General features: G+C 34.6%; 3 protein-coding genes and 1 pseudogene across 3 annotated transcripts; 1 reads left to right on the top strand and 3 right to left on the bottom strand.

Annotated features, from left to right (window-relative positions):
• Positions 1–14,741: 14,741 nt before the first annotated feature.
• Positions 14,742–15,655, top strand: LOC131630287 (E3 ubiquitin-protein ligase RSL1-like). Its single transcript, XM_058901081.1, has 2 exons — positions 14,742–15,490; positions 15,583–15,655. The coding sequence occupies exons 1-2, from the start codon at positions 14,742–14,744 to the stop codon at positions 15,653–15,655; spliced, it is 822 nt and encodes a 273-aa protein (XP_058757064.1).
• A 9,074-nt stretch (positions 15,656–24,729) lies between these two features.
• Positions 24,730–25,940, bottom strand: LOC131630288 (uncharacterized). Its single transcript, XM_058901082.1, has 2 exons — positions 24,937–25,940; positions 24,730–24,805 (listed from the first exon to the last, which is right to left on the bottom strand). Exons 1-2 carry the CDS (start codon positions 25,938–25,940, stop codon positions 24,730–24,732), a joined length of 1,080 nt encoding a protein of 359 aa, XP_058757065.1.
• A 14,909-nt stretch (positions 25,941–40,849) lies between these two features.
• LOC131630289 (E3 ubiquitin-protein ligase RSL1-like) lies at positions 40,850–41,766 on the bottom strand (annotated as a pseudogene).
• A 3,707-nt stretch (positions 41,767–45,473) lies between these two features.
• On the bottom strand, positions 45,474–46,467 carry LOC131630290 (uncharacterized). The gene is made up of 2 exons (XM_058901083.1): positions 45,806–46,467; positions 45,474–45,486 (listed from the first exon to the last, which is right to left on the bottom strand). Exons 1-2 carry the CDS (start codon positions 46,465–46,467, stop codon positions 45,474–45,476), a joined length of 675 nt encoding a protein of 224 aa, XP_058757066.1.
• Between the last annotated feature and the right edge of the window lie 25,622 nt (positions 46,468–72,089).

Here is a 72,089-nt window from a genome sequence, read left to right on the forward strand (position 1 = left end):
CCCAAAAGCATCTCTTTAGAAGGTTTGTCGTTTAGTATCAGATTCTTTATATATATATATATATATATATATATATATATATATATATATATATATATATATATATATATATATATATATCCTATAAGATGTATTCTCCTCCATCATTTGTTCTCAAGATCTTTACCAGCTTGTCACTTGTCTCTCTACCGTTACTTTGAAATTTTTAAAGACATGCAAGGCTTCAATTTTGGATTTGATCAAGAAAATCTATAATGTCTTTGAGAATTCATCCACAATGTGATTAAGTACTTTTTCCACCATAACTAGGTACTTATAATGGTCCATAAAAGTATGAGGGAACTACACATAGTCCTTCTTTGGCTCTCATAGGCAGACTAGACGTGAAATCTAGTCTAGGTTTCTTTCCCACCAAGCATATTTTGCATCAACTTTCAACTATTTGTACCTTAGGAACTCTAAGCACAATCCCGTGTGAATTTAGTTGGCTTGGGTTTTTGTAGTTCAAGTGGCTATACCTCTTGTGCAATAGCCCTACTTCATGTTAATGTGATGTTGCGACAATACACCTTAGCTCTGAATTTTGGATGCATACCTTGAAAGTTTTGTTTCTTGAATGGCAAGATTTCAAGAATAGTCTCTTTTTGTGATAAAATATATATGGGAAATCATTCTCCATGAGTAGTAAATTGCACTAGTTGCCACACACTTATCAAATTGCATTGCATGTCTAGCACACACAATGCATTCTTGATCAATGATGCCTTATCATCCTTCCTTTTGTATGGCTACATGTCTCATTCCTTTTACTACAATAGATTTGTTTTCAGCCAATTGCATGTTGATCTTCTTACTTGCATCAAAATCAATCAACCATTCCTTCCCTCAAATGTCAAGATACTATATTTGGGAGTTTGAAACCTTAACATTAGTTGCATTTATGAGCATAATAAGATCCGAGTTTGAGCCAAAATTTTCTTGATTTATCTTGACCTCTTTTTCACCATTCTTGAGATTCTTTACTTTACATTTCCAACACCCATCTGCATAATGTCCCATCTTCTCACAATTGTAGTATTGTACCTTTTTTCATACCCCAATTTTTGACCCTAAGATCATACATCATTTGCATCTCAACCATTAATCAAGAGCTCCATTTTGAAGCTTTGTTTTGGTGTTGCACTCACTTCATCTCTGAGGGGAACCATCAAGCACCCATATTTGTTTAATTGGTTTTATACTAACCAAAATAAAAAAAATATGCATTTTGTTTCTTTTGTTGGTGTTTTACAAGTAAAAGATCGGTCCAGAGTCAAAGCAGTTAGAAAAGAAATTTTTTTGAAAATTTTGCTGAGGAAATCGATTTCCATGGACGAAATTTGAAAGAAAAAAAAGGGGTAACATGATATCATTTTGACACCTATCCCATTTCTTTGATTTTCTTTATCATCACCAATATTCCACATCATTACCCTAATTAATTTCCTTCATAAACCTCATTATTACCAATTAAATTCAAATTAATCTCCAAGGGACAATTACCAATTTTCCACTACCCTCACTTTCAATTCTATAAATAGAGGCCTCCTCTCATTCATTTGACAAGCTTTTGAGAGCCAAACTCACCTTGCAAGAATTTCTCTTGAAACTTTTTGATCCAAAACCCCAATCACTCAAAGCTCACTTCTCATAAAGTTAGTAAGATTCACATTGAATCTTACTAATCTTTGAGCTAAACCTCCATCCATTCACCTTTTCTTCATCAATTGTTGGTAGATCAAAGCATTTGGTGGTTGTCCTTGAAGTTGATTCAAAGTTTGTGCAAAAAATGGTAAATCTCTAGATCCACTTCCATCCTTCAAGATGTGATCCTTTGTTGATTATGTGTGCCACATTTTTGGTGTTACTTTGGTGCTATTTGTTGGTGATTTGATGGTATTTTTGTGCACAATGGTATCCAAGATCATAAGGTGTTTGATGATATGTTTGATCAAGGTTTTGTACCCTATAATGCTGTTTTTTTTAAAATTGCGCTCAGAAAATCGATTTACTCCTGTAGGAAATCGATTTCCATGCTCTGTTTTGCACCAGATTCGAAAACTGCGCGCAGGAAATCGATTTCCTATAGAGGTAAATTGATTTCCTGCAGGCAGAATGTTGTTTTTTTTCCTTTTTAACTTGTTTTTTTATATATCTTCTTCTTATACTTTCTTCTTTTGATATTTTCTTTAAATTGTTAATTTAGAGGTCTAAGTCCTCTTCAATTTCAATGGACTTAGGGTGTTGATGGGATGAAAATCCTAATCCACAATATTAAGGGATTGAACTTGAAGATGGAAGGAACCTTTAATGTGATTCCATCTTTTTCTTCTCTTTTAATTTGGTCGATGAAAATCTTCGATATCATTGGAAATCTTTTGAGTTCTTGATGAAGATTAGACTGTTACCTCTTTTCTTTTCGTGCGGCATTGCTTTCGGAAAACGATCCACATATCGTTTCTCTCGCATGCATTAATACACAAATCGTTATTGACCGGCCTCGTTGTAGGGTGACTTCTATATAAGTTACTTCGCGATTGCTTAACATAGCGCTACATTACTTGTCCTGAATCGGAAAAAGATAAAAAAATGGCAGAGATTGTATGCGGTTGGTTTAAGACTTTTGAAAGCTTATCGTGTAGTTGCTTTGATTTTATCAATCTTCTGATGAGCTTTCATTGAATTTAAACCCGAGTTCATCATTCATTCACCATCGATCTTCATTTACTAACTATTAACAATTAACAATTAACTTTACTTTCTGCTCTTTACTATACTGTTCTTTATCTTTTTACGCTTTATGCTTTATTTTATCATTTATAATTCATCATCTTTATGTTTATTTCTTTTTTTCCTTTTGTCCATTTGGACCTTTTTTATGTTTATGTCATTTTCCTTTTGTCCATTTGGACCATACTCTATTTTTATGCGTAAAACACTAATAATAAACTTGAATCTTTAAGAGACTTCAGGCTCTTTGTGGACTATTAGTTACTATCTTAAGCATTTTGGAGATCTGGACCTCTTGGACTTAGCATTAGGATCCTTGTTACCTTGATACCTCTGGACCTTGTTATCTTGCTGTTATTCTGTTTGGAAGTCCTTGGAGTTTACTCCAAGGCGTTTGGTTGTTTTCTTTTTTGTGTATGCAGGTATTTCCTTGAAAGTCCTTGATGGTTAATTCCAAGGCATTGTGATAAGGAATTCATCTGTACACAACCGTTACTCTGCCCGATTTTCGTCAAGAGTTTATGATGCATTCCAAAGGCTTGGTGCAAGTTGTGTTAAAGATAATCTAGTTCATCTGGATCTCCAATTAGTATTATGTTTGGTTGTCCAAAGGATGAGAAATCTACATTGATTCTTAATGTCAAGTGTTGGCTTCTTATTTGGTTAGATCGTTCTTTTCCTTAGCTTCTATTTTATGCTCTAGGATAGTCCCTTCATCTCCTCCCACTTCTTAGATTTTCAAAATCTTCTCCCTTTTTCCAAAACCTTCTTATGTTTGCAAAACTCTTTAAAAAATATTTCTTTAAAAATATCTTTTGCCCTTAGTGGCTTTTCTATCAAAGTTTAGACATGATTGATTGCAGTGGTGAGTTGTGATATCCCATGATCTTGATATTGATTGATATGATGGAACCTTTTCCACTTGAGAGAGCTAGTGACATACTTGTTGATTTTATCCAAGTTGGAGCCCTTCTCTCATTTGTGATGTGAAGAATCCATCTGTTCTCATGTTTAAGATCAATGGCTGAGTATTCTCTTATATGATGATAAAGTGTTTATTCCTTTTTAAAAACCTCTTCCCTTTTAAGCGGAACTACATTAGCTCTGACTTCTCCATTGCACTGAGTGAAGGATAGAAAAACACTTAGAAAGGGGGGGGATTGAATAAGTGTGACTTAAAATCTTGAGCGATAAAAATAAAATGCACAATTATTTTTATCCTGGTTCGCTGTTAACGAAGCTACTCCAGTCCACCCCCGCAGAGATGATTTACCTCAACTGAGGATTTAATCCACTAATCGCACGGATTACAATGGTTTTCCACTTAGCCGCAACTAAGTCTTCCAGAGTCTTCTGATCACAACCTGATCACTCCAGGAACAACTGCTTAGTTCACTCCTAAGACTTTTCTAGAGTCTACTGATCAACACGATCACTCTAGGCTTAGTTCACTCCTAAGACTTTCTGCTCAGCCAACTGCCAAGACTTCCTGCTCAGCCAACTGCCAAGACTTCCTGCTCAGCTAACTGCTAAGACTTCCTAGAGTATACTGATCAACTGATCACTCTAGTTCCTTACAACTTAATGTAATCTATTCAAGAGTTTACAAATGCTTCTTAAAAGCGATAATCACAACTGTGATATTTCTCTTACAATTTAAGCTTAATCTCACTAAGATATTACAACAGCAATGTAGTGAGCTTTGATGAAGATGAAGATTCTGAGTTTTGATTTGAACAGAGTTTCAGCAAGTGAATTTGAATTGTATTGGTGCGAAAATCGTTGACCTTGCTTCTCATCAGAACTTCATATTTATAGGCGTTGAGAAGATGACCGTTGAATGCATTTAATGCTTTGCGTGTTCCGTACAGCTTTGCATTTAATGTTATACGCTTTTGTCAACTACCTCGAGCCTTGTTCACGCTGTGTCTACTGACGTAGCCTTTAGTAGCTTTAACGTTCCTTTTGTCAGTCAGCGTAGTCTGCCACGTGTACTTCCTTCTGATCTGATGTTTGTGAATACGACGTTTGAATATCATCAGAGTCAAACAGCTTGGTGCACAGCATCTTCTGATCTTCTGACCTTGAAGTGCTTCTGAGCGTGATACCATCTTCTGATCTTCAGTGCTTCTGATCTCATGTTCTTCTGATGCTTCCATAGACCCATGTTCTGATTCTGCTTCGACCATCTTCTGATGTCTTGCCAGACCATGTTCTGATGTTGCATGCTGAACCATTTGAGACACATCTTCTGAGCGCTGAATTATGCGTACTCTTTATATATATTTCCTGAAAGGGAAATTGCATTGGATTAGAGTACCATATTATCTTAAGCAAAATTCATATTATTGTTATCATCAAAACTAAGATAATTGATAAGAACAAATCTTGTTCTAACAATCTCCCCCTTTTTGATGATGACAAAAACATATATAAATGATATGAATTTGCGATCAGAAAGAGTAGACGGCAAAAGACAAATTACACAGCTATAGCATAAGCATATGAATATGTCTCCCCCTGAGATTAACAATCTCCCCCTGAGATAAATAATCTCCCCCTGAAATAAATACTCGAAGAACTTTAATAAAAGACTTCCCTGATTATTTCGGTAGAGACGATCATATGAGCTTCTGCCTTCAGAGAATCCATAGCTTCTGACTTCTGCTTCCATTGGACAGCTTCAGAACTTGAATTTCTTTGATCTTCAGAACATTCACAGCTTCTGACTTCTGCTTCCATTCAGGACAGCTTCAGAACTTGAATTTCTGGATCTTTTAGAACATTCACATCTTCTGATTTCTGCTTCCCTCGGATAGCTTCAGAACTTTGAATGTCTACTAACATCACTTCATGCTAGATTTGTATCAGAACATTGTTGAATGTACCAGAGCATCATTTGAGCATCTCTACATCCTGAAATGTTACAGAACAAAAAACTAAACGACAAAAGTCAGCATGAACGAGTTAGAACATAAAATGTATATTCAAATACATGATATGTATCAGAGCCAAATGTATCAGAGCATTTTAGGCTAAAAACATGTATCAGAGCAAATAATGTATCAAAGCCATAACATTATGTGTATCAGGGCAAATAGAATTTTGTCAGAACAGGAATGTTCAAATTCTATTATCAGTGCTTCTGATTCATTCTTCTTTCTTGCTTCTGATCTCTGAAGCTTGACAGCACTCAGTTTGCTTCAGTTTCAATGGTTTTGCTTCTAGTGTTTGCTTTGAAGATTCACTTCACTTCTTTGTACCTGCAAAACACTTAAACCATATAGAACTTGCAGTTCATGTTAGTGAATGTGTGGGAGCCTTTACCCAGCAACTGATAGATTTAATCAAATCATTTATCATTTATCTTTCTCCCCCTTTTTTGTCATATCATCAAAAAAAATAGAAAAGATTCAGATGAATAAAACAGAACTCATGGAGGAAGAAAATGATTTCATTAAGGTTCAACCAATGGGTACAGAAGTACAAGATGAAAAAATCAGATGCACAGAAACAAAACAGATGCAAAGAAAAGAAAGAAACAACATAGACTCAATCTAAGATGGCCCTAGTCTTGACAAGATCTTGGCCAGCATCTGTTTGACATCATTGTTGTGTTCTTCTTGCCTCTCAATGAAAGCATCATACTTCTCATTGAGTGAACTTTGCTCATCCTGTCTCCTCTGAATCGCTTCTAGAGTCCTTGCAAGACGAGAAGGTTCATCAAGAGAAGTTTCACCGCTTTCAACCACAGGAATGACATGTTGATCTGCAGCTTCCATAGAAGTATCATTTGCTGGGATATCCTCAACAGGGTCTGATTTAGCAACATGATCTTCAGCATCTGCTTCTTGCATAGAAGCATCTCCATACTCTGCAGCAGGAATTTCAGAGTCTCCATTCTCTAGAGCCTGAAGAATGGCAGCTAAATTCCTTGGAGCAGAGGGACCTTCCACTTCTGGTGGGTCAACAACTTCTGGAATGACCAAGCTAGGGTCTTTCTTAGAAGGGTTTTCCCTCAGAAAGTCAAATAAGGTCTTGAAGTCTCCAAGCAGAACAGGATACTCAGGAATCCAGATAACCATGTCCCTGCATGGGTTTGCTTCCATTGCAGCAGCCAGTCTCAATACTTCCAATTCATCCACAAAGGGCTTCTCTTCCAAAAGATATCTTCCTTTGAGGCGAGCAAACCAGAAGTCTTCATAATTCCTCAGAATTCCACGAGGCCTTGGAGCAGCAGCTACACAGGCTTCTTGAAGTTCTAAAAACAGAGCATCTGATTTTCTGCGAAAAATTCTCCAGAAGTTCCGCATAGCAACATCATTTAATCCAGAACTTTCAGCAATTCTGAGAGAATCTAAGGTACTTCTGAGATTCTTCTTTATGTTTTCAAAAACTACACCAATAGAATATTCAGGGCTGGATTTTATTTGGGTTTTTGAAAAAGCAGGGTTGGAGATGAAGTATGGAAGAGGTTCTCTATCCAACCTATAAGAAGATTCTGCTTCAGTATCAGAATCTAACACTACCACTTCAGCTTCAGGACGAGGCTTGGGAGTGTAGTTGCAATCACGGAGCAGTTGCTCATGTGATGCAGAGGTTGGAAAAGGAGAATCACAAGGATTGTTTTGAGAGGTGGAGGGAGTATGTTCAAGAGTGGTATTGGGAGAAGGTTGAGATGGAAAGAGAGTTTGAAGGGGTTGTATGTTCAGAACAAGATTGTCAACAGCTTGGTCAGAGACAAGATTAGTGGAGGGTGAGGGAGACGGAATGGATTGAGGAGATGGTGGAGATTTTGTGAAGGGAAAAGGTGAGGGAGGAGAAGAATTGGATTTGTTTGCATGTGAAGAAGGAATGGGTATAGGGGAAGATGGTGGTGTAAGAATACGGACAACAACGGGTGATTCTGATGAGGCCTTTTCTGGTTCAGGGGTAGGTACAATCTCTATTGGTGTAGCTTCTGAACAAACAACAGGAACAGAAATAGGTTCAGAAATGCATATACCTTTTGAACCCTTCAGAAGCGCTTTGGTCACATCCTCCATTTTCTTCAGCTTTTTACTCTTTGGCTCTTGAATAATCTTTGCTTTGCCTCTAGAAATTTCTTTCCTTCTGACATAAGCCTGAACTTCTTGTTGGTTTTCAATTTCTTGAGGGATATTGTCTTCATCAGAGCTTTGAATAATCATCTTCCTCTTCTTGGTTATCTTCTTTTCAACAGCTTCAACTATCTCCTCATTTTTGTTTGACTTCTTCTTCTTTTTCTCTTTCTCAAATTCATCAGATACGGCCTTAACAACATTAGCAATCACCTTTTTAGAAGCCTCTTGTTTCTTAGAGACAGCAGAAGGATAATCATGCTTTCTTTTAGTCCTTTCTTCCCTCTTGCGATTTACTTTGAAAGGGACACCTTTGTCTTGATCTTTAAAGCTCTTATTCTCTTCAAGAGATTTTAGATAAACAGTTTTGACTTCAGGTACCTCACTATTGAAGAAGGTTTCAAAGTCATCCAGAACTGGTTCTCTTATGGTTCTTGTTCCAGCTAGAGGTTCAGGAACCTTGAGAAAGGTGTCAATGATTTTCATCTTCTTTAAAGAGAAGGCATTCAGACAAGATCCAGTGGTGACAGCAAGATCTTTGATGATACCTTCAGACTCCAGACTTTCAACAATCTTGGAATGTATCAGAAGGTTTGTAATAATCCTACCAAAAGGAATGGTTGTTCCAGCATTTTCCTTTCTGAAAGCATTCCTGGAATCCTTTACTGCTTTCCACATATGGTTGAAGATAATGTAGATCGCATCAACCTTCTTCTGAGTGGCAATGCAATAGAGAACATACCTTTGATCATTACTGATGAAATCCGAGGCATGAGTTGATTTCCTATGATAGAAACACCCGAGAAGGATCTTTGTCCAGATTCTGTAGATATCTCTCAAGTTCTTAACATGTGTAGTTTTCTTGACATTTTTATAGAGAGTGGATAGAATATCATCCACATCTTCTCTTTGATCAGACTCAAAAACCCCTTCAGGATTTTTCAGGTCAAACATCACTCTTAGGATGTTTTCAGTAACAACAACAGACTTTCCATGGACGAAGGAGAGTATAGCTTTTGGTGCAACCACAGCATGTACCCAGAATTCTTTGACAAGATCCGGATAAACAGGGCCGACGAACTCAGCAAACAACGAGGTCCATCCTTGAAAGATGATGTCTTCTTTAAGATGAAATTGATTTTCTTCAAGGTTATCAAAGTCGACCATGAGTTCACACAAAACTTCCAATTTATCTTTGGGGATGGAGCATGCAACAACAGGGGTGAGTTCCTGGTGTGTTTCATCGAGCATATGAAGAAGAGTAGATGAACCAGCAAAATGAGATGAAGAAGCAGCCATTGATGCAGAATGAACGAAAACGAGCAAGAGAAACGAACTAGGTTTTCGATTAGGGTTTTTAGAAAAACGGCTAAAAACTTTTCAAACGAGAGAATGCAAGAAGAGAGAGAGACAAAGGAGCGAAAAAGATGTATGATATGATTTGAAAAGCATATATAGGGACAAAAAAAAAAATTGAACAGTTCCAGAATCAAAGGAAATCAATTTTATTAAATGATGAATGACGTGAGGAGAGAGAACGTGGTAAATGAAGTAATTTAAAAACAGTTACCTAGGTCGGCGTCTTTTCAACTGCACGCTTTGTACAAACCGTACAGACACGTGTTCATCATTAGATAATAGATGACAGCTGTATTAAGAACAGACTTTACGCCTTCAGATTCTGATCACTGCTTCTGAGTTGATCAAGTTTCACTTCTGGAAATACTCCTTCTGAAGTGTGCAGATATAAGACTGAATGATCTTCTGATCCATTACTTCTGATATACACAGCTTCTGGAGGTTTACTTCTTTGTTCTGCAGCTTCTGATAGGACACAACTGTATCTGCAGAAATTCTTAAGCTCTTTGTTTCATCAGAAACAAGTTTATCATCAAAACAGATGTTTACTGATTTGTCCACAATTAATGTTTCAATGTTTTGTATATTCTGTAGTATCAAGAATGAAACATCAATGCTTCAGAGACAGACAAAAACAGATGGTTCCAAGACTAATAAACTTTCTTTTCTGAATTCCTACAAACAAAGTTTCTTCAACAGATTTAAGAACCAAAACTTGAGAGACAATCTTTCTTCCCTTCAAGTGTTGAGACCAACTTGAATCCAGGTGTCAAGTCATGTTGAATGTTGTCTTCTTTGATATCAAGAGAATCTGCAAAAGAAATAATCTTTTTCTTTGGTACCCACATCTTCTTGGGTCCTTTCTTGTTAGATTTTCTCAAGTTCTGATTGAACTTGGGTTTAACATTGTAAGCAATAGGAGGAACAGCATGATAATTCTTAATGTGAGTTTCATGATATTTCCTAGGTTGTGTCACATGCTTCTTAGTGTGTGTAATGTGAAAACTTTGTGCATGTGAGGTGTGCCTAATATCATGTGAGTGGCCATACTTGAACTGATCATACAATGGCTTGTATGTAATTTTCATTTCATCAACAGGTTCAAGTTTGTATGGGGTTTCACCCTCATAACCAATGCCAACTCTTTTGTTTCCAGACACAGCATATATCATAGAAGCTAGCTGACTTCTGCCAATACTTCTAGATAGGAACTTCCTGAAACTTAAATCATATTCTTTCAGAATATGGTTCAGACTGGAAGTGGATTTTTCTGAATCAGAAGGAGATCCAACATTATTGGATAATTTTAAAAGTTTTTCTTTTAATTCAGAATTCTCCAACTCAAGCTTCTTTGTTTCAAATTCAAATTGCTTTTTCAGCTTTTTGTATTTGAGACTGATCTGAGACTTGAGTTCCAGAAGTTCAGTTAGACCGGAAACTAACTCATCTCTAGTAAGTTCAGAAAATACCTCTTCAGAATCTGATTCTGATGTAGATTCTGATCCGTCATCTTCTGTCGCCATCAGCGCACAGTTGGCCTGCTCATCTTCTGAATCATCTTCTGACTCATCCCAGGTTGCCATAAGACCTTTCTTCTTATGAAACTTTTTCTTGGGACTTTCCTTCTGAAGATTTGGACATTCATTCTTGTAGTGTCCAGGCTCATTGCATTCATAGCACATGACCTTCTTCTTGTCAAATCTTCTTTCATCAGAAGATTCTCCACGTTCAAATTTCCTTGAACTTCTGAAGCCTCTGAACTTCCTTTGCTTGGTCTTCCAGAGTTGGTTTAGCCTTCTGGAAATCATGGACAGTTCATCTTCTTCTTCAGATTCTGATTCTTCAGGGTCTTCTTCTCTAGCCTGAAAAGCGTTAGTGCATTTCTTGATATTAGATTTTAATGCAATAGACTTACCTTTCTTTTGAGGCTCATTTGCGTCCAGCTCAATCTCATGGCTTCTCAAGGCACTGATAAGCTCTTCCAGAGAAACTTCATTCAGATTCTTCGCAATCTTGAATGCAGTCACCATCGGACCCCATCTTCTGGGTAAGCTTCTGATGATCTTCTTTACATGATCAGCCTTGGTGTATCCTTTGTCAAGAACTCTCAATCCAGCAGTCAGAGTTTGAAATCTCGAAAACATCTTTTCAATGTCTTCATCATCCTCCATCTTGAAGGCTTCATACTTCTGGATTAAGGCAAGAGCTTTTGTCTCCTTGACTTGAGCATTTCCTTCATGAGTCATTTTCAAGGACTCATATATGTCATAGGCCGTTTCCCTGTTAGATATCTTCTCATACTCAGCATGAGAGATAGCATTCAGCAAAACAGTTCTACATTTATGATGATTCCTGAAAAGCTTCTTTTGGTCATCATTCATTTCTTGCCTTGACAGCTTCACGCCTCTGGCATTTACTGGATGTTTGTAACCATCCATCAGAAGATCCCATAGATCACCATCTAGACCCAGAAAGTAACTCTCCAGTTTATCTTTCCAGTATTCAAAGTTTTCACCATCAAATACCGGCGGTCTAGTATAACCATTGTTACCGTTGTATTGCTCAGCAGAGCCAGATGTAGATGCAGGTGTAGGTATAGTCCTTTCACTTTCATCAACCATCTTTTAAATGAAGCGTTTTTCTCTTCCTGAATCTTTTCTAAACACGGTTAAGTGCTTGCACCTTAGAACCGGCGCTCTGATGCCAATTGAAGGATAGAAAAACACTTAGAAAGGGGGGGGATTGAATAAGTGTGACTTAAAATCTTGAGCGATAAAAATAAAATGCACAATTATTTTTATCCTGGTTCGCTGTTAACGAAGCTACTCCAGTCCACCCCCGCAGAGATGATTTACCTCAACTGAGGATTTAATCCACTAATCGCACGGATTACAATGGTTTTCCACTTAGCCGCAACTAAGTCTTCCAGAGTCTTCTGATCACAACCTGATCACTCCAGGAACAACTGCTTAGTTCACTCCTAAGACTTTTCTGGAGTCTACTGATCAACACGATCACTCTAGGCTTAGTTCACTCCTAAGACTTTCTGCTCAGCCAACTGCCAAGACTTCCTGCTCAGCCAACTGCCAAGACTTCCTGCTCAGCTAACTGCTAAGACTTCCTAGAGTATACTGATCAACTGATCACTCTAGTTCCTTACAACTTAATGTAATCTATTCAAGAGTTTACAAATGCTTCTTAAAAGCGATAATCACAACTGTGATATTTCTCTTACAATTTAAGCTTAATCTCACTAAGATATTACAACAGCAATGTAGTGAGCTTTGATGAAGATGAAGATTCTGAGTTTTGATTTGAACAGAGTTTCAGCAAGTGAATTTGAATTGTATTGGTGCGAAAATCATTGACCTTGCTTCTCATCAGAACTTCATATTTATAGGCGTTGAGAAGATGACCGTTGAATGCATTTAATGCTTTGCGTGTTCCGTACAGCTTTGCATTTAATGTTATACGCTTTTGTCAACTACCTCGAGCCTTGTTCACGCTGTGTCTACTGACGTAGCCTTTAGTAGCTTTAACGTTCCTTTTGTCAGTCAGCGTAGTCTGCCACGTGTACTTCCTTCTGATCTGATGTTTGTGAATACGACGTTTGAATATCATCAGAGTCAAACAGCTTGGTGCACAGCATCTTCTGATCTTCTGACCTTGAAGTGCTTCTGAGCGTGATACCATCTTCTGATCTTCAGTGCTTCTGATCTCATGTTCTTCTGATGCTTCCATAGACCCATGTTCTGATTCTGCTTCGACCATCTTCTGATGTCTTGCCAGACCATGTTCTGATGTTGCATGCTGAACCATTTGAGACACATCTTCTGAGCGCTGAATTATGCGTACTCTTTATATATATTTCCTGAAAGGGAAATTGCATTGGATTAGAGTACCATATTATCTTAAGCAAAATTCATATTATTGTTATCATCAAAACTAAGATAATTGATAAGAACAAATCTTGTTCTAACACTGAGGAGGTATGTAGGCACAAGATATATTGTCTTGCCGAGCTTATTTTAAAAATCAAACAAAACCCTTTTCTTTCGCACACAACATCTTTTTTACACAGATTTTCAAAAAGGTTCTCGTGGAGTACCACAGATATGAAGTGTGCTTAAAAACTTCCTCTTATATAGTCAACACTCGTACCTAAGATCTCTTTTTTATTGTTTTTGTTTCAAAAAATTCTTTTTGGGTTTATTTCGCTCTTTTTCCATTTCCTTTGGAAACAATAAAGTGTGGTGGCGACTTTCACTGAAATAATAAGTCAAGTCAAACCCAATGGCTTCGATCTCAGATTTTTCCCGCTACACCTTTGTTTTGTTAAAGGTCTTTTTCTTGCGTTGTTTCTTGACAGGCCTTCCACCATTCTTGCTTGATGCTTCATGCTCGTTATCTCCCTTTTGTCTTTTTTTGAATTGGCTCTTTCCTTTGTTCTTTTTCCACCTTTCGTTGCTTGCTTCTAACTTCTTGAATTTTGCTAGGAGTTCTTGTTTATCCTTTTATTTTGAGTTTCTCTTTCAGCTACCTTCATATCACGAGCTTCAAGACTGCTTTTTAAATCTTAAATATTAATGTTATCCAGGTCCTTTGTTTCTTCGATGGTTACCACTATGTGAGATAATGTTCTCAATACTTTCTTAATGTCTTCACCTCAACCACATTGCTTCATATGATTTATTAAGGTCAACAATATTGAGATATAGTCAGTTATCTTTTCATCATTTTTCATATGCAACAATTCAAGTTGCCTTCTTAATTGTTGTAACTTGACTTTCTTAACTTTGACATCACAAGCAAACTATCTTTCAAGCTTGTCTAATGCTGTTTTGGAACTAGTCTCACCATAAATATTTTCAAATACATTCAAATCAACATTTTGATGAATGAGTAATAGATCATTGTAATCTCTTTTCTTGTCTCCCTTGTAAGATTTCCTTTATGCTGCTGTTGTATATCTGGGTAAAACTTCAACACATGTTTCCAGATAAAACTTAAAAACATGTTTCCACCGCCAAACATATTGTGCATCAAAAATCACCTTCATTTAAGTCACCAATTTATTTCAATTCGGCTTAGCTTAAACTCAACACTCACCATTTTCAATCATTATATTAAAAATTACTACTCACTCCGTCTCATAATAAATGTCTCATTTTCACTTTTTCCATGTCTCAAAATAAATGTCTTTGTAAAATACCAATACAACATTTATTATTTTTTTCACTACTATACCGCTATCTATTAACTTTCACGTTTTTCAACTACTCCACTACCTATAATAAATAAGGATAGTTTAGTAACTAATATTAATTTTATCATTAAAACCAACACAGCTGATCATTTTCTTAAGAATCCATATAACTCAAATAAGACACTGTTATGAGAGGAGGGAGTACTAAATATACACATTATATAATTATATAATATTTAAATACCTAGCGCACACCTTTCCATTGATTGAACAAAAACGAACGCACTCCTTCTCGTTCAGAAAACGGAATGCAAAATTCAAAGAAGAGAAAATCTCTTTCAGAAGACAACGATGATGAAAACAGAAAGAAAGCAACCACTAGTCGTCACCTTCAATCTCTTTCAGCAAAAGAATTGCAAATCATAACCAAAAGAAAACCTCTTTCAGAAGACCGTTATGAAAAGAACAAGAAGACGAACAAAGCAACTACCAGTCGTCAACCCTCAAAAAGAAGATGCGGTATATGTTTTGATTCCGTAACTGACTCTGAAATATTCACAAACACTTCATGCAACCATCCCTTTTGTACTAGATGCATATCCAAGTATGTCAAACTTCAAAGAAAAGACAAAGTGGTGAAACTCAACTGTCCAGATCCACAATGTTCTTTAAAACTCAAACCACAACATTTGGAATCCATTTTACCTAAAGAACTTATTGTTGAATGGGAATCTGCAATTTACGAGTCTTCGATTTCTTTGAAGAAAAAGATTTACTGTCCTTATAAGAATTGTTCTGTTATGATGGTGAATGACGGTGAAGAAGTTGTTACAAGTTGTGAATGTCCTTCTTGTCATAGACTATTCTGTGCACAATGTAAGGTTCCATGGCACGTTGATATGAGTTGCCGGAGATTTCAGAAGTCGACAAAGGGTCAACACGAAAAAGAATTGGATGAGAAATTTATGGAATTGGCTAAAAGAAAAAAGTGGCAGAAATGTCCCAAATGTTCTATGCATGTTCAGAGAAATGGTGGATGTGAACACATTTCGTGCAGGTTGTATATCTTATTACCTTCTATTGTTCATCCTTAATTATAATGACATTATATTGATGAAAAATGAATTATAACGATTGCATTGTTTTCAGGTGTGGATGTAACTTCTGCTACAAGTGTGGTAAGGATTGGATTCATGGACATATATGCAAACATTCGAGGTAATTAACAAACTCTTTGCACATGGGATTAAATATGATTTCTAAATGTAGAATGATAAATTCTGAGATATTATGTTTCCATTAGTAGGTTTTTCAGAATAGATATGTCAATTCTTTGAACATATTATTGCTAAGATCGGTGTTAGGTATGCATTTGTTTTATGTGTGTAGTGTATGATGTTGATGAAGCAAGAAATTTCAAGTTTTCAACTGGCTATTGATTGGTTATGCGTTTTTAGGCACATTTCCACTTCTGTATCACAATAGTTCTGTTTTGGTTTTTTATTTTTATGGATTCTATTTTGGACTTGTAATGATGGGATTTCTACATTTTGATGTTTATATACTGATTGTAATTTGTTTATGTTTACAATGTTTATAACAGATGATGACATTCTTCGGGTTAGGAGTATCGCGTGACGAATATGAAGGAAGTTGCAGCTGTTAGTTAGTTAGTGATCACAAAGATAGAAAATTTGGTAACATGACATTCTAGTTCTAGCTTAAAAGACTGCATCAGTTTTGCAAACTTTGTTTTCCTGTAAGCATAGTGAGACTACACAAGTTGAGAGTTGATTCTATAAAGATTTTAAGCTGAGAATTTATTCAAATTCAAATCATTTACAATCAATTGATATTCAGTTCCTAAGAACAATTCCCCGGGAAGGGAATGGGTTCTCTAAGGCCTTGTTGCTCTCCCAAGCTTGATTGTTGGAGGTTGTGATGATATTGTTAAAGGAGTTGCAATCCATCTTTGCTGTGTCTATGACTATAAGTAATATTTTTAAACCAACGGCAACGAAAGCAAAGATGCACATGTCACATGTGCATTAAATAAATGAAATTATTAAAACAGGAAAAGAGAATTATTTTCATTCATATCAAGTTTTAAAAGATACGATTTGTTCTCAGCCGGAGGAGAACGAAAGAGAATTTGTCTTTCATTTCAATTGATTGTTAGTCAGTCTCTTATATGCTTGGTTTGCTCTTGAAAGGCTAGGATAGTTTGGAGTAAATATGCAAGGTTGCTTGTTTGCCATAAATAAGTTTTCTTGAAGACTTTGGAAAATATCCATTCTTGATGCAGTTACTTAAAGTCTTAAACCATACAAGTTCACCCACAAAGAGAACAGTGCCTTACTATTTTGCTTCTCCATAAACACAAGAAAGTAATCTTTCTAACCAGAGAATGTTAATGGTTCTCTAAGGAAAGGATACTTGTTATCCTGAGATGATTCGTCTCCTCACCTTGCTGGTAAGAGACTGCCTAACAAGCCTTGCTTGTTTTATCAGCATGAAATTGGAAACATTAATAATGATCTTCACAGCAACAAAGTAAGACAAATTGAAAAATTTTCTATTGGGTGACTTTGGGCCCTCTAGACTCTCAACAAAGCAGTCTCTGGACAAATTTTTTTCTGTGATAGTTAATCATCTGGATAATCAAGACAACCACTTTGCATCAAACATCTCAAATTTACTCTCATAACTTAAACCTCATTTTCACTAGACTCTGAAGTTTAATCTTCAAGGCTCTGAACTTTTATCAAGCTTTTATCAAGCTTCAAATCATCTCAATTACGAAGCCAATGATTTGAAGAATAATTATTGAAAGAATATTCTTGAAGATAGTACATTTAAGCGGAAAATCAAATATTCCTTAAAAAGGACAAATATGTTGGAACTTTTAAAGAACTTTACTACCATATGATCTCCACAATTCATGACTCAACCTCGTACCACTATTATAGCTGTCAGATTGTCGAATTTTCCAATTCCACCCTCCAACGATACTATTCATCACCTTTCAATTCCATCCTCCAACGGTACTATTCATCATCTATTTAAAGAGGACAATGAATTTTGAAGAGATATAGAATTGTGGGTGAAACAAAGAGGAACGGAAAGAAACAACGAGAAAAAGAAGTGAAACAACAATCTAGACACTCATTACACTTAGAGTTAAACCTTGAATATTTTCTTAAGTGTAAATTCTGAAATTCACTTTGTGTATATGCTTGTTTAGAAGCATTCTTGTAAACACACTCTTTGTATTGTAACTTTGCTTAAATTCCTCGAGGGACTAAGTTTAGTTTGTAGTCTCGAGAAGTCACTAACAGTTTGTCTTTGAGTTGTATTCTTTGAGAGACTAGATTTAGTCTGTAGCCTCGATAAGTCATTGACAGTTGCTCTTTGAGTTGTAATCGAATTGACTTGTGGATTAAGTCCTTAGTGGGGAGGCTAAATCACTCATACGAGTGGACTTGATTAGGTTAGTTAACAATGAACCAGAACTAAAATCATTGAATAAGTTTTATCATTGTTGTTCTTGTCTTTAGTTTTGCAAAAAAATGTCGTATCTGCAACCCAATTCAAAACCCCTTTTCTTGTGTTTCTTGAACCTTCAATCGGTATCAGAGCTCCAGTTCTATTGAGTGTAATGTGTCAAGCACTTAACTGTGTCAAATAAAGATCTATTTTTTTGAAACACAATATGACATCTACATCTACCAACAACAATGATAAAGATCATTATTCCTTTAAACCTCAAATATTTGATGGAGAAAAGTTTGACTACTGGAAAGATAGAATTTAAAGTTTCTTTCTTGGATATGATGCTAATCTATGGGATATGGTAATAGATGGTTACACACACCATATTGATTCAAATGGTTTAAATCTTAAAAGAAACAAGATGGATGATCAGCAAAAGAAGGATGACAACAATCATCACATATCCAGAACAATCTTGATGAATGATATATCTTATACGGTGTATGAAAAAATTATAAATAGAGGCTGAACTAAATCTATATATGATTCTTTGAGGATGACTCATGAAGGAAATGAGCAAGTGAAGGAAACCAAGGATCTGGCCTTGATATAGAAATATGAAGCTTTCAAAATAAAAGAAGATTAGACTATTGAGGATATGTTCTAGAGGTTTCAAACTCTTGTTGCTGGTTAGAAAGTTCTAAATAAGGGTTATACCGCCGCAGATAATGTAAAGAAAATAATCATAAGCCTGCCAAAGAAATGGAGGCTAATGCTGACAACACTCAAGGTGTCAAATGATCTTAATAGCGCATCTGTGGAAGATCTTGTAAGCTCTCTAAGGAGTCATGAGATCGAGCTAGAATAGGATGAGGCCTAGAGGAAAGGGAAGTTTGTAGCTCTGAAGTCTAAAGGCAAGCCTGGAAAGGTTAAAGCTCTTCAAGCTGAAGAAGAGTCTGAAGAAAGTTTTGATGAAGAGGACGAGTTGTCTCTATTATACCAAAGGGTCAACCGACTCTGGAAGCAAAGATAAAATAAGTTGATAGGCTATAAAAGAACAAGTGGATGCTTTGAGTTAACCTCTGGACAGAAAAATTTTGGACCTGACAAGGAGGTTATCTACTATGAGTGCAAAGATCTTGGCCATTACAAAAATGAGTGTCCCAAACTCGACAAAGAAAATCCTCAGAAGAAATTCTTCCATAAAGAGAAGAAGTTTATGATGGCAATATGAGATGGCTCTGAATCTTCCGAATATGATTCTAAAGAAGAGAATGCTAACATGAAGCTGATGGTTATCACTGAAGGATTTTAATCTAATTCAGACTTTGAAGAGGTATTTTCTCATCTAACTCTTTCTGAACTTGAATTATCTTTCGTTGAGATTCTTGAAAAGAGTCAGAGACCACAGAAAAGATACAATAATCTGAAACAGATTCATGTAGTCAATTCTTGAGCTCATAATGAGATGATAAAAGAAAATTCAATTTTAAAAGAAAAGTGATATTTTGGGAAAAGAAAACTCTGCTCTCAAGAGTGAAAAACTATAGAAATAAATTCTTTTACAAGCTCCCACGGACTTTGAATGTGTTTTTAAGAAATATGAAACATCTTTTCAAATCTTTCTAGCAAGAAACATAGATAGAAGCAAGAAGGCTTCCATGATCTATGGAGTAAGTAGAAATGGGAAAAGAGACATTAGTTATGTTCCACCAAAGAAATCATGTTTGATTCTAAACCCAAAGAAATGGTGATAAAACCAAAAGCTCTGTATCCTCATTTTACTTATGGTGACACACATGATACCTATTTTGCACAGAAACCTTGGGTTAATAAAACCTTTGGGAAAACTAACCATAAAGGATCCAAAAATGATATGGGTACCTAAGAACAAGATAATTTATATTGAAAATATCCTTCGCAAAAAATTTGAGACACCATTCATGGTACCTAGACTTTAGGTGCTCCTAACATATGACGGGAAGAAGGCATATGTTCCAAAAGATGGGACTTAAGCTTTGAGGTCCCGTAGGCTTTGGAGGAAATCAGAAGGGTAAAATCATTGGTATAGGAATAATCGGTAATGGTTCTCTTCCCTTTACTACTAATGTTTTATTAGTTGAGCGTATAATGCATAATTTATTGGCCATCAATCATGTGACATTGGTTATAACATTATATTTAATTAAAAGTATTGTAAAGTTGTCAGTCAAAAGGATGGCTCTATAATGTTCAATGGTAAGAAGAAAAATAACATCTATAAAATCAAACTTTTTAATATAGAAATACAAAATGTAAAATGCCTTATGTTAGTGAACAAAGAACAATGAAATTGGCAAAGAAGGTTAGGGCATGTTAGCATGAGAAGAATCTCAAAGCTCAACAAGCTAAATTTAGTCAAAGGCCTTCAAAATATGAAGTTTGCTTCAGATGCTCTATGTGAGGCATACTAGAAATTCAAGTCTTCTAAAACATCTCTTAAAGCCAAGAATGTTGTTTCCACCTCAAGGCCTCTAGAACTCTTGCATATTGATCTGTTTGGACCAGTTAAAATAGCTTCACTAAGTGGAAATAAGTATGGATTATTCATTGTAGATGACTACAGTATATGGACATGGGTAAATATCATAAGACACAAGGATGATTCACATTCAGTGTTTACTACCTTTTGTTCTCAAGTGCAAAGCAAAAAAGGTTTAACAATTGTTAAAGTCAAAAGTGATCATGGTGGTGAATTTGAAAATAAAGATTTTGATTTTTTTTTAAGATAATGGCATATCTCATGATTTCTCCTGTCTTAGAACTCCTCAATGGAATGGAGTTGGAGAGCGGAAAAATCATACTTTGCAATAAATGGCCATAACTATGATCAATGAGACAAATGTCGCAAAGCACTTATGGGAAGAAGTAGTAAATAATGCATGTTACATTCAGAACATGATCTCTATAAGACATATTCTAGATAAAACTCCTTATGAATCGTGGAAGAACAAAAAGCCAAACATTTCTTACTTTCAACCATTTGGGTATATTTGTTTTATGCTCAATACTAAAGACAACTTTAACAAGTTTGACTCTAAAGCTAAAAAATGTATCATGTTAGGATACTCTGAACCCTCAAAAGACTACAAAGTATATAACAGTGAAACTATAATTATTACGAAATCAATTCACGTTAAGTTTGATGATAAACTTGAATCTAAAAAATTAATGCAAATTGAAAAGTTTACAGATTTGGAAATCATCTATTCAAACTCTGAAGACAAGGACTCTGAGGATAAAGGCTATGTAAGTGCTCAACGTGAAACTAATTAATTAGCACTAGAAGTTACTGAGACACCAACTCCTCAGAGGAAGTACAAGCAACGATACTCTCATCCTAAGGAACTAATTTGAATGTTGGCTATGTAAGAATAACTAAATCAGCTCACCAGAAATGATGTGTGGGATCTAGTGCCAAAACCTAAAGGAAAACATGTTATTGGAACCAAGTGGATTTTTATAAACAAATTAAATGATCAAGGAGGCGTGGTAAGGAACAAAGCCAAACTGGTTGCACAAGGCTATAGCCAACAAGAAGGAATTGACTATACTTAAACGTTTTCACCAATGTCCAGGTTAGAATCCATTCGTCTCTTAATATCTTTTGCAATAAACTATGATATTGTTTTATATCAGATGGTTGTTAAAAGTTCATTTATGAATGGATACATAACATAAGAAGTGTATGTTCATTAAACTCCCAGCTTAGAAAGTCATAAAAATCCCGATTTTGTTTACAAACTTAAGAAATCATTGTATGGTTTGAAATAAGCTCTTAGAGCTTGGTATGAAAGACTTAGAAAATTTCTTTTAAAAATGGCTTTACAAAAAAAAAGGTTGACGCAACTCTTGTATATAAAATAACTTTTGAATAAGTTTGATATGGGTGATAGAAAATCAGCCAAGACTCCAATGCATCCAACTTGCACTCCTGGAAAAGATAGGGAAAGTAAAAACGTAGACCAAAAGGTATGCAGAGGTATGATTAGTTCTCTCATATACTTAAATGCTTCTAGACCTGATATTTTGTTTAGTGTAAGTTTGTGTGCTAGAATTTGATTAAATCCTAGAGAATCCCACTTAACAGTTATTAAGAGGACCTTTAGATATCTGAAAGGTACTACTAACCTTGGTTTTGTTTATAAGAAATTGTTATATTACAAGTTAGTAGGTTATTGTGATGTTTATTATGTTGGAGATAGAATTGAAAGAAAAATCACTAGTGTAAGCTGTTAGTTTCTGGGTGACAATCTAATCTCATGGTCCAGCAGAAGACAATCAACCATTGCATTATCAATAGTGAAAGTTGAGTACATTGCAGTTGCTGGTCGTAGTACTCAGATTCTCTGGATGAAGACTCAACTAGAAGATTATCAACTAAAAGATAGTAACATTCTAATCTTCTGTGACAATACTTATGTTATGTGTTTGTCTAGGAATATTATTTTACACTCTAGGTCTAAGATCATTGAGATAAAACATCGCTTTATCAGAGACTATGCTTAGAAGGGAATTTTAGACTTAAAATTTATTGATACAAACCATCAATGGGCTGATATTTTTACAAAATCCCTTGCTAAAGATAGATTTGTCTTTATTTTGAGGAATTTGAAAATGGAAAATTATCTTGATTAAATGATAAGTCTTAGTATGTGTAGCCTCTGAATGGTTAATATGTGATTCTGAGAAGCTTGACTCTGAACCAATTAGCCCTCTGAAGTTAGAAGGTTCTCTCGGTCAGAAGGTCGTAAGTCAGAACCCCTCTTGAAATTTTGGTCTTCTGGTCTCTAAGTTGTATTAATGGCTAAGAAGTGTGACAATTGTCCTACTATTTCTTTCAGCAATCAAAAACACTTGAATAACCTTTGGGAGTTATTTTTACTATTGGGTAAAATTAAATCATGTTTTGGCGCCCCATATGTCATTAATTCTCTAGAATAGAAATGATCATCTCTGTGTTGTAAAAGTATTTTTTGTTTTCAAGGTGTCATTTGAGTTCTCTTCCGTTTTAACCCTGAACTTTGATTTGTTCAAATCTCTTACACTTCTTCTTCTTCACTATATTTAAACACCATATCTACTACTCCCTCCTCATACTCTACTCCTTTTTTTTCAAACCTTCTCTAAAAATTATTTCTCTCCTTTCAAACCAGTTAACCCTAAACCAAAGATGTCTTCCAGAACTTTCAATGATGATGAAAACCTCTTGCTCAGACTCGATGAAATTTTTTTCAACTTTGAAGAACTGAAGGAACAAGGGTTCAATCTTCAAAGAACTATCTCTTTTTGATGGTAGGACAACTAATTTTGACATTCTCTATGGACCTATTTACCCCATTCCTGTCAAAGAATTTTGGATGAATACTTCCGTTTAGATAATCGGCCAAGATGTTGCTGAAATCAATTCTGAGGTGTTTGGGTTCCCAATCATCATTACTCCAATACTTATTGCTAAAGCAATAAAGTGTGAAGAGAATGGTTCTTGCATTGAGAAGTTCAAAAGAGACACCCCCTTCGTCTCAGACATTATCATTATTCTAGCCATGAAAAACCTGCAAGTGCCTCTACTCTCACTCCCTTTACAAAAATTTGGCATCAGTTACTGGTGACAAATTTGATGCCAAGAGAAAGGATCAGGACCTGCTTACTCATGATGACAGGCATCTCTTGTACTTCATAACCACAAGGGTTAAAGTTAACCTACCTCTCACCATCTTTCTTTAATTACATGAAGTCAAAGATCACAACCTCTTGAGAGGATACATCTTTCTTCATTCCTTATGGTCGATTTATTACAAAAAAATTATCCCGAGTTTTTTCTAAAATGATCTATAATGTTTTAGTAAGCTAGGTTTTTTCTTGTCTTTTTGAGGCTTGGATCTTCGAATCAGCATGTATTCAAACTGTTTTTTGGAATATATATTCATTATTTGCTCCCAAAAAAAAAGTAGATTGAGTGTGTATGTTGTTAAAAAGAATTATGAGTGATAGTAGTGTGGGGAAGTCCCACATTAGTTATGAATGCGGAGACTTGAGCATTTATAAGTGGCAAAATCCACACACCTATCACCTAAAAAAAAATTGGTGAAATTTTGGATAATAATATAGTGTGTCTCTCACAAATGTGATTTTTTTCATAAATTTTTATTTGTATCATTGGCAGTTTTCTAAATATTTCTTATACATTAGGATTATTTGTATTTTAATGCTTTTCAATTTTTTTATTAATGTATTATTTAACCATTAAAAAAACTTTTTTCATTACACATTATCAATTTAAATTTGTTTCAGGAGATTCTTACTTAAATTTCCAATATTTACCCGGTAATTAAGAATTAAGAAAACATATAAAGTAAATATAAATAACAAAATGATAATTTCATTCCACATTTCCATTCAATCAAAAAATTGTAAGGTTCAAACTTAGTATCACCATCACCTTATAAAAATTTAAAATCACATCTAAGAAAAACAATTAAAAAGAGAGAAAAAATTTCCAACACTGATGCAGACATGCAGTCTTTTAGCTTGAACACTAGAACGTCATAAGTTAACCAATTTTCCATCTTTATGATCACTTACTAACAGATGCAAATTCCTGCATAGTTGCCGCGCGATACCCCTAACCAGAATGCAATCTGTTATAAACACGGTTGACATAGATAAATTGAAATCAGTTTAAACATCAAGGTCATGTTTTATTCTGCATGCAAAGAGTTTCATATATTTACCATGCAGAGTTTGACATAATTACCATGAATATTATGATCTACATGTTTTACAGATATGTCCATGCTTCCAATCCTTCCCACACTTGTAGCAGAAGTTACATCCACACCTGAAAAAACATGCAGTCACTATAATTAAATTTTCATTAATTCCATTGCTTTTTAAAAAAAAAATTAAATTTTCAATAATATTAGTGAAAATGATTAAGGATGAAGAAAAGAAGGTAATAAGATATGCAACCTGCATGACATGTGCTCACATCCACCATTTCTCTGAACATGCATACAGCATTTGGGACACTTCTGCCACTTGTTTCTTTTAGCTAATTCCATAAATTTCTCATCCAATTGTTTTTCATCTCGACGCTTTGCCGACTTCTGAAATCTCCGGCAACTCATGTCTGCGTGCCATGGAACCTTGCATTGTGCACAGAATAGTCTATGACAAGAAGGACATTCACAGCTTGTAACAACTTCTTTCCCATCATTCACCAACATAAGAGAACAATTCTTATAAGGACAGTAAATTTTTTTCTTCAAAGAAATCGAAGACTCATAAATTGCAGATTCCCATTCAACAATAAGTTCTTTAGGTAAAATGGATTGCAAATGTTGTGGTTTGAGTTCCAAGGAACATTGTGGATCCGGACAGGTGAGTTTCACCACTTTTTGTTTTCTTTGAAGTTTGACATACTTGGATATGCATTTAGTACAAAAGGGATGATTGCATGAAGTGTTTGTGAAGATTTTAGATTCTTTTACAGAATCAAAACATATGCCGCAACTGAATCTTTTTGAGGGCTTGCCTTGATAACTGGTTGTTGCTTTCTTTGTTTTCTTCTTTTCATTATCGCTATCTGCTCCAAGAGATTTTCTCTTCTTTGTATTTTGAATAGTTTTTGTTGAATGAGAAGTACCAGACCGAGTCACGGGAAAACCTTGATAACCGGTTGTTGCTTTCTTCTTTTCATTATCGCGATCTGCTTCAAGAGATTTTCTCTTCTTTGTATTTTGAATAGTTTTTGTTGAATGAGAAGTACCAGACTGAGTCATGGGAAGACCTTGATAACCAGTTGTTGCTTTCTTCTTTTCATTATCGCTGTCTGCTTCAACAGATTTTCTCTTGATTGTATTTTGAGTTCCATTTGCTTCATTGTTTGTTGAACGGAAGTTGTTACCTATACATATCAGGATGAAGGATGGAAGAATGTAATTTATTAATAATGAGATTGGAAAGACCGCCATCAGGTATGAGAGAGGATTATTAATTGCCGTCTAGGTTTTGTGTGGAGCATTAATAGTCTAGTAGGGTAACTCTTAAATAACCAACTGCTGAAAAGTGGCTGTTTTAGGGTTTTTCTTGTTTTAGGGTTTTTCTCAACTTAAAAGTATTAGCTTCAATCATATAAAAATAATTAGCTTCAATCATATAAAAATAATACTACCTTTAATAAACAGCTGCTGAGGCTCCTTTGATTTGATATAAGGCAATAATTAATACCACTACAAAAAATTTTCTCTGCAGCGACGTGGATTACACGTCGCAACGTGCAAAATCACGTGGCAACCAAAAAGTAGCGACGTGAGCATATATGTCGCACGAGCACGCGTGACAACATTATAGCGACGTGGAGACCACGTCAGAAAGTAGCGACGTGACTCCCACGTCGCAACAGGATTACATAGGAAACAGCTCCCTGCACACACAGCAGGTGTGGCAGGTGTGGGAAAGTGTGTTTGTTGACCAATGCAGCGACGTGTTTCCCACATCTCTACATTAAATGCTTTTTTTTTTTAAAATTTATTCACGCTAGATTTGTTTTGTTTTATATATTTTATATAATTAATTAATATATAATAAAATATATATAATAAAATATATATAATAAAATTTATATAATAAAATCTATAAAATAAAATTTATATAATAAAATCTATAAAAACTAATTTATATAATAAATTTTTATAAAATAAATTCATATAATAAACATTATATAATAAATTCAATTAAATAAAACTAAAAATTTAAAACTAATATTTTAATGAATTAAAATGTAGAATATTTTACATAAAAATAAATTTAAAACAAATAAAATACAAAATGTTTTTAAGAGGCATCATCCGGAAAATAATTATCCAGATTAAAATCATCAGCCACCCCGTCATCCTCCGGCTCTCGAGGAGGAGCATTACTGTAATTTCCACCTCCTTGCATAAACCGTCTCATATGCTCCTCCATCTCAGCTTGCTTCTTCATAATGTCCTCCATCTGTCGCGCATGCTGCTCCTCTATATCAGACTGCTTCTTCCGCATCATCTCGATCTGGGCCTCACTTTCGCGTCTCGCCAATTGCCTTACTAATTCAGTTTGTTCCTGTGTCAGATTTGGTTGACGCGATCCACCCTCTCCATCCTGAACTCTTTGAAACAGATTGCGGTCACCACGTCTATAGCTGGCCGCCAAATTTCCAGCACCAAAAAAGCAACCATTAGGTCCTTTTTCTTTAATAACCTCACACCAAATATAGTGATCAACATCCGCGTTAAGCGGCTCCCCCTCTGCTGGCATGTATTGAGGATTATTTTCCAGAAAAATGGCTAGTCGGCTAGCTATCATAATCTTCCTACACACATATTCAATAAAAAAATTTAAGTTAAATATTTAAATGCATATTTAATTATACTAATTAAATATGTATATACTATAAATTAAAATATATTAAAAAGTTGCCACGTGATTTTCACGCCACAGCTTATGATTTGCCACATGATATTAACTACACATTTTAAGCTACACATATTGAAAATATTCTTTAATAAAAATACTACTATTATGTTTTTGTTACATATTTAGTAATAAAAATAAAAAAATAAGAAATAAGAAATATTACTATTATATTTGGAAATATACAAACACATACATATTATGTTTTTATAACATATAATAAATAATATATATAATAAAAATTAAAAATGAAAACTTTATAATATATAACTATTATATTAGTTTTGAATATATAAAATTTGTTTAAATTATAATAATCTATTTTAAATATAGTATAATATTACTCATTATAATAAATAATATATATAATAAAAATTAAAAATGAAAAATTTATAATATATAACTATTATATTAGTTTTGAATATATAAAATTTGTTTAAGTTATAATAATCTATTTTAAATATAGTATAATATTACTCATTATAATAAATAATATAAATAATAAAAATTAAAAATGAAAACTTTATAATATATAACTATTATATTAGTTTTGAATATATAAAATTTGTTTAAGTTATAATAATCTATTTTAAATATAGTATAATATTACTCATTATAATAAATAATATATATAATAAAAATTAAAAATTAAAACTTTCTAATATATAACTATTATATTAGTTTTAAAAACTTTATAATATATAACTATTATATTAATATTTATAATAATTTATTTTATATATTGTAAAATATTAAACAAAAAATTCGTTTTAATAATAATAATAATATATAATAATTTTAATAATAGTTTTAATATATCAATTTTTTCTAATAGTTTTAAAAATATTAATAAAAAATATATTTAATTTTCGTTTTTATTTTATTTACTATATTCTGTTTTATTTTTTAAGATTTTATAAATAATTATTAAATTTATAATTTCGTTATATTTATAAAATAACCTAATTAAAAATAACCTAATAAATCTATTAATCTATACAAAAAAACAAAAATCTATCAAAAATCTATACAAACACATACATATTATCTTAATAAATCTATTAAAAAATTAAAAATTAAAAATGATATATAACTATTATATTAGTTTTGAATATATAAAATTTGTTTAAGTTATAATAATCTATTTTTTAAAGTGAGAACTTTATAATATATATCTATATTATATTCTTAAAAATGAAAATTTTATAATATATATAACTATTATATTCTTTTTAAAATTATATTAATATTTATAATAATCTATTTTATATATTGTAAAATATTAAACAAAAAATTCGTTTTAATAATAATAATAATATATAATAATTTTAATAATAGTTTTAATATATCAATTTTTTTCTAATAGTTTTAAAAATATTCATAAAAAATATATTTAATTTTTGTTTTTATTTTATTTACTATATTCTGTTTTATTTTTTAAGATATAACAATTTTAATATATCAATTTTTTTCTAATAGTTTTACAATATATAAAAACACATTATAAATCTATACAAACACATACATATCTTAATAAATCTACTAAAAAATCTATACAAACACATACATATTATCTTAATAAATCTACTAAAAAAAATCACATTATAAATCTATACCAAAAATCATTATAAATTACATTAAAAATCTATTTTATTTACTTACCTCTTCTTCAATCTACTCCTCCTTCTTCAATCTACTCTCCTCCTTCTTTAATCTACTAAATCTATACCAAAAAAAAAATCAAAAATTAATAACAGAATAAAGAATAAAATTATAAGATAATACTTATGCAACCTCTTAATTACCTTTGATATCAAAAAAATATTTGGATTGATGCAGTTGGATTTTGGGAGAGTGAATTTCTGGTTTTGGTTTTGGGGGAGAATTGCTTGCTGAAACGAAAATGGTTTCTTCTTCTTTCTGAAACGAAGGTGTGGTGGAGTGAAGTGAATTGTTTTCATTAATACACAATGTAGCGACGTGAATTAAACCTCACTTTTTGCCACGTGCTAAACACGTCGCAACAAGCAAACGGTAATATTTAATTAATGTCTCTGCCATAAATGCTGTCACCTAGTCATTTCAGTGGAACATTGTAATTTCGTTTTAAATGTTGCGACGTGATTACAACGTCACAACTGAATTTTTTAAAATTTGAATCTCCCCCCCAATCCCCCCCATGTGAACGTTATAGCTTTTTAAATTTTAATTTATACATTTAATGTAGCGACGTGTAACCCACGTCGCAACAATATTCACGTAACCCAACACCTGACACCTCATTACTTTATGTTTATAAAGTTATTTTAAATTTAAAAGCATGTTGCGACGTGGTTGTCACGTCGCTACAGGCAATAATTACCCACGTGACTTCCATATCGCTAATTTATGTCGCTGGGGAGGACTTTTTTTGTAGTGTGCTATCTCCATCAATTATTTTTTTAGACTCATTAAATTATCAATGTATCTAGTCTATAAATAGATCAAATACATTAGTTATTGAATGAACCTAAAAAATAAGGAAATTTCTTTATGCATCCATATAGGTTGGAAAACACCCCTAATATTCCCAAAATATCCTTCGGATATGCATATCCGAAGGCACCCTATTCACGTTTTTACTGATTTTGAAAATGCATATCCGAAATAACCCATATCAACTATTTCAAATATGCATATTCGAAACCACACTTTATCCATTTAAATGTTGGATTAAATATGTCAAGTGTTTTTTCGGAAATGCATATTTGAGAAAACCCCTCATATACCTTTTTCCCTCCTTCACTATTTCATTCATTTTCTTCCAAACAAAACACAAACCCTCTCCAAAACCTCAATAAATTTCAATCATTTTTTCTTCTCCAAACCAAGGTTCATGTGGTTCATCATATCAAGGAGAGCATAGAAAGCGACAATTTTATTTTGACGTAAAGTTATCTCATTTCATCTCTCATTTTAGTGCATTGATTTTGATTTATTGAAGAAGAAACAACGTTAGTTCGAAAATGTACTTCCGAAATTCACACAACTTATTTCAAAAATGCATTTCTGAAATAAGATCTGTTACATAATTCAAAAAACAATCTTGACAGAATGTTTGTTTTGTGCATATGTTAGGTATGGCGCATCCCGACTGTCATACCCCAAAATTTGATCATAATTTTTCAAGATATCTTGGCTCAAGCAATCTCCTCAGGCTCATATGATATCCAATTGCAAGCATGTTCACTCTCCTCCTAAACAATAAGGACCAAAACTAGGGTTTTGTTTCTTTCCAAGAGAAATCAACTTCTGATACCTCAAGTGGACTTCATGGTCTCTCATATGCTTCAAAGGATCCTCACCTCAAGTTTCAAGCTCTGATTCCTAAGATTGCTCAATCAACATTCAAACGATCAATAAACGACTGGTTGACCTAAAAGTCAAACTATGGTCAAACCAAAATCAAAACTTCTGATTTTTTGTCAACAATCTTATTTTGAAGTATCATTCATCATTTGATCAAGGATTGATAATGATTCATCAAGAAAGGATCAGAAATCAACAAAACCAAAAGTTTCTAAATTAGGGTTTTCAAAGGAGAAAGTCAACTGAACTTTGACTAGCCATAATTTTTACATGGAACATCAGAAATTTCCCATCCAAAACGCATTTTGAAGGAAATTGAATTATCTACAATTTTGTCTCTCACAAGCCAAGTCCAAAAATGCTTCATTTAAGAGATATGAGCTAATACATTACAGGTCCTTCTAGAAGATCGCAAAAAAGCAGTTTTTTGTCAGGAGGAATATCATCGAGATAAAATCTCCAAATGGAAAAAATCTTCCAAAGTGGCTTGTAGAGGACATCTTGAGGTTTCCAAAAAGTCCTAGAACTCTTCGATATCTTAAAAATTGAGAGAGATATGCCTTGTCAAAGTTGGATAATTTTGAGAGAAAAAGTGTGAAATAAAAGGCTCCAAAATGAATTTCCTTGTAAATGGACTCAATCTTTTTTGGCCCAAACCTGATTCTTAAGTTATCCAAGATCCAAAATCCACTTGCCACGAATTTTTGAGAATTATTTTGATTTTATATGAATTTTTATTCATTTTAAAGTGTTATAATTCATAAAAATCAAATAAGGATCAAAGATTTTTTTTAGGATATCTTTAAACCAATTTCAATTATCAATTATAGCACATGGTCAATCAAATTTCATGTATAATTGGATTGGAGAGATTGGATTGAGGTTAGACCAATTTTAGAAAGAATCATAAAATCAAATTTCAATCAAATGCAATCTTTGATTCAATGAAGATCCAAGCCAAGTTTGCAACCCTAATTCGTTCTCTATATATATTCAACAGATTCAGGCCATTGGGGGACGTTTTTTACTGCTCTTAGAAATCCTACACAAACTCTCCAAATTTTCAGATTTTAGGGCAACGTGAAGAACAGCTTCCAGGCGTTTCTAAGACAAACCAACCATTCATTCACCTTCTCGAGCCTTCCAGGAACCGTTCTCAGTTGTCAAGCAAAAGAGGTCACGCCCAGAACCACTCTTTTAGCATTGTACCAGTTTGGTTAAGGTTGAAATTTCTACTTCTTTATTTATGTGATATGAATCATTTTTATGTATCCATTCATGATCAGGACGTTGTTTAGAATCGATTTGATGATTCGTTCTTGAGTTTTGACGCAGGGATCCATGGGCACCATTGCTAGGGCATAAGAACTGGTGTTCTTCGTACTCATATGAGCAGGCCTTTTTAGGGCAAATAAACCTCACCAATGGATTCGTAGGGGGTCCTTTATGTGGTCTGGGTTGTTTTTGTTTCTTGTTTCATTTGATTTTGCAGGGTTGGAGTCCGTCGTCGTCATAGAAGGCGACCGAAATAAGTTCCGGCGTCTCTGGTTCACAGTGTTCAGGCGAAGGGATACGTGTCCCGTGGTGGTTCGTTGGCTTTTGATGGTGAGACCTTTGACCACACGCGGGGATTGGCGATTGGCCAGTCAAATTTCCAATGACTCTCTCTCTCCAGCTCTTATTCGCTGTTCTGAGTTTGTGTGGGACCAGCGTTGTTCCTTTGACTTTTGGCTTTTTGTTCTTAAGATTCATATTTAATATTTTGTGGGTATTATGTTAACCGCAAAGCGTTTGTAGCATAGGTGGTAACAAAAACAAAGTGGTAATTGAAACGTCCTAGGTTCGAGTCCCTTTGGGGACACCTTATTTTTTTGTAAATGTTTTCAGCCATAGATTCAGCGTAACACACCAATGTCTGGATACGGTACGCCCTCACGCATCCACCACTGGATCAACGCCAGTACAGGATCAGACGCCCAGATGTGAAGCTCCACCATACACCTCCGCAGACTCAACCACACTGAATCCCAGCTAAGTGTTATTCTAACTTTTTTTTATTATTTATCTCTTTTATTACATAGATTTTTATTTATCTATTTTCTTTTTTTTCCTTTTGTTTATCAAATATTTATTTTTATCTTTGTGTTTATTTACTACATTCTTATAAATTATTATTTATTTTACTTATTTCTCTTTTATTTTCGAAAACTCGATTTTTCCACAATTTTATCAATAATTGTTTTTTTCAAAAACAATAAAAATTATTATTTTTGTATGTACTTTTAATTAATTAATGTTTTAGGTTTGTTAACCTCGACTCATTTATAAACCCTAATAGCCCTAGGTTTACTGGTAGGTATTGCCCATTAACCCTGATTAACTTATGCCCTAATCAGGTTTGAGAGGTTTGTCACTACATCATTCATACACTAACAATTCTTTTCTTTGTGCAATTTTTCAGGGTTACCATCAGGGTTCTTCGGACTACGCGCCACGCCAATCGAGAAGCTAAGTCCTGATTCTATAATTATTTAAATACTTGTTTTTTGCCTCTTTATTAAATTAGGGTTTATTCTTAAATGCCCATGAATTCCTCCTACACTCACCCCTATTATTGCCCGTTTAATTCTCAAATGTTTAGAGTCAATCGAAGGCTCGAGGAAGATCAACTGATCAAGGATGAAGATGTGTAAATTAATTGTTATTCTTTCTTATTTTCTGCCTTTATTTTTCTGTTACCCTATAAGGGTTTTATTGTAATAGGTTAGGTTTATTTTTCGCCTTTTAATTTCCCCCATCCCCGCAAGTGTTTATTGTAATAGCATAGGACATTTAAACTGCTTTACTTTTCTGCTGTGGTTAGTAATCTTAGGGAGTGCAAGCCTTGAATTAACATAGCTCACTAATTATAAGATAAATATCATCAAAGTTAACCACGTGATTGGTGCAAATCCAAGAAGGAGGAATTATTGGAATCTTATTCTAAAAAAATTTCAAAGGAAGCTATCCTTGTGATTAAAAAATCAAAAAAGAAAAAACTTACGTTTAAAAAGAAAGAGGGAGTAACGTCTGGCCCACTAGTGGGGCCCAATCCTATGTGCAGCCAGGAAGGTAATGAAACATAATTGGGAGGCACGGGTTCGCGTTTTATTTCTACTCAGAATTTGGAAAAACCTGCTGAGTCCGATATATGTAGATGCAACCAAAGAATTTTGATGAATTTTGATGGTTCTGTGGAGAGTAAATTGCAAAACTTTATTGCTAAGTTGGGTGTGGTGGGAGGAGATCAAAGGAGGGAGGATAAGGAAAAATTGGAAGGTTTGAAAATTCTGGCAGAAGAATCTAAGGAGGGAGGGTCGTCGTTAAAAAATCGGTTTTGATGATTATCGGAACTTACAATATCAGGGGGGTGGCAGTTTGATTAAGAGGAGGAGGCTTTGTCAATTAATTAGAAAGGAGAAGGATGATATAATGTTATTTCAAGAAACAAAGTTAAAGGAGGTATTGACTTCTACTGTTAGAAGTTTATGGGGTAATGAGGATCATGACTTTTCTTTCGTGGGAGCTGAAGGTTTATCAAGAGGGATGTTAACGGTTTGGAATAGCAAGACGGTTACGACTCTTTTCTCTTTTTGCGGCAAAGGTTTTCTCGGCAACAAAGTCTCTTGGAAAGGAGGTAATTATTACATTGTTAATGTTTATTCGCCTTGCTCTTTGTGTGATAAGCGAGATGTGTGGACTCAATTATTGCATTTGAAACAAAATTACATAGACGGAGAGTGAATTATTGGTGGAGATTTTAATGCCGTTAAAATGAGGAGCGAGAGAGTAGGAAGAGGCATTGGTAGGAGTAATGTGGAGTGGATGGAATTCTCAAAGTTTATTGAGGAGAATGGTTTGGTGGATGTTCCTTGTAAAGGGGAGAAGTTTAGTTAGTTTTGTGGGGATGGCAAATCAAAGAGTAGGCTTGATAGATTTCTTGTGGCGGATTCCTTGGTGTCGTCTTTGGGGATTGTGGGGCAATTGATCGGTCGTAGGGATATCTCGGACCATTGTCCGGTTTGGTTGATTATGGATAACGAGGATTGGGGTCCGAAACCTTTCAAATTAAATAACGAATGGTTTTCGGACAAGAATTTTATTTCTTTTGTTGAAAAAGAGTGGATGGGTTTGGAAGTGTTTGGAAGAGGGGATTTTGTTCTTAAAGAGAAGCTTAGACTTATTAAAGATAAGTTACGGTGGTGGAATTTGAATGTTTTTGGCAAATTTGATTTGGAGGTGGAGGAAGGGGTGAATATTTTGAATGCGGCGAATGATAGTGAGCGTTGGGAAGAGGAGGAAATTGAGATAAAAAAGAAGGCGAGTAAGAAAATTTGGTTGAATTTAAAAATAAAGGAGAACATGTTAATTCAAAAGGCTAGAATGAGGTGGGTTAACGACGGAGATAATAATAGCAAGTCCTTTCATCACACCTTGAAGGAAAGGAGGAATAGGAATCATATTGGCTCCATCAATTCCAACGGTGGGTTAGTAACGTCGGTGAGGGAGGTAAAAGAGGCGGTTAAAGTGCACTTTGAGAACAAATTTAAGGAAGATTGCGTGGTTAGACCCTATTTAGATGGCGTCCATATAAAGTCATTGAGTGGGGAGGAATGTCTTGGTCTTGAGGTTCCTTTCTTGGAATCGGAAATTAGGGAAGCGGTATGGAGTTGTGATGGGGCGAAGAGTTCGGGTCCGGATGGATTCACTTTTCTCTTCTTTAGGAGATGTTGGTCCTTCTTGAAAAGTGATGTTTTGAAGTGCTTGAATGATTTCTATAATGGTTCTATCTTATCAAAATCCATTACTTCATCTTTTCTTTCGCTTATTTCGAAATCTTCCAATCCTTTGTGTCTTGAGGATTATCGCCCTATTTGTTTGATCGGTTGTATCCATAAAATTATATCTAAGATTTTGGCCGGTAGAATTAAGAAGATCCTTTCGTCTATTATATCCGATTGTCAAAGTGCTTTTATTCCGGGTAGGCATATGATTGATGAGGTTCTTATGGCGAATGAGTTAGTGGATTATTCTTTGAAGGAAGGAAAGGATTGTCTTCTTTTTAAAGTGGATTTTGAAAAAGCGTATGATAAGGTGAGTTGGAACTTTTTGAGATACATGATGGGGAGGATGGGGTTTGGGGATAGATAGATGAAGTGGATGGAGGCTTTGGTTTTTTCTAGTAAGATGTCAGTTCTAGTTAATGGGAGTCCTACTAGGGAATTCGGTGTCGAAAGGGGTCTTCGTCAAGAGGATCCTATTTATCCCTTTCTTTTTGTCATTATGGCGGAGGGCTTGAAATGTCTAATTAATAAGTCGGTGGATAATAGTGATTATGTGGGGTGTAACTTGAACGGTAAATGCTTTGTTGACGTTCTTCAATTTGCGGATGATACCTTATTGGTTGGAGATGGGAATTGGAAACATCTATGGGCCATTAAAGCGGTTTTAAAAGGGTTTGAATTGGTATCGGGCCTCGGTATTAATTATCATAAAAGTAAGATTATTGGTATTAATATTAATGCTCATTTTTTGGATGTGGCAACTTCTTTTCTTACTTGTAGGACGGAGGCGAAAGAAATTAAATTTCTTGGAATTATGATTGGCTCTAATCCTAGAAGGATTTCTTCTTGGAAACCGCTTTTGAATAATTTTAGGAGAAAGTTGAATTCTTGGAAAGGAAGGTTTCTTAGCTTTGGAGGGAGAATCACGCTTTTAAAGTCGTTTTTGAGTAGCTTAGCTATCTTCACTTTGTCTTTTTATAAAGCTCCCAAGAAGATAATTGGTGAGATTAATAAATTGCAAAGTAATTCCTTGTGGGGGGGGGGGGGGGGGTGTGGAGGAGAAGAGGAAAATTCATTGGATTAGTTGGAAAGAGGTTTGTTTGCCTTTAGAGAAAGGTGGCCTTGGCTTGAGGAGTCTTGAAGAATTCAATATCGCGCTTCTTTTGTAATGGAATTGGAGGATCTTGAAAGCTTCTAATTCTTTGTGGTATCGGGTTTTAAAAGCTAGATATGAGAATATTAATTTGAAAGCTTTGGTAGGAGAGCCGAAACACATTCCTCGGGCTAATATATCAGTGTGGTGGTCGGATATCTTGTCTTTGAGAAAGTATTTACCGTAAGGCTTCTTTGCTAATAACATTAAATTTGAAGTGGGGCGTGGGCATTTGATTCCTTTTTGGCATGCCGCTTGGTTAGACGTGGGGATTCTTAAACAAATCTTTCCGGCTTTGTTTTACTCTTCTCTTTTGCAGGATGTTGCTATTTCCAGAATGGGTGGTTGGGTGCTAGGCGAATGGAGGTGGGGTGACCTAGGAGTGCATTCCGGGGCTGGTTCGGAAGCGCGAGAGTTGCTGCCAATTCTCCAACAGCTGCTGCCAGCGTCTCTTCCGTGTGAAACTGGGCCAGATTCGGCTTCTTGGGTGCCGGAGAAGGATGGTTTATTTTCCGTCGCATCTTGCTTCAATGAGATGTCTAAGTTAGCTCAACCGTTTGGTCCGGTAAACCGCTATGATTTCATTTATTCTATAGTGTGGAAGGTGGAGGTTCCACTTAAAGTTAAAGCATTTGGATGGAGATGTTTCAAGAATAAGATCCCGACAAAAAATTTGCTTTTGAATCGAGGTATTTCTCTATCTTCTTCGAATATTGTTTGTGTGTTTTGTGAAGAGACTACCGAAAGTTCTAAACATTTGTTATTGGATTGTCGGGAGTCCGAAGCGGTTCGGAATTATATGGCTAGTTGAATTGGAATGAATTACGAAAAACCTTGCGATATTATGGAGAGCTATTGGAATTGGAGTAGTTTTTGTCACACAAAGAAAGTTAGGAGAGGCAAAGAGGGAAACATTTGGTTGGCTATTGTGTGGAGTATTTGGCTTAATAGGAATGATATTATCTTTAAAAATTCCTCTTGCAATGTTAATGATTTAGTTTGGTCTTGTAAATTGCTTGTTTGGAGATGATCTTTTGTAGGGAAAATTAATCATCCCAATTGCAACTTCTATGAGTTTTGCAAATCCCCATTGTATTACTTTAGTTAGGTTCAATTGGTGTTTAATTTTCTGTTTCCGCGTTCTCCGCCTTTGAAACCGAGTTTGTAGAACTTTTGTTCTCTATTGAATATATCTTGCTTAAAAAAAAAAGTAAGAAGTTTTCGATAGGTGGTAGGGTAGCCTTGTTAAACTCGGTCCTTAATAGTTTTTGATTTTTTTTTTTTCTTTTTCAAAGCTCCAAAAGTGGTAATCAAAGAAATTATAAAGGTGCAACGAAATTTTTTGTAGGGTGGAAAGGAGAGGAGGAGGGAAATTAATTGGTTAATTAGTTGTAAGAAGGTGTGTCGTGTAAGAAAGATTGTGGTCTTGAAATTAACCACTATGATGGCATGGGTTATTAACCTATAGGTATGGGGATACATAAGCTTAGATTAGTGAAGGTTCTTTAAATGGCTCAGGGAAGAAACATTTAACATTTAATTTGGTGGAGGGACCGTAATTTGCATGGTCTGGATCTATTGGATAATAACATTAGCATATCCGACTATTTTAGAGGGAAACTCATAAATGGAAAAAAGTTGAGTTTTTGGAAGGCTAGGTTACAATCTCTTCGTGCGCTGAGTTATCACCGTTATCACCGTTTTCAATATTAAAGAACAAATTGCAAGTAATTCACATCGCAACAACGGTAATTAGTGGTGTGACATCTGTACCGATCAAAATAGCGAAAACCTTTACATAACGGTGATGCGACCGCAACGTTTTTTAAAACCTTGGTTACAATCTTGGAAGATAGTAGAAGCATGGCATTGGTCCTTCCAAAAGTGGGAATGGAATTTTATCTTAGAAAATTTGTCCGAGGAAAGTCTGAATCAATTGGGCGAATTATTAGGAATTCTACAGGGAGTCTCTCTGTCTCTGCAAGTGGAAGACGAGTCCGTGTGGTGGATGAATCCATAATACTTTTCTGTCAGATCTTGCTATGTTTGGTTGTCTAATTTTATAGATGCAGGTACTCAGAGTAAATTCATTGTGTTTGGTTGGCGAGCACTGCAAAATAGTCTACCAAACAAAACTGAGCTAGCGGTACGTACCCAGTACCTGGTACTGGTAAGTGGTACGACATTTTTAGAAAAACTAAGATATAGGTATGTTAGTATAATATTTTAAAAATACAATTATAAAAATATTTAAAAGATTATATTATTTAAATAACGATCAAATAATAAAATTAAAAAATAGTTTGCTTAATTAAATCACATTTAAAAGTATTAATAAATTATAAAATTAAAAAATAGTTTGCTTAATCAATATTTTCTTCTCCAATGAATGCAGTTTCTAGTTCAGGTTCATTAAAAAAAAAGTAACAATTTCAAGAATACCAGCTCCAATCAAATAGATCCAATTCATCTCCACTAATATTCTACATTTTTGTTACTCCTTCATTATAAATCTTACTCTTTCTTGAAAGAAGACGAAGATTTGTATGAACAAAAACTAAATCCTCAGCTTTTTTTGGATTGAGCCTATTTCTTTTCAATGAGTGAATGAATCCATATGTGCTCAAATTTCTTTTCAATGAGTCTATTTCTTAATTTTTCTTTCAGTTTTTTATTTATAAATAGAATAAATAACTAACCTAATTTTTACAATTATGTTATCCAAAAAGATTTAAAATCGAAAAAAATAAAAATTTTCGGGTACGTGTACCAAATGTGTACCGGTTGGTGTACCAAAGTAAAATAAAAAATTAAAAAAATTGGTACGGCTTCGGTGCGTACCGTACGCGTACTAGTACCTGGTACATACCCGGTACTAGTACTTTACCTAAAACGGAGTACCCGTGCTTCACAGGCTAGCACACAGTCATAGACATGTTTTGCTGGACAAGCGTGATTTGTTACTTGCCTACTGTTCTGTAGTAGACAGATCCGGTGAGCATTTGTTTTTGTTTTGGGCAGTAGCTTTGGATTTGGGGTCAAAAGTAACAAGATGGTTTTATTGCTTGTGTTTGTCGCTAAAAGGTATAATACCAATTAGGGTGAGTGATATGATTTGGGTTGCAGCTTGTTGGTCTGTTTGGTCTAGCAGAAATAATGCATGGTTTGTAGGTGGAATCATAGTTTTAAATTGCGGTTGTTGTTGCGGATGCCGTTGCAGTAACTGCGGTTGCGGATATTGCGATTGTAATATGTTAGAAAAATGTAAAACTTTTAACTTAGGGAATGGTTGGTTGTAAATTTCAAAGAATTTATAGGTTGTAATTTAGATTTTTGGAACTTAAATCCTGTAGTCAGTCTATTAGACTATTATTATATTAGACTATGATTTTACAACAAGAATTTTTAGAAAGAATTTTTTTTTTCACCGATTTTTGTAGAAAGACTTGATTTCATCTGAAATACGTCCAAAATAGATTATTAACAAATATTGGAACTGATTTTAAAATTTGCAATGAGAGTTTTTCACACAAAGTATATTCCACTTTAGAAATCCAAAAGTAACTTTTCGATTAAATTCGAGTGAAAAATATCAAAAATCCGATTATAATCCATTGAAAATTTGTTTGAAAATGACTTTTTTATATTACTCTACCAAGTTGACCTAATTCTTGTTCATTCCTCATTAGAAATAAAAATTACAAGTGACTTGTAAAAAAGAAAGAAAATGATTTGTTTCTTCATCTCTCTAATGCTGAAGTCGACTAAATCTAACATTAATAAAACATATCACCATTCCCATATTAAAATTATAAATCACTACTAAGAAAGATAACAAAAAAGGACAGAGAAACAATGTTTCCAACACTGGTGCTGTCTTTTTAGCTAGAACAACTAGAAGGCCATGTTACCAAGTTTTCCATCTTTATGATCACTTGCTTAAAGCTACAACTTCCTGCATATTCGCCCGATACTTGCATCCCAAATTTCATCTGTTATAAACACTGTAATATAAATAAATTCCAACCAGTTTAAACATTCATCTTTGCTTATCAAATTCAAGTTCAATTCTGCATAAAAAAAGTTTCATATAGTTACATGAATATTATGATCTATTGCATACATGTCCATGCTTCCAATCCTTCGCACACTTGTAGCAGAAACTACATCCACACCTGGAAAAAGAATTAGATTCATTATAATTAAATTCTCATTAACATAGCGTAGATAACAAATTAACAATGAAATGAACTATACAGATTCAATTAAAATTAGTTAAAAACGATTAAGGATGAAGCAGAAAAGGGGACAAGATAAATAACCTGCACGAAATGTGTTCACATCCGCCATCTTTCTGAACATGCATAGAACATTTGGGACATCTCTGCCACTTATTTGTTTTAGCCAACTCCAAAAATTTCAGATCCATTTGTTTTACATCTCGACCCGTTTTCGACTTCTGATATTCCCCGCAATTCATATCGCCATGCCATGGAACCTTACATTGTGCACAGAATAGTCTATGACAAGAAGGACACTCACAACTTGTAACAACTTCTTCCCCGTCATTCACCATCATAACAGAACAATTCTTGTAAGGACAGTAAATTTTTTGCTTCAAAGAAATCGAAGACTCGTAAATTGCAGATTCCCATTCAACAATAAGTTGTTTAGGTAAAATGGATTGCAAACGTTGTGGTTTCAGCTCGACGGAACAATCTGGATTTGGACAAGTCACTTTTGCAGCATTTTTGTTTATTTGAACATTCACATACTTGGATATGCAGTTAGTACAAAATGGATGGTTGCTTGAAGTGTTTGTGAAGATTTTAGAGACTCTTACAGAGTCAAAACATATACCGCAGCTGAATTTTTTGAGGATTTACATTGAGAACTAGTTGTTGCTTTCTTTGTTTTCTTCTTTTCATTGTCGCTATCTGCTGCAAGCGATTTTCTCTTCATTGTATTTTGAATTGCATTTGCATGATTATTTGTTGAAAGAGAAGTACTAGACCGAGTCATGTGAAGTCTCTGGTTTTGACTCATAATTTTGTTGTAGGTGAATGGAGGGAGGGCCAAGGGTTTTGTTTATGTTTGATTTGTGCAAACTGAAAGGGTTTTGATTTGGAAGTTGGCTTTACATATCACGATGAATGCATCAATAACTCTTGCTTTTAAACTTTTCATTTTGAATAATACCAAGACTAATTTAATGCGCTAAATTTTTCATCTTCACTTTCCAAAAAGCATACGCAAGATCAAAGACCAATTTTCCATAAGTTTGAAGGAACTTTAAAATTCCGTTTTTAAGGATATGTTTGAATAATATACGGATTATTTGGCATGTAAAGATATTGTGTAAGTTAAATCATGACTTTTATTTTAATTATTTTTAGAATGATAATTATGAATGGTTGTGATGGATTCACCATGAAAAAAATTTATATTGCATTGTATAATAATTAATCTCTTAGAGTGTGTTTGGATGAATATTTTAAGGAGGGATAATAATAAGTGGTAGAAACAATTAAAAGCATATTAGTTACAACATCACATATAATCAAGTATTCTCATCCACACTTCGTAATACCGAAACAAAATCACCAAGAATGCAACACAAATGCATAACCTTCAACAATCTTGATTTTACCGGCTAACGAATAACCAAGGGAAGACACTACTAGAAAATTCGCATTTAGTGACCAACAAATTTTGGTTAGTGTAGTGACCGAATTAGCCACCAAAATTTGATATTCATGAGCCATTTTATGACGTCACTAAATCAGTCACTAAAATAAATCATCCACCGATTTAGAGACCGAAATTTTGTGACCGCCTATTCGGTCACGAAAAATATTTTTATATACAATTTAATTTAGATATAAAAAAAATAGAGACCGAAATTTTGATCATGATATTTTTTATTTTCATTTTTTATGTTTAATCCTCTTTAGTATGTTACTATTTTCTTTCTATTTTTTTAAAGATTTTCATTCTATAATAATTTTTAATTTTTAGCAAAAGTTACACCTTTTTATTGGTTTAACAAATAGATATATATTTATAAAAAAAAATAGTGCAATTTTATATTTATATTTGCATAAAAAGTAAATTTAATTTGTCTGATACAATTTTTATGTGTGCAATGAAATTACATAGTAAAATTAAATTTATAAAGTGATATTTTCTAAGTTTTATTTAATAATTTTTAGAAATTTTTATTTATATATATATATATATATATATATATATATATATATATATATATATATATATATATATATATATATATATATATATATATATATATATATATATATATATATATATATATATATATATATATAAAGTGGTGTAGTGGTAAGGAGTTATTAAAATATGCGAAGGTCATGAGTTTGATTTCTAATATCACAACTTTTAATTTTATTTTACGTAGAAAGAACACTAAAATCGGTTCACTAAATTCACCGATTTTTAAGCTCTTTCGGTCACTAAAAGCGAATTTTCTAGTAGTGATATTATCAAACTAGATAATCTTCAACCTATATAAGAACTGATCGATCACACAATCCCCAGCCAAAGCTTTTATCAAGTTTAGCTTCGAACCACATATTTTATCCCTAAATGGATTGTATTCAAGCAAGGTGTATAAACAACATTTTCTTGTTGAATTTTACAATTCTACCTATCAAGAATTACATTGATATCCTCACTCGTCAAGAACTTTTCTAACAAAAGGATTTGGCTATAACATCTAGTGAGAGAAAGTTAAATAAAATTTTAGAGAGAAAGAGTGTGTGAGAGAGAGGGAAGTGTCAAAATATGTTTCTACATGATTTGAAATGAGAAATGAGAAATGAGAGTTCTATTTATAGACATGAGGAATGCCCAAAACGGAATTCTCTTTTAATTATTTTGGCCGTTGTCTAATCGATTAGCACTTTGGCCTAATAGATTAGATCATAAAAAATAGTCGTTATTGGTCATTCAAAAAGGAAAGGAGATATTGATAGTTGTTGCACATCATTGAGGTACTGTCTAAATATCTTGGGGCTTAAGTTTAAATTGATCTAATTGATTAGCATAATGGACTAATCGATTAGATTGATCAAATATTTCCCTTTAGCTATTTCTAATGCTCCTAAGTCACCTATCATAATTTAAAGATACTTTTGAAAATGTTTTCTCTTGGTTAAGGTATCTGAAAAAAGGTTTTAGTGTGTGTGCTTATAACCATATACTTTTACGAAAAAGCCCTTTGCTTTTACAAAAGGTCACTCACTTACTAACTTAGGAGATTAACTCCTTCTATAAGTCATCTTTCCTTCTATAAGTCATTTTCCAGATATTATCTTCTGTATTGACAATGCTTGAGATCTCTTGAAGCTTTAGATAGAACGCTTTGTTTGCCATCTCAAATTTATCAAAGCGATATACCTTGAGTTTGTATCCTTAACCGTTTAAGCGTTATGCTTGACTTAACATTAGTTATCTTTATGGTTGACTTTATGATTGACCTTTATAGATACTTCTACAATTGTTTTCACAATTGTCATCATAGTTGTCATCGTCAAAAGACGATGCCTTCGTTAAAGATATATTACCTACAAAATAAGGTTCAACATCTTTTTGGCTCTAAATAAAACATAAAATTGCAGGAGATGGGAATAGAAAATCAAAGGCCTCTGATTTTCAATGACTAGCTAGGGTGAAAGTTTTATCATAAAATATATTGTTTGTAATCATGAATATTATTAATAATAATAATAATAATTATTATTATTATTATTATTATTATTATTTATGTAAATTTAAATTTTAAGAGAGTTACTAAGGTGGAGGTGGAAGAGCTCGTTTGAGAATTTTAGAAGAAATTCCTATAGCATTGTGGGATTGTGATAGTTCAAAAAGTTTAGGGTCTGATGGAGTGAATTTTGCTTTTATAAAAGAGTTTAGGGATGATATAAAAGTTTACTTCATCAGAGTTATCAGAGTTCTGTAGTGAAGAGAAGATGGTTAGAGGGGCAAATTCTTCTCTCATTGCGTTAATTCCAAAGAAAAATAATTCTACGAAATTATCTTACTTTAGACCACTTTCTGTAATTGGTTGCATTTATAGGCTTATACAGATGATCGCGTCAGCCATCTTGGACACACATTCAACTTTTATTCTGGGCAGCCAAATTATTGATGATATTTTAATAGAAAATGAATTTGTAGACGAACTCAAACGCAAGAAAAAAGAAGTGATTATGTTTAAGGTAGTCTTCGAAAAGGCTTACAACACAGTGGACATAATTTCCTAGACGGGATTCCACGAGAAATTGATGAGAAGAATTTAGAATGTTTGAAAACATCAACTATTTTAGTGCGGGTGAATGGCAACCCCATAAAGGAGTTAAATATGATCAGAAAGTCTAAGGTTGAAGACCACTTGTTCCCCTTCTTTTTTCCTACTTATAGTATATGCTAATTATGAGTGATAAAAGTGGGGGAACATCAAGACCATAAAGTCAAATCTAATTCTATTTCAGATGATGTTGGTTTGCTTGCATTTGAAGCAGTTGGAATAGAAGACAATTATTCAATAATAAGAATGTTTTAGTGAAGCAAAATTAATAAAGAGGAATCCGTGAAATAGGCTCAATAACAAGTCTAAGCAGTTACTCTGATGTGTGCTCAAAGGTATTTGTCTCCTAAAATACATCACCTTTGCCATTTAATTAAAGTTAAAATCCAGTACTGAAAAAGAAAAGCAGAAAAAAAAAAGCTTGTAACATTGATGAGCTCTTTTAGCTGGAACTGGAAATGTCATGATTGTCCGCAATGCAAAGAGTTTCTTAGTTACCGATGTTTTCTTGATCGCCACGTAAACATACCTCCACATCTAAAAAATAAAAAGAGAGTTTTACAAATCACTTTTATCAATCAATATTACGCAATAATAATAAATTATATGAATTTAAAGTTAAAATTTGTGAAAATAATCAAGGATACGCTAAAAATGTAAAATCTAAATATTCATAATACTTGTATAATACAAGTAATATATACGTACAACCTGCAAGACATGTGATTACATCCACCCCTTTTCTGGACATACATAGAACATCCTGGACATTTCTGCCAATTTTTTGTTTTAGCCAACTCTAAAAATTTCTCATCCAATTGTTTTTCTTCTTGAACCGGCTTCGAGTTCTGATATTCCCGACATTCCCGGCAATTCATATCAGCGTGCCATGGAACATTACATTGTGCACAGAATAGTCTATGACAAGAAGGACATTCGCAACTTGTAACAACTTCGACACCGTCATTCACCATCATAAGAGAACAATTCTTATAAGGACAGTAAATCTTTTGCTTCGAAGAAATCGAAGACTCGCAAATTGCAGATTCCCATTCAACAATGAGGTCTTTACGTAAAATAGATTGAAATTGTTCTGGTTTCAGTTCCACGGAACATTCTGGATCCGGACAACTGAGTTTTACCACTTTTTGTTTTCGTTGAAGTTTAACATACTTGGATATGCATTTAGTACAAAAGGGGTGATTGCATGAAGTGTTTGTGAAGATTTTATAGTCTTTTACAGAATCAAAACATATACCGCATATGCTTTTTGAGGATTGAGAGGTGGTTGCTTTCTTTCTCTTTTCACCATGGCTGTCTTCTGAAAGAGACTTTCTCTTTCTTGAAAGAGAAGTAGAAGAATGATGAGACATGAGAGGAGTGCGTTAGGGTTTCATCAAACTATACTATCAATATGTTTTAAAACAAAACAAATAAGGAGTTTATAACTTTGATCGTGCTTAGGGTTATTTGTGGACAGTTACGAGAATCAAGGAGTAAGATACATACATTAGTTAGGTTGAGATTTAAAATTAAACTAGTAATAAACCCGTGCATTCGCACGGGTTCTCGTACAGGATGCGGATTTGTTGCAGATGTACATTTTTTTAATAGAAAAATGTCTGATACCCGTGAAAAAATAATAATTAAATGTATAGAAAAATGTCTTGTACCCGTGAAAAAATAATAATTAAATGTATAGAAAAATGTCTGATACCTGTGAAAAAATAATAATTAAATATATAGAAAAATGTCTGGTACCCGTGAAAAAATAATAATTAAATGTATAAAAAAATATCTGGTATCTGTAAAAATAATAATTGAATGTATAGAAAAATATTTGGTACCCGTGAAAAAATATGAAACTAATTTGACACATAATTACATTTGACACATAATTAGACTAATAACATTTATTTTAGAAACTAATTTACTTGTAAATTAAAAATATATAAAATTTTATTAAAAAATATATTATTAAGATATAAGTAACCTATTTTTTGATAAATATTATGAAATTAAAAGTTAAACTATTTTTTCAATAATATAACTTCAAAATATTTTCCAAAAATATATGTTAAATATTAAAAATCATAATTTCATGTACATTAATTTGGTAATTATAATATAATAATATCGATTTTCAAATTTCAAACATCTATATAAGTATGCGTAATAAATTATAATAATATACACCCTGAAACAATATTAAATACTAATTGTAATAAATATTATAACATTGACTCCTCCTCTTTGGTTGGTAAAAACCATAAAAAATTTCAACATTAATAATAGTAAACATAAAATTAATTTAATAATGAACAAAGAAATTTAAAAAAAATGTTATCAATGAGAAATTGCATCACAAACTTGTAATTATTAAGAAAGTGAAAGAAGGCAACATATGAGCACAATGTTATTTTTTTTATAACTATAAGATATTTTTTTATTTATATAAACAATAATATAAATATACCGTACAAAAGAAAACAGTTTTTGACAAACATAAATAAATAAATAAAGTAAGAATACCACAATTGATTGTTTGTCATATTTAAAACAAAATTTTAATTTTTAAATTTATATTTATTATTTTTTAGAACTATTATATAAAATATTTATTTTATATTAAACTTTAATTCTTAAATTTATATTTTTAGATTTTTTTTAAACTTTTATAAATATGCATTAATTAATATCATAATAATATATTTATTTTTAAAAAGAGAAAGATAAAAATATTATTTTATTGAAGAGAGATAAAAGTATTATTTTATTAAAGAAAAAGAAGAGAATAAATAAGAAGAATAAGAAGAGAGAGGAAGCATAATAGAGAATAAGAAAGAGAAAGAGAAAGGTAGAGGAAGATATAATAAAGAAGAAGAGGAAGAGAGAGAATGTATAGAAAATAAAAAAGTATAGAAAGTAGATAAAATATGGAAGATTGTCGCGTGGAAGCAAAGAAGAATGAGAAGACATCCACGTGGAGGCTTAGTTGAGCAGCTGGGTAATTGTGTAATTTTCAGAACATTTAATTTTCTTATATTGTAGATGTTTCTCAACCTTTTTACATCAAAAGGTTCCAAACGATAATTGTTCATACATCTTTTTACATCACTCATTATTAATATCTTAATCAATACTCCTAATTAGTACTTTCTATTGATGTCATTCTCACGTTGGGAGACCAAAAAAAGGGACGAAAACGTCTCGCACCCTAGACAACCCCTTTCCAGTTGTCTTTCATAGTTCTAAGCTATGACTTCCAAGTTGTTGATATTTTATTTTTCAAACTTTAAATACAGTTTTATTTAATGGGTGTGTTTGTTTGATGGATTAAAATTATAATCTCCAGAACATCATTCCTAAAAATAGTATTGTCAGGAAATTTATTTCTATCAATGTGTTTAACAAATGAATACAATTTTCAGGAATATTTTTAGGTTTTATTTTAATTAAATTTTAAAAATTAAAAATTAAAAAATAAATGTCTTAAAATAATATGAAAGTGGGAAGTTATGGTTGGTAATTTTTTATTTCCATGAAAATGTAAGATATCATCCTTTAATATGGAAATTAAAATGAAAAATTTCATGAACAAAACTTATTCTTGAGAATAAAAGGTAGGGATGGGAATAGGCCATACCGATTAACGTGGGCCTACGGCCCAGTCTACATAGGCCTAGGTTAGACCATGCTTTTTATATAAATAGAAAAGGCCTATGCTTTTTTATAAGCCTATTTAACTAAAAAGACTAGGACATAGGCCATATAAAAAAGTCTTTTAAGTCAATAAGTCCGACCTATTTAAATAAATATAAATAATTTTATTATTATTATTATATTATATTTTGTACTTTAAATTAAAATATAAAAATAAATATTAGTTATTTTAAAGAAATTATGAAAATAAGATGAAAAAAAATCTTATGAACAATGTCATAAGTTGCTTCCATAAGTTCTTTCAAACAAATAGTATCATAAAGTTTATTGTTCTGGACTGGCCAAATGGTTAGGCATGACCCAATCCGCTTCCAAGTCCAAAGGAATTCAATGACGATGGCCTAACCAGCTAAGACCAGTAGAAGGCAATTTCCCCATCTGCTCTCCGCCGGGCACACAGCCGCCTAGGGTCACGCCTCTTCCCCTCTGCTAGGCACAGCTGCCCAGGGTCACTCCTATGCCCCTTCGCCAGGCACACGGCTCCCAAGAGTCACGCCTCTGCTCCTCCGTCGGACACAGTAAGGGGCCGAGCACCTATAACCGTGCGAGGGCATCTCCTCCTCTCGTCAGATGAGGACTTCCCCCTCTGGTGCTACTAGGAGTCCCCACATCAGGGTCCCGAGAAGCTATAACCGTGCGAGGGCGTCTCCTTCTCATTTCCAAGGAGGACCTCCATTCCTCGTAGGGATTGAAGCCAATGCCCTTCCAAATATCACATGTCTTCCTGCTTCCGAAAAGACCGTGCCCTTCAGGTATTTCGCGGCAGTTAACCCAGGATGGAGACCACGTGCTGGTCTCCACTACATACGTAGGTCCTGGAAGTCTCCATTCTGGGCTTACACATCCGGCCCAGTGTTGGATCTTGGCTCAACGCTCGGCGCTATATATACCCTCTTTCACTAGAAGATCAGGTATCCAATAATTCAAACTCTTACCTTCTTTCTCTTTTGTATCTATGCACCCTTTCTCACTTTAGCATCGGAGTGTCTTGCATGTGCAAACCCCCTTTCCTCCTGCACCAAACGCGTGAAAATCTCATCGTCGTAGCTGGCCCACTTCAGGTTCTGGTCACCGGTAAGATCAGTGGCGTCGTTTGTGGGAAACCTCCTTCCCCGTCTTTTATTTCTTCCTCCAAGAAACTTAAAGATCAAAGCAAACCTTCATTTCTCTCTTCAGGGCCAGCCACAACAACGACGATGAGAAGACACTCTTCCTAAAAGAGCACGCCACACTGCAGAGGTGTCATACCCTAAAATTTACCCGATACGATTCACGTCTATTAATTTATTGAGGATATCTAAATTAGGAGTTATGGGGTTTAACATTTGTATTGTTAAACCAAATCTCTTATAAAAAAACCTTCTAATTGAATGTGGGGGTGTATCTATAGGATGTCCTTTGAGCCCAATTGAACATTTAGGTCCATTAACTTGTTCCTAATTTTTAATTTTTAATTTTTTGGTTGAAATTATATATTTCGGTTTTTCCCTATTTAAAACATTTTTTTCTAACATTAATTTCTTTTTATACAAACTATATATAAATTATTATCTTTATTTTATTATTTTAGTTAGTATTATCATTAAAAACAAATCTATTATATCAATTATATTAATATTACTATTAACCATTATTATTATTAAAATCAAATCTTATATTCATGAATTAAATATACAATAAAAGTCTAAATACAGAATCAATCTAATTTACAAATTGAATCAAATCCTACAAACCTAAATCAAAACCTAAAATAAAATCAAATCTTATTTCATGAATCAATTTACAACAAATCAAATATATTACAATCAAATACAAATAAATCTAATCTAATCAATCTAATTTTCAACAAATTGAATCATTCCTAATATGAATTAACCCTGAGGCTATAAATAAGAACCCTAAGTCTACAGAAAAGGGGATGAAGAAGAAAACCCTAATCTAAAACACGGAGAAAGAGAGATCGGAGAAGGGTGTTGAAGCGCGAAACCTTCAACCTTGCGCCGACACCTGCAAGCAAAAAAGAAGAGGATTAATAAGGAGATTGGAGCTTACACGATCCAGAATTCAAGATAAAAGGTAACCCGAGACACTTAGCTTAGGTTTTTATGTCGAATGCATGTGTGTTTTGATGTTGGTTTCTGGAAATTTAGGATTAGGGTTCTTCAACTTAGGGTTAGATTAACACCCTCCTGGATTAATATTAAACAAAAAATACACCTCATGCGTTCTAGTTAAAAGAAAGAATAATTAATTGTTTTAAATTACATGATTAATTTTAAATAATTGTTATTTGGTTCGATTATGTTTAATAGTCGCGCTGATTAATAATATTTCTTCGGATTAAAAATATTCAAATTGATATTAATAATTGGATATAATTTTACATGCACACTTAAGGTTTAATTCGTTAATTGTTTTAATCGAATCAATCGATTACGATAATTAGCGACAAAAATTAATTTTTGTCAAGCTAATTTATATTAGGGTCGATTTATTAATTGTTTTAATCAAATCAATTGATTATGACGTTTAATAATCAATTATTCAATTTACTTTAATTTAAATAATTTATTCAAAACAGTTCAATTTACTAAAGGTTTTAATCGAATCAATCGGTTACAATAATTAGTAATTTTTTATTAATTTGTTAATTATGTTGATCAAATCAATTGATCAACGCGATTAATAAAATTTCAAAATATTAAAAAGGGTTGTATGCCATATAATAAACCTCTAACATCTTCACAAACTACGTTACACAAAACTGCGACAATTACCAAACTGCGTACGGTAATTTAAGATACACTTCAACATACAAACTTCAAAGACATACAACCTCTAAAAAACACCAACATACCCCGAACTACGTAGACTCTGATCCTCCATAAGGAGGTACGTAGGCACTTGGTAACAAGGCGAGTCCCCTTCCCCAAAATTTCAATAGGTTTAAGGTTTGCCCTATTTAACTTTCTGTCACCTTTCTTTATGTAGCCATAAACCTTACCTTAACACTCTTAAGCCATAAACCTTTACCTTAGACAAAACCTTAAGAAAGGGTTAAGGGTGCCTAACACCTTCCCTTGACCTGATTATAATAACTTATCCAGATCTCTAAACTTCGTAGGGTTTCCTATTCGCCCTGGAAGAATAGGTGGCAACTCTAAAAATCTAAATTTTTAGGGAAGGTTGCCAAAAGAGGGATGGGCTCACTACTTCTTCCTCCTTGGACAACATGGGCGACGCCATTATCCCCCTTTCAGAGACCAACAAAGTAAAGAAGATTCAAGAAAGGGTAGAAAAAGAACTTCAACAGGTCACAACTTTGCCCAACGTTAAGTCTGCCATGGCTACCCTTTTATAAGCACTCAGTCAAGCAAACATCCTGATCTGCCAACAAAACGAGCGGGTCGGGGCGCTAGAGAAGGGGCGTCATTCAATATCTCCTCCGCGGGGACATCTCCATCAAGAGCATGCGTGGTCTGTTGGTCCCTAGAGCCAACAAGACCACCGCTGCCCAGAACCGTGTTGCTGCCCCACCAAAGAGCACGCTTGGTCGGTAGGCCCCCGGAGCCAACAAGACCACCGCTGCCTAGAATCGCGTATCTTCCCCTCTAAGGAGCATGCATGGTCGGTTGGCCGTTATAGCTAAAAGAAGGTTAGACGAAACCGAGAAGATGTGGGTCAAAGAGCTACCTGGTGTGCTCTAGGGCTACCGAACTACTACCTCGAAAACCTACTCGGGGAAAAACTTACACGACCCTGGAATGCTGAAAAACTCAAACAATACTATAACTAACCAGCAAACCATTATCCAGCCAACCTTCATTAACAACAGTGCTCGACCAGATAACAAAACGCGTCACGGTACGAACGCGAATCTCTCCATGACAATGAAGATCGAACTCTTGCTCACATTGTAACATTTTGGCCCGACGGGGATACCTACACCTAGCTCCGCCATCGTAGTATGTAACACCCTATTCCCCGTCGCTATTTTAATTAGTAAAATAAATCCGAGTAAGTACAAATTTCAATACAAAACATCAAGAATAGGATGTTACTTCGTCATCAACATTTAAAACATATATGCTCAAGTTTATAAAAGGTAGATACATAACACATTTCGGGTGAACAGAAAACATCGTTATTATAATCCTTCAAAACATCAACTTCTTTATTATTGCGGCGGAAAATCAAACATAACAATTCAGCAACATCTTTAATCATCAAAAATTCCAACGTTTATTCAAATAAAAGAGAGTTACACTACTTTCAAAATCTTCAACATAAACAACATTTCAACAATCAAAAACAAATAAATGTTCATCCCTCCCCGGTGTTACTTATCAGAGCATGACATTGACTCAACACGCACAACGAAGTTAGAAACGTGCAGGTGATCCACAATAGGCGAGGTTGGATATAATTATCTAGACTTTTGTTTGTCTTTTCTACATTACATTGACTTAGAACTTTCTAGGCTATAAGTTAATCTAAGATTTATTGGAACACTCTAGAAACATCCTAAAGCACATATAAATAGACATGCATATGTGTAATTGTATTCAAGCCTTTAAGGTCTAATAATATTGAAGGCTTCATCATACTATTACTCTCCTACAACAAATTGATTACTTATGTGTTGCCTCTTATCCTGTGTTACTAAATGCTCCGATACTAGTTCACACACTACTTGGTACTATCTTTCAACTATCAACCAAAGCTCTTTACACTATCCAACTACATTCTAAACTATCACTACTACCTCAAATACTCAACAGTGGCATCAGAGCTACGTTTAGTCATACATTGCGCGTAGTTATATTACCTACCTACCATTCCTAAATCCTCCCAACTACTTCAAAAATTTCCTTTGTAATATTATCCCACTTCAAAAACAATTTCTAAGCTATGGATAACACCACTCAATCATCATCTATTTCTGTCCCTATTTTCAATGGTGAAAATTATGATTTCTGGCATGTTAAAATGGAAACATATTTTTCATCTCAAGATTTATGGGACATAGTAGAAGAAGGCTTCACTGTTCCCGCAGATACTTCAACTCTTAATGCAACTCAAGAAAAGGAGTTGAAGAAAAATAAACAGAAAAATTCAAAGGCGTTGTTCACCTTGCAACAAGCGCGCGACTGATGCAATTTTTCCAAGAATTATGGGAGCTAAAACTGCCAAAGATGCAAGGAACACATTGAAGGAGGAATTTCAAGGAAGTGATAAGGTATGTGCTGTTAAACTTCAATCTCTAAGAAGAGATTTTAAACTATTGAAGGTGAAGGATTTTGAGACAGTTAAAAATTACTATTCTAAATTCAAAGAAATAGTTAATCAAATGAGAGCTTTGGGGATGATATTCTTGACAAGAAAATTGTTGAGAAAATTCTAATTAATATGCCCCCAAAGTTAGACCCAATCATGATAACGATTGAGGAAACCAAAGATTTGTCCACTCTATCAGTGACATAACTAGTGGGCTCTCTTAAAGCATATAAGCAAAGACTAAATAGGCATAAAGAAGATATGCTTGAAAATGCCTTCCAATCAAAGCTCAAATTTTGGCCCCAAAGTAAAGAAGATGAAGGAAATAAGAGTTATGGAGAAACTTTTAGAAGAAGAGAAGATTCTATAAATTTCTTTAAGAACAAGCCAGATAAAAGTACTCCATGCAATATATGCAAAAGACTAGGCCACACAGAGAAAAATTGTTGGTACCGTAATATGCCACAATGCAACCATTGTAAGAAGTTCGGACACATAGTGTCATACCCCAAAATTTGCCTTCATATAATTACAAATATCATTTTATATCGATTAAGTGATATGGCACAATTGGTAAGGCTTTGAGAGTAAGAGGTACAAGAGCGAGAAGTCCCGAGTTCGAATCCCACTTCTGACATTTTTACTTTTTATTTTCTAACTTTAGTATTAACTTCATTTTCATTAAAAAATCACAAAAAATAGTTTTTTTATTATTTTTATTCTTAATTTTCGTATTCATTATTTAAGTATTTTTTAAAAATATTAATTTTTCACTTTTTTCATTTTATTCATAAAAAATAACCAAAATATCATAAATAAAAAAATTTGAGATTATTTGTTTACATTTTTATAAATAATGCATTTTTAGGATAGTATTTTCATTCTTAGAGAAAAATTAATGTAATTGATTAATTATGTCAAGAATCAAAATCAAACATTATATTTGATTTAGAATTTTGATTATATTGATTAATCATTGATTTTTTTCTATTTCATTTAACCTAAAATTATATTATATATACTTATACTTTACACTTTTAGGGGACTAAGGCCATCTCCAATGGTGCAACCCATTTTTGAGTTTTTTATGGGTCCCACTAGCCATATCATCTCAAAATAATTTATTTAATATTTATTTTATTGGTGTAATTCAAATGGGTCCCACAACTTTACCTTTGAGTAATTTGATTGGGTACCACAATTTTTTAATAGTTGCGTTGCAATGCAACTCTACTATGACATGACAAATTGATTGAATATTTAATTATTATATTGATGTCTAGTTGGAGAACTCATTGAAAAATATTACCATTGGAGATGCTCTAACAAATCCTAACCTATTTTCTCCAACGACTGACCCCTAACCTCAATCTCAAAAATCTGTAGCTTTTCGTTCAACACAAAATCACCGAACAATTTTTTGACAGTTTTTTCCATTGTTCATAATCTTTAGCAAAACCTGAGTTGTACAGCCTAATCAGTTAAATATTTATTTTTAGTACTGTGTCCCTACGTGTTGATTGAGGGTGTTCATCCGCTTCCTCACAAACAACAAAAAACCATACATCAACCAATATTTCAACTCATGAAGCCAAAGCTTTTTTTGTAAATCAAACAACACGAACTTTAAGCTCACAACAACAATATTGTATTTGTGTTTCACTTTTTTTCATGACAGCATAACAGGTGTAAAGAAGAGGGGAATAAATCAAAGCTCGCGATAACAATATCGGTGCAAATCGGACAAACGCAAAAGGGAACCCACCGGACAGCCATATACCACCACGGAGGACGTGATTCCGACCACCAAAGCTCCAGCCGCAATCAACAACAACAACCGCGCCGGACATCAGCCCAGCCCCCCTTAGATCCGAGCAACCATCAACGTCGGAACAGCCGCGAGCAAACTCTTCATCCGCGTACAGTCACCCGTGTTAGCACACCACCGCAAGCTGTCGTTTGGATCGAAACACCGCCGTTCTCCTCAAGCTTGCTCCGTTTCCCGCCGATAAAGCCACCGCCACCGCATGAGATCTCCGACGCGCACCACGGTCTCACAAGCTATCCAACCACCGAAATCTAAACCGGAAAAACACACCGGACCAAAGCATTGAGGTTCTCGGTTTCGGATCCACATACGGGGTTGGTTTCAAATGTCGGTAATATCTTCTTTTTCATTATTCCAATTTTGATTTATGGTAGTTTTTTTTATAAGTTTGTATATGATTGAATTGGCCTGGTAGATTTATGGTGAGAAAAGGGAAACAAAGTAAATAAGAAAGAAAACGAATGGTGCTCCTGATACGTTTCAATAGCTATGAATCTTGTGATATGTTCTGTTATTATGATAAGCTATGCTAGGTGTCATGTTTTAATTGGATGATTTCAAGGGTTGAAAAGTCAAATAGAAATTCTTACTCTCTTTTATTAAATGACTTTAATTTTAAAAAGAGAGAAAGAAAAGTCTTGCTTTTGTGAACATTACAGCATATTGGTTAAATTTAATTTGATGTCAGCCAAGGAATTCCACCGTAAGTATCCTCTTTTTTTCCATTCTCCCCTGTTAACTTTTTTAAATCATCTAAATTGTCATTTTTTCTTTTTTATTTTATGTTGAAAGATAGAAAATTAGAGATCTAGAAACAAGTGTAATTTTAGCCATTTACTTCTATCATAAAATATTATAACAAAAATACAAAAAAAAATATATCCTTTTAATTTCATTTAACTTTTGTTAGAATTTAATTTAAATATTCTAGATTTTTTTTCTTATGTTAATTTTGATACATTATTGTGTTACTAACATTTTCTTGTTTATTGCGAGGTACATTCGAGTTATTTATCTATTCTCGTGGATATTCGCAAAACTCATCCTCAATCCACTACAATGAATCAGTTTTTTTAGGGTTATTATCAGATGACCTCCGACTATGCGCCACACCTGATACTAGCTAAGTCCCTTCTTTTTTTTTTAATTTTATTTTGATATTATATGTGCTTTTTTTGTTTTGTTTTTAACTAAAAATCCTTTTCTTTTCAAATTAAATTCTTTATTTAAAGTGATAAATTTTTCCCTTAATTGATTTTTTAAATTTAGTTAATGATTTTAATTTAGTAATAATTAAAATTTAGTCTTTTCTTTAATTTAGATTTTAATCAAGTTAAATAATTAAAATTAATACAGAATAATTAATTTGTAGATTTGCTAACTTCTATTCATTTAGAAATTCCAGTAGCCTTAGGTTTGTTGGTAGGTGTTATTCACTAACGCACTTTTAAGCTTTATAAACCTTGTGGGTCACAACAAGTTTTCTTTTTAGGGTTTATACAATTAAGGTTTGTAGATCATTCATACACTAAATTATCTTTTCCTGTGTCCTTTTTAGGGTTTATTTTCAGACGCCTTCCAACTACGCGCCATCCAAGCAAAAGCTAAGTTTTCTATTTTTTTTCTTAATATCATTTTAATTTCTTTTCTTTTTTTGTCATTTTGATTAAAATAGGGTTTGTTCCCAATGGTCAATGAATTACTCATACACTTACTTATTTTCTTATTTATTTTCAGAATTGATCGAGGGTTCGAAGAAGATCAAGGCATTCAAGAATTTTTGTTAATTATTATTCCCACTTATTTTCTGTCTTTTAAATTTCCCCCATCCCCGCAGGTGTTTATTGTAATAGCGTAGGAATTTATTTTCTGTCTTTAATTTCCGTAATATTAACTGCGTGGTTAGTAATCTTAGGGAGTGCAAGCCTTTAACAGAGTTAGATCACTAATTAAAAGATAAATATCTGAATTAACCACCTGATTGTGCCACACACGCACCTTTAGGGTAATCCCTCTGGTTGCCTTGTTGCCTTTTTATTATTATCGTAAAATAGTCAAGTCCCTCGATTCCGAGGATACCTAAAAGCAAATGTTGCTCTCAGTTCATTCATCATAAATTTTGTCCCTCGACGTTGCCTCGGTAAATGATGATTTGTCCCCATTGCTAAGGTATCCTCGCATGATGCCTTAAATGACTATTATATCCTTCCCTTAGACTACCTGCCCTCTTTATGGTAGGGACAGTCTTATGGCGAACGATTATTCTCGATGACCCGCACATCCAATTGAAAGACTTCCTGCCCTCTTATGGTATGGATAGATCCTTTCGCCTGAAAAGCTAAAAGAACGATTTTTCAAACTTAAAGTAAGTAGCTTTTAATTGCTTGCTCAATTCAAATTCAAGATTCAAACTCTTTTTCCCACTAATTTTCAAATACTTTTCAAAAAGACTACGCTTATTTACAAGCTAAAGTTCTTCTTCAAAGTTTTTACTTTTCACACCTCATTTTCAAACATTCAAACAATACAAAAGTGAGCTAAGCAATTAAGAGCCCATGGATAACCATGGATGCAAAGGGTGCCTTACACCTTCCCTTTGTATAACCTACCCCCAAACTCAAAATCTTTCAAAGGTCTTTCCTGTTCTTTTAGCCTTTCTATAAATTGGATAAAATAAAAGTCGGTGGCGACTCATGCTATCCGCAACATTTCTCTTAAAAGTCAGTTCACCGTATTACACATAGAAAAAAATTGTCGCAACAAAGATAAGCATCAAGCTAATATCGCAGAGGAGCATGATCAAGAACAATGTATGTTATATGCCACTCAGGACTCAAAGAAAGAAAAAGGAGGAAGTTGGTACTTGGATAGTGGATGTAGCAATCACATGGCCAAGGATGAGACTATTTTCAAAAGCATTGACAAGTCTGTCAAAGTGAAAGTATGACTGGGAAATGGTAGTGTGGTTGAATCAAAAGGCAAAGGCACTGTCATGGTGGAGACAGATAAAGGTACGCGACTCATCCATGATGTCTTACTAGTTCCCAGCCTAAAAGAGAATCTTCTAAGCATTGGTCAAATGATGGAGAGAGGCTATACACTTCACTTTGAAGGAGGTGTATGCAAAATATTAGACAACAAAAATAAAAGGACCGAGATTGCCCAAGTGAAGATGAATAAGAGCAATAGAAGCTTCCCGTTAAATTTAAAATATGCAACTAACATTGCCATGAAAGTACAAGTTGATGATTCATGGCTCTGGCATCAAAGATTTAGCTACTTCAACACACATGCCTTAAAGTTGTTACATGAGAAGAACATGATGAGAGATCTTCCAAGCATAAAGGAGAACAATGAAGTGTGTGAAGGGTGTCTCCTCGGTAAGCAACACCAATTTTCGTTCTCAACAGGCGGATCATGGAGAGCGAAAGATCTGTTGGAGCTTATACATACTAACGTCTGTGGACCGATGAGGACGCCATCACACGAGAACAACAAATACTTTATACTCTTCATTGATGACTTCTCTAGAATGACATGGGTCTATTTCCTAAAAGAAAAATCAAAAGTCTTTGGAGTATTCAAAAAGTTCAAGGCCCTTGCGGAAAATCATAGTGGAAAACGGATAAAAGTACTAAGAAGTGATCGCAGCAAAGAGTACACCTCTCGCGAGTTTGACAGATTTTGCGAGGATGAAGGCATAGAGCGATAAATTATAGTCGCATATTCACCTCAACAAAATGGTGTGTCCGAGAGAAAGAATCGCACAGTTATGGAGATGGCTAGATGGATGCTCAAGGAGAAGGGACTGCCTAACACATTCTGGGCTGAAGTAGTTTACATTGTTGTTTACATACTCAATAGATGTCCAACTAAGGCAGTACAAGATAAGACTCCAATTGAATCATGGAGTGGGTAGAAGCCATTAGCAAAGCACCTAAGGGTCTTTGGATCTATATGCTACATTCATATTCCGCACGTAAAGAGGCATAAGCTTGAAGAAAGACTATACGAGGTATCTTCCTGGGGTATAGCACAATCTCTAAGGGCTACCGTGTCTACAACTTGCAAACTAAAAAACTCATCATCAGTTGAGATGTTGAAGTTGATGAGAATGCTTCTTGGAAATAGGATGAAGAAAAGGTGGAGAAGAACATCCTTAAACCAGCTCAACTACCTCAAGAAGAAGCCGAGGACGAAGAACCTGAGGAAGAAGAATCAAGTGAACCTCTTTCGCCTCCACCACAACAACAAGAACCATCATCACCAGAGTCTACTCCAAGACGAGTAAGATCCTTGGTGGATATATATGAAACCTGCAACATGGCCATACTTGAGCCTAGAAGTTTTGAAGAAGCGTCAAAGCAGGAAGTATGGGTCAAGGCAATGGAAGAAGAGATAGAGATGATCGAGAAAAATAACACATGGGAGTTAGTAAATCGTCCCTATGGAAAAGATATCATTGGGGTTAAGTGGGTCTATAAGACAAAGCTCAACCCTGATGGAACCATACAGAAACATAAGGCGAGGCTAGTAGCTAAGGGTTACTCACAACAACCTGAGATTGACTACAATGAGACATTTGCACCAGTAGCTCGTCTTGATACCATAAGATCTCTAATAGCTCTTGCGGCACAAAAAGGATGGAGTATCCATCAACTAGATGTCAAATTTGCCTTCCTTAATGGTGTACTTGAAGAAGAGATCTATGTGGAGCAGCCACAAGGATTCATATCTAAAGGTGAAGAAAGCAAAGTGTTAAGACTAAGAAAAGGACTCTACGATTTGAAGCGAGCACCTCGAGCATGGTATAGTAGAATCGATCAGTATTTCATGGATCTAGGATTCAGGAGGAGCAAGAGTGAGCCTACACTTTACATCAAGTCCCAAGGTCAGTACACTCTCTTACTCTCTCTATATGTAGATGACCTTATATACACGGGAAACAATACTGAGATGATGATGGAGTTTAAAGAAGACATGATGAAGACCTTTGAGATGACCGGCCTTGGTTTGATGAGTTACTTCCTCGGTATAGAGGTAAGTCAGAGAAATGAAGGGATATTCATCTCGCAAAAGAAATACACAGAAGGATTACTTAAGAAATTCAAGATGTACGATTTCAAACCTATCGCTACTCCACTCATAACAAATGAGAAACTACAGAAGAATGATGGAGCACCAGAAGCTGATGCATCCAAATACCGAAGTCTAATTGGAAGTCTTCTATATTTAACAGCTACACGGCCAGACATAATGTATGCTACAAGTCTTCTATCAAGATTCGTGCAAAGCCCAAGTCAAATATGTAACACCCCACTTTCCCATATCAAAAATAAACGAATTATAAATACATAAATAATCAGAGTAATACGAGTAGGATGTCACATCTTCTAAACAATTCACTAAAACATCACTTTATTTTATAGTTCCTCATTAAAATAGAATATTCAATACTGCAGCGGAATTTAAAACAACTTATTAATTTTCATGGCACCACGGCCTCAACAAATAAATTATATCCACTAAACAGGTGGTCCAACGATAATATCAAAATCAAGATACGTAATGTCATACCCTAATTTTTGACCCCCCTGAGATGACATATCTTCAGGATTTTTCATCAGGTCAAGACAAGTACCCAGAGCAGTCATTTCTCCATCTGGTACCTAATCGAGGATGCTCAAAGACAAGAAAGCTCAGGCAAAGGATCAATCAATACAAAGACTAGTCTCTAATACAATCATGGGGCTCAAAAACTTCACTTTTCTCATCTATGATTGATTAGACATCCAGTCATATGAGTACAGGTTTACTCAGGTCACCAGACTAGGGTTTTGAACCTATCAAGGACTAAAATCAGGGATCACTTTTGGGAAACCCTAAAAAGCCCCAGGAAACCATTCAAAGACATCAATCATCTTCAAATAACTCATATTACAAGATCTACTGGACATCACACTTCAATTCAAAGTCTACAGTCATTATTTTCACATGGTCGACAAATTAGGGTTTTGACCTAATTCACCAAGATAGTTGACTTCTGATCAGGGCATGAATCCAAAACTCAAGACATGATTCAAGGATCTCTACTACCTCCATGTAATCCATTTATATCATCCATTTGGGGAGAAGATCTTATTTCTACACAAAAGCCCAAAAATTCACTTTGTCAGGAAAAAGTCAACTGTGAAGGATCATCATTGACTTTTAAGGTTTTTGGTCAAAAAATGACTTTCAAAGATCAATATCATCAATATATGGATGTCAAAGTCATTTGGCCAAAGAAATTCAAAGAAATTCATCAAGGAGCGAAAAGTCGGGAATTAGGGTTTTTGAGGGCATGGTGAGATCTCAAAATTTCACCTACACAACTCAAAAAACTTCCAACATGAAAGTTGTAGATCTTGCCAAATAAAACAACATCTTACAAGGGAACTTTTTTCAAAAGATCAACCATTTATGAAGTTTTGGAAATTTTGAAGTTTAGGTCATAAACACTTAGAAATTTTTCTAAGTGTTTTAACCTAGTTTTCTTCCAACTTTGGCCTCATTTTTCACAAATTTCCCAAAGGATTCTGAAGAAGACATAAACTAATGATTTAAAGTAGATGTTTAGGGCTTTCCAAATTATGTTCAACCTTCTCAAAATTCAATTTGAGCTAAGAGTTATGCTTGTTCAAAGTTGGCCTCATGAAGTGAAATTATAGGTCATGCATCATTTTGGAACTTTGAAGTTTTGTGCACATGACCTCAAATTCAGATGCTACATGACCCATAATACATCTGCAAACATGCCATGCATTCATTTTCACCATGCCATGATTATTGAAGAAGATTCCTAAAACAAGAACATGTGATTATGTAATGATTACATTTGAGAATTTATGGCAAATTGATGAATCACCCAAGGAATGTTCTCATCAACCAATTAGAGCTCACTTTGCATCTGAATTGTCCCCTAAGATCAGATAGAATCAATGGATAGGGGAGGTGGCTCGAAAATGCAATGATCACACTTGGATATTCTTTGAAATTTCTTCATGGCTAAGAAACCAAACTTGCTTCACTAAGCAAGCTCACTCTCTCACTCAGTACTGAGACATTTGCCTATAAATAGGAGAGCACAATTCAGTAGAAAAACACACCAAAGCAACCATATTACTTGCTTTCTCTTTCTCTTCTCTTGTTCATTGTTTTTCAAAGTTCTTTGGCAAGAAGAATCGATTTCTTCAAACCAGAGCTTATCTTTGGGAAGTGAGCATTCTAACATCTCAAGGGAGGTCATTTGAGGTGATCCAAGCACCTGGATCACTTCTGTAGGTGGAGGAACACCATTGTTGCTCTCACTTTGGAGCATCTGCAGTTGGAGGTCCATGGAGTGATTCAGAAGGTTTCAAGGCAAGCCAATCATCCAGACACACTCCTCAGGTCATAGTGAAGCTAACCAGATGGCTGCAGCTCATCTGTAACTCGAGAATCAACACCCTCCATGTTCACTTGAAGCTGAAATCGAGGGAGGTCCATAGAACAATTCAGGAGGTTTGAGGTCATTACAAGCATTCAGTTAGCATCACTGAGCCACAAGGAAGCTTTTGGGATCGTTCATACAAGCCCAGTTGCTCTCTATCATCCTCACGATCTCCATTTTCAGAGGTAAGTTTCTGAACTCTCTCTCTTTAATTTAAGTACTCTTTGTGAAATAGCTCGATTCTATCTTGTTCAGCATCATCAGAGGATTGAAAACCCTCTATCATCATCCATTTATCTTTCAGTATAGTCATTTAATTTAATTTTGAAATTTTAGGGTTCTTCACGATTTCTGGTAAATTAATTAGATGTAGTTAATGATAGTTCATGTTAGTTACATATTTAGAATCGTGAGTGAATTTAGAGCAAGTTTCATGTTTACATCGTTGCAAATGGTTGAGAAACGAGTAAGTTCAGAATTTCAAAAATGGAGAGCTTGAGGTTGAAGATGAAGATGGTGGTGGCGCGCAAATTTGAATTCTCAGGGGAGAGTTTATTTTATTTTGAATGGTGTGCGTTTTATTAACGACTGAATAACTTGCCCTAGTGGCCACACATGCGCTCTTAGTCTCCTCATGCCAAAGGTCTGGGGTTCGAATCCCCCTCGCCCCAGACTTTTTGGTTCTTTTATTTTTCAAAGATTTACAACTTGTTTTGAAACATAACCAAATGAAGGCAAGTCACTAACACTGAGCGCGCGTTGGCTCAGTGGTGTTGTTTTGGGCTGGTAACCTCAAGGGCGTGGGTTCAAACCCTCCAAGGGCCAAAACTTATTTTTTTAACACTAATTTCTTTCATTTCTCTTCACAACTTCACATATTTATTTAACCTATCAAAATAAATCATTTTCACTTCATTTTTCATACACCTATTATTTAATATATCTATTTTGTGAATAGTCAAAAAAATCATAAAAATATTATTTATTTCTTGAGTTTTTAATTAGGTTTAAAATAGTATGTTTTAAGTGTTTTCTTAAATACTTTAAATATATATTATCACTTTATTTTAACCTAATCACTTTGTAAATAAGTTTATGATAAAACCCTAATTATTTAGGTCTTAATTAAGTAAAAATCTTTATTTTTACTTTAATTAAGTTGACTTTTGTCAATTTTCAAAGCTGTTATCAATCTCCGATTAAACGGATGATTAAGGTTTTCAAACAACAAAACCTTATATCATTTCAAATCATTTTCAACTGCTTTTATCACCAGTACTGCAAAGTACTGGGCCTCTAATAGAGTGTAAGTCCCAAAAACCTTCTCTTCTTAGCTTGTTTTTAAAAACTGTATTTTCAAAATCTTCTTTCTGTTTTCAAAACATTCCTCTGGTATTTGAAGGGCATTATTCCCGGTGAAACTCTTCAGATACCTATGTGACCTTTGTCCATCTTCACTTCTTCTGTTTTTAAAAAACCATTAACTGTTTATCATATATATATTCAACTGTTATCAACAAAACAACAAAAATACTGTTGAGGCTCTGTACATACTTCTTCAATGGCCTCCACTCCATCCAGGTTAGGCTTTACAAGCTTTCAATTTACAGTCTTTATTTAAATTACTGTCAAATATAAACTGTGCATATATATATTAGTTTAGAACTACGTTTGAGTGTAAACCCTAGGACAGTTAAACTATATATATATTATAGGAATATGACCTAGGATTGAGAATGTCTTCCCGGTGAAGGCTCTTTCCTAATTAGAGATCTGTAGTTCAAACCCCCAAGATGAATTATTCCCGGTGAAACATCTTGGCAAAAACCTTAGAATCCAAATAATAGGGCACATCCACCCAAAGAGGAATTATTCCCGGTGAAACCTCTTACCCATTTGCTTAGAGCCAAAATAAGTTCAAAACCACATAAGCTTTCTCTTGTGCTATAACAAGGACCCTCGATTAGCCTCCTCTTGGGCTTTGTACAAGGACCCACAGGCTTCTTAAAAGCATTTCCAGCTTCCTCTTGAGCTTGTATACAAGGACCCATCAGGTTTCTTATAAACATAGGAACAGGTCTTTAGTCACCTCTTAGCCTACCCTGGTGAGTTTCTTCCAATTTAAAACCAGACTTTAAACAAGCTAAGTTTGTCTCAAATTCACATTGAGTACATTTTTGGAATGAGAGACATGGACAGTCTCTGTCACCCTCATCTTCATCAATCTTCCTTAGCAGAGTCTAGGATCCATGTTTGGTCATCCTCAGCATTGAGTCAGCCTTCATCTTGGGCTTTAAACAAGAAGTCTCCATTAGATAATCTTTCTGCCATTTATATTAATAAAAACCCCTGGAAAGGGTTAGCCTCCAACATCTGTCTAAAATGTCAAAACCCCTGGAAAGGGTTAGCCTCCAACATCTGTCTAAAATGTCAAAACCCCTGGAAAGGGTTAGCCTCCAAAATTAATTAATAAATAATTTCATTCTCTTAGGAGATAATTTCCCCAAAAGAGTCAAAACCCCTGGAAAGGGTTAGCCTCCAAAAATTAATCAAAAAAAAACATGATAAAGTCAGTCTTTTAACAGACAAATTCACCAGCTGAGTCAAATCCCTGGAAAGGGTTAGCTTCCAAAGAAAAACAGTCTTTTAATAAATAAAACCTCCTCAGTAGAGTCAAAACCAACAAAAACAGTTAGCCTCAACCTTGGGCTTCATACAAGGCACCCAAACAATAAAACTCCCCTGTCAAGAGTCAGCCTCAACCTTGGGCATTGTACAAGGCAGATAATAGAGTCTCCCCAGTGAGTCCTTCATCACTCAGTAGCCACAACCTTGGGCTTTGTGCAAGGCAGATAAACCATATCTTTCATGTGTCAAAGATTCCTAACACTTAGGATCTTTCCCCATATAATCATCCATACTTAATTCATTTAAGAGTCCGCCACAACCTTGGGCTTTGTACAAGGCAGAAAATAATGTTTTCCCCTAGCTAGAGTTAGCCACAACCTTGGGCTTTGTACAAGGCACATAAAATAGAGTCATTCAATTATCCTCAACAGTTAGCCACAACCTTGGGCTTTGTACAAGGCACACAAATAGAGTCTCCCTAAGTAGAGTCAGCCTCAATTCTGGGCTTTGTACAGAACACAAAAATACCTTGTAATTAATTCCCAGTGGAGTCATCTCCCAGAGTCAATAATATTAATTAATCAATCAAAAAGCCTCAAGCTTGGGCCTCATACAAGCCAGCTAAAAGTCAAATCTTTTATACAGTAGATAGACATAGCTTATCTCCATAGAGAGATAGTTTTACTACTCTACCACATTCAAACAAACAAACATTTCATTTCAATTTTAATCAAGTCTCCCATTTAGGATTTTGAAAGGCATGAGCTGGCAGTAAAACCCAGACATGTGGTAACTTTCCCTAATTTGGATGAGCATCTTTCTTTCATTTAAGAGGCATTTGACTGGTATACTTGCACATACACAAGTAAGGTCCCCCTTTTGAATGAAATGAATTCAGTTATTCTGTCACTCCTTTAAATGTTTGTGGTAGAATAGTACAAATACCTCTCTGTAGAGATAATTTCATGTCTCTTTACTGTAAACAGAGATTTAATTCCAAGCTTCAACCTTGAGCTTCAAGCAAGGCACCAAAAATAATTAATTTCCCTAGTTAGTTCCCCGAACTACATTAAGCTCTGACTTCCACTAGGGATATGTAGGCATGAGGTTCACAAGGAATCTCAGCGAGCTAATAAAATACTAAAAATAGTCAGTCTGTCTATCTGTCTGTCTTTCTTTAATCAATTCAATTCCCTCTCCTAATACAAAGGAGAAACTTTCCCAATCATTAGCAATAAACACAAACACAAATGACACAGAGAAGGTTCCTGTAGAATACTACAGATATGTAGGGTGTTTAAACACTTCCCTATGTATAACCGACCTCCCGGACTCCAGAATTTCTAGTCTAGGTGTAAATCCCCACACTTAGCAAACTCCTAGGGTTTAGTTGAGATCTTTTTTTCCCTTTCCTACTCGTAGGACAAATAAGAAAGTTCGTGTGATATCGTAGGAAGAACTGAAATAAAATTCATCCCACCACGGGCGCATTCTCCTTCCAAATTTCGCGTGAAGGGTTTAGCGTGCCGTCCTCCCAAGTGAAACGGGGAGGTAAAGAAAACGACCACCACAGAAAAATGGCGACTCTGCTGGGGATATAAGTGTTCAAAACCTTGGTTTTTCATCCAAACTAATGGTTGACCTGTTGCTGGTCCAGCCCCAATGAGGAATTAGGGATGCCAAATTCCCCCTCAAACAAGAGAGGTCCTGCCTAACCTCTGTGTCATATCATGTGTTTGTTGCATATATATTTGTTTATTTTGATTATTCTGTATCGGGAAAGGGCTTGATTCCCCCTTGTGGTGAGAAATCCTATACCCGGATTTGAGTGCAACATAAGATAGGATGGAGGATGTCTTCCCGGTGAAGGCCCTCTAATCTTGGTTTCCAAGTCTACTCTTGGGATTTGCCTGGCTGGTTGTGATTAACTGCGCCACTGCATTCCGAGACTGATTTGTACCAGGAGGACCTAGAAACACATTAACCCCACTTAAAGCCTTTTTAGGACGTAGAGCGGTGATTACGGAAGTAATTGTCACGCAGATACTACACTCAGAGAAAACTCTCTTATAGATACCAATCAACGTATCTTTAAGGTTGAGCAAAAACTCTGAGACCCCTAGAACCCGTTCTACAGGTACAAAAAATCATTAACCTTAGTTTACCATTGGGGCGGGAGACTGCGTTTTGACTTCATGACCACTATACCCTTCAACGCCATGTTTGTTTAAAACTCTTGTGTGTGCATTCATGCATTCATGCATCATTCATTAATAAACAATTAAAAACAAAAAGAGTCTTTTTCGAGTCGTTTTTCAAGGAAACTAAATAACGAACGTTTTGAACTTCATAGAAAGAGAGAAACGGAGAAAGGACTTAAGGATCTATACCATGGATTATGGGAGAAAGAGAGCTAGGAAATACACCTTCAAGATTCCCCAGGTCGAGGAACTGGGAAAGCTCGGAAAACTGGTGGTCAACCCCCAGGCTTTCAAGGAGAAGTATGGAAAACTTCTGCCTTTGCTCAATACCAACATGGTGGATGGGATCCTTCCCACCTTGGTACAGTTTTACGATCCAACGTATCACTGCTTCACCTTTCCAGATTATCAGCTCATGCCTACGTTAGAGGAGTACTCTCGTCTGATTGGAATACCCGTGTACGCGCAAGATCCGTACTCCGGTTTGGAAAAGAATCCTGACGACATTATCATTGCTGCAACTACTCCTTTGAACGTAGTCGACATCAGAACTCATATGGTGAGTAGAGGAGGAATTCAAGGATTGCCCTCCAAATTCCTGTTTGATCAAGCTCGGTACTTCGTCAGCATCCAAGATATGAGCGCTTTTGATGAAATCTTGGCTTTGCTTATCTACGGATTGTTTTTGTTCCCTAACATTAACGATTTCGTCGACATCAATGCAATTAAGATCTTCTTAATTGGAAATCCAGTTCCAACCTTGCTTGCGGATGCTTATCATTCTGTGCATTCAAGAAACCTGCAGCGAGGAGGATTAATCACATGCTGCGTACCGTTGTTATACGAATGGTTCGTTTCGCACCTGCCGAAGTCTAGCACTTTCTGGAATATGAGGGATGGCCTTTACTGGTCACAGAAAATCATGTCTCTCACTCATACAGACATTGATTGGTGTAGTCCTGACAACGACGAAACCAAGATCATCTTCAGTTGCGGAAGTTTCCCCAACATACCCCTTATTGGAACTAAGGGAGGAATTAGTTACAATCCAGCTTTAGCCCGTCGTCAATACGGCTATCCCATGAAAAATATTCCAAGTAACATCCAATTGGAGGGTCTGTTCTTCAAGAACATCGACGATCATGGCAACATGCTGAAGAAGGAAATTGTCCAAGCCTGGCGTCTTGTTCACAGAAAAGGGAGAAGATTGTTAGGAAAACATCTTTGCATCTCCCTGGATCCTTACCTTCAATGGGTACGCGTCAGAGCATTCAAGCTCAGGATGTCATATCAACATCAAGAACCTATTCCCCTAAGGGAACCAATTTACCTTTTCTCCACCGATGTTGAAAAACTGCAAGCGGCATTAAACAAGGTATGCCAAGAAAGGAATGCTTGGAGGAACAAGTATCGAATTGTCAACACGGAAAATGTTGAAATTCAAAACATCCTAAGAAGGAAGGATGAGTTACTTGAAGTACTCGATCGACAAGTGACACAATCGTCACTTTCTCATCATATCCCTCCTGCTTCCTGGATCATCGATCAGCTCACGTCAGAGAACGCTCAGCTCAAGAAACAGAAGAAGATGTTAGAACGTGAAGTCGGCTCATCATCAGAGTTTTAGAGTCCTTTCTCTCAGTTTCTCTGTATTTCCATTTTCAAAGTGTGTAAAAACGGCGTTTTCGCTTAATTAATAAAAGTTTGATGTTTCATAACGTAATTATGGTGTTTCCTTGAAAAATAATTAACTTAATTGCATATTGTGGTTGTCGTTTTTCTTTACCTCCCCGTTTCACTTGGGAGGACGGCACGCTAGACCCTTCACGCGAAATTTGGAAGGAGAATGCGCCCGTGGTGGGATGAATTTTATTTCAGTTCTTCCTACGATATCACACGAACTTTCTTATTTGTCCTACGAGAAGGAAAGGGGAAAAAAGATCTCAACTAAACCCTAGGAGTTTGCTAAGTGTGGGGATTTACACCTAGACTAGAAATTCTGGAGTCCGGGGGGTCGGTTATACATAGGGAAGTGTTTAAACACCCTACATATCTGTAGTACTCTACAGGAACCTTCTCTGTGTCATTTGTGATTGTGTTTGCTGCTAATGATTGGGAAAGTTTCTCCTTTGTGTTAGGAGAAGGAATTGATTTGATTTGAAAAGACAGACGGACAGACAGACTGACTATTTTTGGTATTTTATTAGCTCGCTGAGATTCCTTGTGAACCTCATGCCTACATATCCCTAGTGGAAGTCAGAGCTTAATGTAGTTCGGGGAACTAACTAGGGAAAATAATGTTTTTTTGGTGCCTTGCTTGAAGCTCAAGGTTGAAGCTTTGAATTAAATCTCTGTTTATAGTAAAGAGACATGAAATTATCCCTACAGAGAGGTATTAGTACTATTCTACCACAAACATTTTGAAAGAGTGACAGAATAACTGAATTCATTTCATTCAAGAGGGGGACCTTACTTGTGTGTGTGCAAGTATGCCAGTCAGATGCCTCTTAAATGAAAGAAAGATGCTCGTCCAAATTAGGGAAAGTGTACAAGTCTGGGGATGTGCCAGAGCATGTCTTTCAGAGTCCTAAATGGGAGACTTTGATTGAAATTGAAATTGAAATGTTTGTTTGTTTGAATGTGGTAGAGTAGTAAAAATATCTCTCTATAGAGATAAGCTATGTCTATCTACTGTATAAAAGATTTGACTTTAGCTGGCTTGTATGAGGCCCAAGCTTGAGGCTTTTTGATTGATTAATTATTATTATTGACTCTGGGAGATGACTCCATTGGGGATTAATTACAGGGTATTTTTGTGTTCTGTACAAAGCCCAGAATTGAGGCTGACTCTATTTAGGGAGACTCTATTTATGTGCCTTGTACAAAGCCCAAGGTTGTGGCTAACTGTTGAGGATAATTGAATTTTTAAGACTATGAATGACTCTATTTTATGTGCCTTGTACAAAGCCCAAGGTTGTGGCTAACTCTAGCTAGGGAAAACATTATTTTCTGCCTTGTACAAAGCCCAAGGTTGTGGCAGACTCTTAAATGAATGAATTGAGTATGGATGACTCTAAGGGGAAAGATCCTAAGTGTTAGGAATCTTTGACATATGAAAGGTATGGTTTATCTGCCTTGTACAAAGCCCAAGGTTGTGGCTACTGAGTGATGAAGAACTCACTGGGGAGACTCTATTATCTGCCTTGTACAATGCCCAAGGTTGAGGCTGACTCTTGACAGGGGAGTTTTATTGTTTGGGTGCCTTGTATGAAGCCCAAGGTTGAGGCTAACTGTTTTTGTTGGTTTTGACTCTACTGAAGAGGTTTTATTTATTAAAAGACTGTTTTTCTTTGGAAGCTAACCCTTTCCAGGGATTTTGACTCAGCTGGTGAATTTGTCTGTTAAAAGACTGACTTTTATCATGTTTTTTGGAGGCTGACCCTTTCCAGGGGTTTTGACTCTTTTGGGGAAATTATCTCCTAAGAGAATGAAATTATTCATTAATTAATTTTGGAGGCTAACCCTTTCCAGGGGTTTTTATTAAAATGAAGGAATGTGTGGAAGCTAACCCTTTCCAGGGATTTTGACATTTTAGACAGATGTTGGAGGCTAACCCTTTCCAGGGGTTTTGTTGAAATGAATGATTTGGGTAGCACTCCATTAATTATTTAAAGGATGAAAGGATTGGCAGAAAGATTATCTAGTGGAGACTTCTTGTTTAAAGCCCAAGATGAAGGCTGACTCAATGCTGAGGATGATCAAACATGGATCCTAGACTCTGCTAAGAAAGATTGATGAAGATAAGGGTGACAGAGACTGTCCATGTCTCTCATTCCAAAAATGTACTCAATGTGAAATTGAGACAAA

Source organism: Vicia villosa, unplaced genomic scaffold, assembly GCF_029867415.1.
Source record: "Vicia villosa cultivar HV-30 ecotype Madison, WI unplaced genomic scaffold, Vvil1.0 ctg.000666F_1_1, whole genome shotgun sequence".
Classification (NCBI taxonomy): Eukaryota; Viridiplantae; Streptophyta; class Magnoliopsida; order Fabales; family Fabaceae; genus Vicia; species Vicia villosa.

Excerpts from the sequence above, each read along its gene's own strand:
- LOC131630287 (XM_058901081.1), top strand. The coding sequence starts at position 14,742 with ATGCAAAATTCAAAGAAGAGAAAATCTCTTTCAGAAGACAACGATGAT. Across the intron at positions 15,491-15,582 it reads TGTGAACACATTTCGTGCAG|GTGTGGATGTAACTTCTGCT; the intron begins GTTGTATATCTT and ends CATTGTTTTCAG.
- LOC131630288 (XM_058901082.1), bottom strand. The coding sequence starts at position 25,940 with ATGGCGGTCTTTCCAATCTCATTATTAATAAATTACATTCTTCCATCC. Across the intron at positions 24,806-24,936 it reads TGTGAGCACATGTCATGCAG|GTGTGGATGTAACTTCTGCT; the intron begins GTTGCATATCTT and ends ATGTTTTTTCAG.
- LOC131630290 (XM_058901083.1), bottom strand. The coding sequence starts at position 46,467 with ATGTCTCATCATTCTTCTACTTCTCTTTCAAGAAAGAGAAAGTCTCTT.